A 52430-nucleotide genomic window follows, 5' to 3' on the forward strand; every position below is an offset into this window, starting at 1 on the left:
TTTTTATATACATATGGGAGAGAGACGGAGAGAGATCATGGCTTCCACATCGCTCATTTTTTACCTAGTTTAAGAACATCGGTTTTTGTTTTAAAGTGTAATATTCACAACATTTTCACAACAAATCCTAAGTGTTAAGTTGTTAATGGTTATAATTTGAACTCATAACCGAAATTACTTTTTTACCCATCAATAACAACAAGTAAAACCTACTACTTATGATTTGTTATAAAATAATTGTGAAAAATATCGTTGACATAACATTTTTTTTCCTATCAACATCAGGGTAGTTTTACATTTAGTTGTGAGAGTATATATATATACATATAAAAGCCTTATATATATATATATATATACATATAAAAGGCTTTCTCTCTAGAGTTTTTAGTGAATGGCTAAAGATAGTGCATAGACATTACGATTACAAAACCAAATCTCTACCAAACACTTACACAGGAAGCCATACTTAGCTCAACTAATTAGTGCATATAGATGCAAGTCTAAAACACATATAGCACACTAACACAAACTTAGTGTACTTTGGCGACATAAGGCTACATAATACACAAGGCACTTTCATTTTTGTAATTATTCATTACCCAATACTCACACAACAAAGTCTTGAGGGGTTATTATTGGGTATTCTAGAAAAATACTCCCTCTCTCTCACATAGGGGTGAGTCTCACTTATCATGGGGTTTACCCCATGTAAGAGGGAGGGAAAATACTCTCAAAGTATCTAATAAATTTTCAGTCTTGAGTTGTGTGGACGGAGAGGCTTTGGTCCTTGGACATTTATGAATGGACTGGGCAGAACATGCATTCCCCTGAAATTGAGTCAAATCATTCAAAAAAACTCAAAAATTTTAATACCTTGCCAAGTGGAGGGGCAAGATCTTGTGCCTTATTCTAAGAAACTCTCTTTCTTTCTTGCAACTTAAAACAATCTTGGACAAGTGTGTCTAGAAGAACTACAATGATAAGAAAATAATAATAATAAAGGGCACAAGTAGCATTACTCTTCTTTTTGGTAGAGTTCTAAAATTGGTCTATGGAATCATTTTAAAGACATGAGTAGTATATATATAATAACAATATTCATAATTCTAAAATTCATCAATCAATCTCAAGATTTTCAACTATTCGATCATTTTAAAACCATGAATAGTTTAAGATTTTTTTCTTTCTTTCTTTTATTCTATTATAATTTATAATTGTCAATGAAAATTATAAAACTCTTTTCCTCATTTGTGAACACTGAATATATAATAACACTTAGTGGCTAGATTTTGATAAAGTGTGGATTTATTTTTTGGGTATCTTTAATATGTACATGAAAGAGAGTAGAAACATTGTTAAGTGAATTGAGACAACAAAAATCACAAACTGGATTACTAATACATCTTTAGATTTATATATGGGAAAAGTTAATGGATGTTCTAAAGATATTGGTTTAAGAAATTTTTTTAGAAATTTTTTATGGAAAAAAAAATGGCAACTGATTTTTTTTTTTTTTAATATTTTTCATGAAAGTAGTATTAAAACTTTCCAAAAATAGTTTATTAACAAATTTCTTAAGGACATTCATTAATAAGACCCTTATAATATTTAATTAATCTGAACCATTAAATGAATTCATTTCAAACATAGAAGTTCATTTTTTTGGCAGTAGATGAGTTCCCTATGCATTGATATAAAAGAGGATTGTTAAAATAAAGGCATGGTAAAAAAGAGACGATGTTGAGAGCTTCCTCTCCTCAATTTTAAGAAGACAATCTATTGCTCAATTTTTGTCTATTTTGAGGTATCATCAATCAATCTTTACATATTCAATAATTTTAAAAGCATGAATGGTATAACTGTATAAGATAAAATCCTTTCGTTTCTTCTTCTTGAGGAGGGGCTATAGTTTTTGATAAAATGTGGAAACTTTTTATATCTTTTCATATTTATTTGTTGTTAGTCCAAAGGTACTTTCCTCAACCTATGAAAGGAATAGTATACAACAAAAATCATGATCAAATGATTAATGCATTTCTAAATTTGTAATATTTTAGTGTCCGTTTAGGATTCGCTTATTTTGCTAAAATTAAAAACTTTTTGTTGAAAATACTGTAGATAAAGGTAAAAATTAGTTGAAATAGTAAAACGGGACCCATGAATAGTATCAAAAAATACAGTAAGACTTATGAATAGTAGCAAAAATAAGTTGAATAGTAAAATAAGTTGGCAAAAATAATTTTTGCCAAACGCACACAAACCATAACCAATAGATTATTTGTTGTTACTCTAAACTTTAAAATAAATTCATTTCAAAGGTATAAGATGATTCTTCCATGAAAAATGAGTTGATGAATAATCTTCCACAAACCAAAACCAATAGATAACGTAATGAATCTATGAAGCAAGTTATGAAGCAAGTTTGTTATTTTAAGGTGCATGCCAAATGAAGGCCTTGTAGCCACCATACAATGCCGGGTCGCAAAAGTTAGTACAAAAATTTAGCTTACAGATTTTCTGTAAACTTACTTAATCCCCATACCCCTTCAATTGTATATTTAATTATTTGTCTTGATTTCTTCTAAAACTTAAATCAACTTAATTTTTAATTAGGAAATATTTCTTTTAGTTTTTATTATTTTGATAACTAGTTTCTTCTGAATCTCCTTAAATCAGTGTGTATTTATTAGGAACTATCTCTTGGAAAAAGTTAGCAAATGTTCTAAAAACAATGATTGATTTGGTTTAGGAAAAAAAATTTAAAGAAAAAAAAAATTTTTATTTTTTTGACAGCTTTTTATACATATATACCCAGAAAGTGGTATCAAAACTTTCTTAAATTATTTATTAACAAATACCCTAAAGCACCAACCTTTTCTTCGTTACTTTCTTTAGAGTCCGATTTAAAGCTTTAAAGTAAAATGCGCTTCCAATATTTACAAACATTTCAGACTCATATGTGATTAGCAATATAATAAAAAAACTTATAGAAGCTAGTTCTATGGCCAACTTGTTTGGACCGAGTGGCAACACAAGCCCATAGTAACTTGTCAAACATTCTAGTTATGGCAGCCATATTTAAAATAGCGAAATTGACCTGCACGCTGCATGTGCTGGAACAAGTTTTACATTTTAAAGGTATAAGAATCTTGTAAATATGTCCAAGTCTTGTAGTTCAAGCGGTACTTCTTGACATTTTTAATTGAGATATTCGTGATTTAAATCGCTCATCGCTCATTATAATTATCAAATTATAAAAAGATAAAAATAAAAGTATGTAAATGTAGCCACCATTTGACGGCACCAGAATGTTAGTATTTGATGCAAAAATTTAGTTTCATGCCTGCTCCTTCAATCTGTATTTCAAAGTTCTTCAACATTGCATAAGACTTTGACATTGATGAAGAAAATTCAAAGATCCCCCCCGCCCTTAAAAAGGGACACAACTTGGACTGGGTTGGCATAGACTAGAAACAATCATAGCCTAATACATCCAACTGGAACCAAACATGAAATTTTAATTTGGGAAAGTCATAATACAGACCAATTATCAACTCGGACAATTTGTCATATCTTGTTTGCCGAAGACAATAGTGAAGTCTTAACCCAAGCCCAAATCAATATTTAGAACATTCAAGCTTTTGGTTCCTCTCCTATTAAATCAAAGTCATGACAGAAAGCACAAGTCAAGTTATACCTTATAATGCCATTCACATTGGCTGATAAAAATTCTAATAATTTAAACTTCAAGATTACTCGTCAATAGACAGTGAATCTCTCAATTAGATACAATATTCAACTTTCTTACATCTGCAAAACTCAAGAGGAGCCACAGGCCACGCCCAGTGGGCTGCCACCTTAAAACATCTATGGCCGGCCCTCTAGAAGTTCTTCTAAGTTCCCCACATTTGGCCCATTTGGCCATTTGGTCTGATTTTTTTTTTAAATGCTTAAAAAACGGGTCTACATGTTTGACCAGCAAATTGACCTAACTTGACCCGGATTTAAACATTTGTGTTGGGTCAATCTGTTTTTACTTTGAGGTAAAAAAATCTTAAACCTGGGTGGGAATTTCTTTGAGGTTTTGGTTGGGTTAATGGGTCTAGGTCCAATTTGGCAAGGTCTAACCATGGGTTTGAGGGTTGGTCAGGGGTGGGTTGAATTGAAGGCATTTTTCCATTTTTAATGAGAGAATTCAACATTAAATAAGGTAGTTATGGGACTCTCATAAGAGTGCTATTAGAAATAGAAACCAAGTGTTTTGAGTAATGGTAATAGAAAATATACAAACAATAAATTGTAAATAAATTATTTATTAAAAAAATATTGAATTATATTTATAACTTGTTGGAATATTCACATGAGTAGTGCAAATAGTAAAGTCCCTTAGTCCTATATTGGATACTAATTAAAAGAATAAATGGTTAATATAACATAATTGAACCCAAACTCATTAACTTAAACTTTTGAGTAAAGTAATGGTTAATATAATATATGAACCAATTGAAGTGTTTCCAACATATTATCTCCCCAACAAGTGGGATAAAAGCTCATGGATCAACTGGCCAAGTGTTTGTTAGAATAAGACTATAGGAGAGATACCCCAAATCTTTGTATTTATGAGAGAAAACTATTTGAGTGTATTTGAGATTTGAGTTTTATGAGTGTCTTTGCACTATCTTTTAATTCTCCAAATTTATTAGTAGAATTTTCTTGTTGTTGGGCCCCATATATTGACGTAGGCCAAAGGCATCCTTAATGTTCTCATTGTACATATTCGTGTATATTTTTTTAAGGGATGAAGTTTACTTGCCATTTTGAGAAATTCGAAGATTGTGATGTAGCAAACTGCGAGTGGTGAAAAAAAAAGAAGTGGTGAGTCATGTGGAAAGGACATAGGCAGCTTCAATTGGAGTCCAGGGATGGGAACCCCCTGAATTGGCCCAAAAAATAAAATTATATATAATTTTTTTTTTTAATTTTTTCTTGTTTTGACCTCCTAAAATAAAAATTTGAGCACCCTAACCATAGACTTTTTTTAAGCCGAATTGAAATAAACTTGAATATAATCCTCTTAACAATATCTTGACATTAAAAAATAAAATAAAAAAGCTCAATAACACACCAATTTGATCTAAAATCTGGGTGTTAATGCCCATTTTTTTGAATCTGTACCCAAAAGCTTATACGGAGGGAAGCCTAATGAAAAGCAAGGCCCACCAAGAAGACCAAAGAGCAAGAGAGGTCCAAAGTAAGAAATGCAAGGGAAAGCGATCTGCAACAGAATACAAATCTGCCGCAGAATACAGATTTGCTGCAGAATACAGTTCTCTGGTAGAATGACTTCGGCAGATGAAGATAAATTGGGCCCAAGACCCTTTTGATCCAGTCAACATTATTTGACCCACAAAAGCCCAAATCCTTTTGTATAAAAAAGATAGCTGTGAAAACTGATATAAAGAAGCATGATGAAAAGAAATAAGGAACAACAAGAAGTGTCAACAGCAGGAATCACGTGATGGAAAGAAAAGCCAAACCAAAAAAAATGACAAGCGTAGCAGGAAATGCATTAGGAAATAAGACAAAAAACACGCAGCAGAACAAAACAGAATTAATCTGTTACGACAGAAACGACATGGGAACGAAAGAAGACAAAATCAAAAGATAGTGGAGTAAGCACAGAAGGGCCAGAGCACCATCAACCTATACCCATCCAATACAAGGGAGGTGAGCTCACGGTTAAAGAGATTCAGAGGGTATGGTTTTGTGGTGGGGGGGGGAAAAGGGGTCTATATTTGGTTTCCTACCATGACTTCTTTTGGGAATATACCTTGTTGGGATGGTATCTTACCCAAAAGAAGTAATAAATGGTCGAGAATATCTGATGCTTGCCATAGAGCTAGATAGTGAGGTAGCTCAATCCTTATCCATTTGAATTTAGAGGTAAAGGTATACAACAAGAACAAACAAAAGGGAATTTTGTTGTGAAATGAGTAGTGGTGCAGCAAACATGTACTAGAGCAATGGCAGTGGTTGAGACAACCAATGGGTTGGTGGGTAATCTTGAAAGGATGCCCATAACAAACCAAAAACAGTTGGTGAAGCCCTAGGGGTAAAAGGGAGAAATCTCATTGAATTAGCTCATTATAAAAGGAAGAGGTAGTCATGAATAAGAGGGAGACCCGATTGGGAGGGGGGGGGGAGCACCTAAAGGGGGAAACTCATGGTAAGAGGGTAGTAAGCACCCAAAGAGAGAGACCTAGGAAAAGGAAAGACTAAAAGGGAGAACAACCCACGACAAGAGAGTAGTAAGAAACGAAGAGTAAAAAGAATGGAGAGAAAGACAGAAAGTGGTAAAAAGAAGAGAGAAAACACGGCAGGAATAGGAGCATGCATCAATAGACCATTTTTTCCCTCCCTCTTAGCAAACCCACTCTTTGAAATCTCCAAAAATAATAGTTAGTAACCATTTAGGCATATTCTCCAAAATGTACAACTTTGATGGCAGAAGCCTATGATAAGGTTGTTCAAGTTGGGGTTTGGGTTTTTTCTTGGTTTACTTATTCTATGGGAAGATTCAATACTTGATTTTGATTGTAAATATATTTGATTTCTCTCATTATAACTTATATCTGCTGTATTTAGTCATTCTACTGTAACACATTTTTATCACGTTTGCTGCATCAGTTGTCCTGTTGTGGTATCTATACTTGCTATACTAGTTATTCTGCTGTAGTACCCTTTTTATTGTATTTACCGTGTTAACTATTATACTAGCTAAACATTTTCTACCAAAGCTTTCTTCTTTATTTGTTATTACGTGTTTTACTTTTGACACAAACTAATCCTACCGTAAGTATATATATACATATATCTTGTTTCTCATGTCCTGCAGAATATATTTTATAAATGTATATGTGACTACGTATAAGTATATTTACAAATATGTGTATTTATATATTTAAGAATATGCTAACCCATTTAAACTAACATTTGTTTAATGGGTATTTTCTTTGGATTTTAGATTTGTTTATGTGCAGGAAGTAGAAAAGTATTTCTGCAGTAAAAATGAAGAGTATTCATTCACATTGCAGAAGGCTTTACTGCACGGCAGAAGGTTTTAAAGCACAGTAGACAGCTTTAAAGCATAGCAGAAGGCTTTACGGCAGAAAACTTTATTGCACGGCAGAAAGTTTTACTGAATAGCAGACGGTTTTACTACATGACAGAAAGTTTTGCTGCATAGCAGAAAAGTCAAACATGTGGCAGAAACTGGAGAAAAGTTCCTTTTGCGGCAGAAACAGAGGATAAACCCACTTTGCAGCATCTTTCCTTGGACTTGGACTCAACGTTTGCGCACAAACTGTCAACGGCAGAATGGTACTTTAGAGCCCATTTCGCAGAGCGCCAGACCCAACTTCCTTCTTAAAAAAAGCCTAGACTAAGCGTTGTCTAATAACATCAAGACGCGTGTCAAGGTACAAGAAACGTAAAAAAAACCCCACGACACTGGGAAAAAAAAATTAATTAGCCTAGCAACAAAATTAAAAATTTGTTAATCTTAAACCTTAGAAAAGGCCATTTAAATCTTAATAAATTTATATAAAAAAAATCAATCAAATAGGGGATTAGTGGATGAATGCTTGCTTGGTTATGTACATAGAAAGAGATGTAACTCTTATGATTGATAATAAAGATATCATGCAACAACTTCAAAATATGAAATATCGAATAAGGCAATTATAAAAATTTATGTATTTAGGATTTTTTTATATTTATTTTTGTGATGTTGATATATTTAAGCAAGGTTCTCAGATCCGAACCGGACCGTATGGTTTGACCCAATTAATCGCGAACCCCTCATCATTACGGTTCTTTTAACTCTAAGAACCTCTCTATGTGAAAAATGCATGAAACCGCTCGAATCGCGGTCAAACCGTATGATTCTGAGAACCGTGGTTGGTTTTAGAGGTTCGCACGATTCCAATTTTTTATTATATTTGGCTAGAAAACTGATCTCAGTCCATAAAAGATTTGAATATAAAAAATACAAAAACAAATTGCGAGAGAGAAAAAGAAAACAGAGAGCGGGTCTTACGACTCAGGCCAAGCTCTTTAAAAAAAAAAAACACCTAACCCATTGCAGGCGACGCAGCTTCTTCTTCTTCTTCTTCTTCTTTACTTCTTCATGGTTTCCTGCCTTCAGTTTAAGTAGATGACTTCTTTCAACATTATTTTTGCCTTTTAGTTTGGTGAGCCTAGTTCGTGTGACATGACAAAACCTTGAAAATGACAAAAATCTTTTAACATTATTTTTGCCTTTTAGTTTGGTGAGCCTAGTTAGTGTGACATGACAAAACCTTGAAAATGACAAAAATGACTTTGAAATTTTCAGGCTCATTGCCCCTCCCAACGTGAATATTAGTATTGTTGAAAGCTGAGATAAGTTTGGGCTGAATTTTACTGGAGTGATAAGATTGCTAGCTGGTTTGATAAGTAGTCATCCAATATATGTTTGCTGGAGTACAGGTGTTTCTTCACTTTTGATACAATGCACCCATCTATTCTTTACAACTACATACCATAAATATAGTCAGGCAAAGTATGTAGGCTTGAATAGGCTTTGAAGATGATTGACAGCTTGCTTTCTGTCAACCACTCTTTTTAAAATTTCTTTGGGTTCCTTATTTAATCAATTTTGTAAAGCTTTAAGTCCTTATCCGGCCACTCCTCTAGCTTTGGTTTTGTTTTGTTTGTTTGTTTTTTTTTTTTTCATAAAGAGTTGAATATTCAAATGGGCTTTGGCATAAAACAATTGATTGAATGGTCTAATGATATTGGGCATAATTTGAAATAATTTAGACATAAACTCTTATAAAAAGATTAAAAAATAAATAAAATATTGAGTTTTATCAAACAATATTTATGTTTGCTTAAGATTTCATATTTTTTATTTGCTTTATGAAAGTTGTGATATAAAAAAGACATTTAAAAATTAGATCTTTATATTTATTTAAACTATTTTAGTTCATTTTTCTACTTATATTAATTTAATATATTAATTCATATTTAAATATTTAAATATTCATTTATTTTAAATTTTGTATAATTTATGTTCCTTATTCACTATCTTAAAAAAACAATCTTTGAGCGGCCACTGAAAAGGGATAGACGACACACAATCTACTAAATCTGAACTGTGGGAAAATTATGACCAAAAAAAAAAAAAAGTCTTGGTCTTAAAATTACTCTGCCATTTTACGTAGCTCATGTACAAGCCCAGGATTATTTCATATTTTCACCTGAGAACTGAGTTAGATACTACGGAGTCCGCACTCCCTATCCGCAAACCCCACAAGTCTGACTCTTATTTCCACTATGAATTCTGCATGATGCAGACAGGTCGCAATGTACCAAAACCAAACAGAAACAAGCTTTGCACATAAATATGTAATCATGCATCCACTCACAGACTCACAGTGTTATTTTATGGGTTTATCTTTAAGGGGACAACAATATTTATTAAATTTTAAAAAATTGCTATTTATCTGTTGGGCCATTGGCTACGGTTGTCTTCACTCCATTAAAGTCAGAAAATGCTATCTACAACCTGTCATGCCACCATTGGTTGGTCCTATGTTCACCAAAAAAAAACTTTATTTATTTTTTTTTCCCCAAAAAAAAACTTTATTTTCATTAGTATATTTCATACAAAAATAAGCTACGCAAACATATTGTTGTATCTAAAATTATTAAAACTTTAAACATGAAAAAATAAATTGACCTTTTAAGCTAAAACAATTATATATGAAACTAATGCCTCTTTCATATTTATAGAAAATTGTTTTCAGGTACTGTTACATGAAGAGATTAATTTATCTAGATTCTCTTATATAGCATGAAAGCAAAATGATTTTTAATTTTTTAAGCATGTGATGTTTGATTGTTTTAATCTATAATTTTTTTTCTCTTTTCTAAAAAAAAAATAATAATAATAATAATATTTTTTTCTCTTTTCTAAATAATAATAATATATTTTTTTTCACTCTCTTAATCTCTTTTCTAAAAAAAAAATAATAATAATAATAATATTTTTTTCTCTTTTCTAAATAATAATAATATATTTTTTTTCACTCTCTTAGGGTCTGTTTGGAGTTTGCTTATTTTGCTGAAACTGAAAACTTTTTGCTAAAAGTACTGTAAACAAAGATAAAAGTTAGCTGAAATAGTATAATATGACCTATGAATAATATTAAAAAGTGCAGTGAAACCCATGAATAATAGCAAAAATAAACTGTATAGTAAAATAAGTTGGCAAAAATATTTTTTTCCAAATACACACTTAGTAAGTAAAAGCTCTCATGCAAATGCAAGCTTTACTGCACATTTTAATTTGTTTAACAATTTTTGCAGGGTGTTTTATTATACTTTACTGAAAATAATAAATGAAAGTTATTAAATCCACACCAACACCCCCCCCCCCCAAAAATAAAAACAAAACAAAAACAAGACTACTTATATTATCATATAAAAAAAACTTTTTATGGCACAATGATCTACAAAGGAAACTATCTTCTTATTTAGAAGTCATATGAAAAAATATAAATAAGTCTTTAAATATTTTCATATAGTTTTTATTGATTTAGAGAAAGCATATGATACAAGACATACCTAAACATAAAATTAATCAACATTAAGTGATTTGTTTATACTAGTGATGGATGAGCTCATTATAGTGATTCAAAAAGGTCATTGTTGTACGCTTTTTGCAAATGTTATAGTTTTAGTTAAACTAGGCGTTAAATTAACGTCATGTTAAAAATTTAGAGAAATACTTTATAATCTAAAAGTTTTTGGTTATATATAACAAAATTAAAACAAGATAGATGGAATCTAAAGTATAAACAAAGATTGTAAGACTTGATGATGAAGAGAGTCCAAATATCAAGATTATTTGATATTTTTTTTATTAATAATTCATAAAAATAGATAGATTGAAAATTATGTAAATCATACGATGAGTAACACGGTAGATTAGGTAGAAAAGCACAACAAGAATATCATATGATTGTAGAATACTTATTAAGTTTATGGATAAATTTTGTTTAGATTACTTAAAGACCAACTATAGTCTATAATACTAGATATTAGATTGTTAAAATGCAACATGTTCATTAAGTGTAGCTGATACGATAATGCTAACATAGATAAGTGGAAATAAGTGAAAATATAAGGAAATATAAAATTTGAAATGAGAGTTTTTGTTCAAAGATAGAGGTTGCCCATATTGAATACAAAAATGAGAGAGAGCCACCCCCGCTCTATTAATCTCACCTCTGAGCCCAACTTTTGCACCAAGCTTTTTGTGATTGTTTATATAACAAAAATAACAATAATATTAAAAAAGAGGTAACAAAGAAAACTACTTTAGATATAGTAAAATGAAATAAATATATGTTCTCAATTTTTTTTTTTTGAATTTTAATTTATGGGGTTCGCTCCTAATGATAACTTGTTAATATTATATTAAGACACCTATCGATTTATGGTGTAAACGAGGATTAAATCTCAGATCTCTTATTCAATTATAAAAAATTTTACCCGTTAAACTAACTAGAACCTACATATATTCTCAATCTTGATTAGCAGTTAAGGATCAATATTTAATCTATACATTTTGGGAAAAAAAAAAAAACCTTGTTATTGTAACAAATTATCTTTTACATCATTGATATTTTAACAAATATCTAAATAAATTATTTTTATTATTTGAAAGACGACAAATATACACACAACCATCTAATTTAAAGTAGCTCTCAAATCATGATTTTAATTAAAAAAGTCACGATTTTAATGCAAAAAGTGGGCCAAAATTTTGGCCCAATACCATTATTTATTGGAATATATTTCAATTTACTATTGTTTTTTCAAAAATATATAAAGATTTATCAACTCAAGTATTAAAAAATGATAAATTCTTATATATTTATATATATATATAGGTAATCATTGCTATTGTACTATTTTGGCTGCCAAAAAAAGTATGTGTTTGTATATGGTAAGCATTGCGCACCATATTTACCCTAAAAAAAGGGACAATTGAGCTTAAAAAAAAAAAAGTTTTGAAAGTGATAAAGAACGTGGCAGGTTATAATTGTTGGGTTGAAAACTCCACCCTGAACCACGCCGCACAAGATGAGTCCCTGTCGGGCATAGGTGGACGCGTGACTCATGAGCAATGCCACGTTGCCATTTCTCTTCGGTGCCAAGCTTAAAAAATAAAATAAAATAAAAAGCCAAAAACCCGTTTATTCCTTTTCCTTCTCTCTCTCTCTCTCTCTCTCTCTCCCCTTTTTTCTATCTTTTGCTGTCTGTGTCACTCACTCTCTCTCTCTCTCCTCCACTTCGAAATCTCTCACTGACTCACTCATTTATAATATCCTTCTTTCTATCAATCAATCTTCACCTCCTCGACTCTCTCTCTCTCTTAGAGAGAGAAAGTGCTCTTCATCCTGATTCTCATCACTTCCTCTTATCTTCTCTCAGATTCGGATCTCCTCCACTTGCTCCGAACCCGAACCGCTTAACACCGATCCGGTTTCTTCGATCCGATCCGATCCGATCCATCCTTATCGGAGCCGTACCACGAGTCTTGTCCGTCCATAAACCCGTAATAATTCGGGTATCTTTATTGAAATTCAATCCTGTTCTAACTTATTTTTTAAATTTGTTATTGTTTTGCTTTTGAATTGTTTTCTTCGTTTCATGTTTGGTTGCTGAGAAACTGTTGGAAATTGTAGATAAATAGAGTGAAAATGCGGAGTGTTAATGTTTTATGCTGTTTTGCTTTTGTGTAATCTCAGCTCAATAATGCTAGGTCGGTTTTATGAAGCTCAATTTAGTGAATGTTCAAAATGAACAAGTTTGAATGAAATATATATATATATATATATTGCTGTTATTGTGCTCTAATGGAAAATTTGAAATGCCTGGATCGTGTTTGAATTGAATTTTGTGGTTACATTTGTGGAGGTTTCGCCTTTTTGATCTCATTTCGTAGTTCGTTCGATGTTTATATTGGTGTTATTCTGCTCAAAGGAGATATTTTGATTGTAGTATTCTATGTTCAAGTGCATTAGAAGTGAAAGATTCAACTTTTTTGATAATATATTTTCGCGTGTACTTTAGTTTTTCAATTTCACGATGAATTTTATGTGAACCAAAGCATGTACTTACATTGTATTCGATTACTGTTCTGGGAGATAATATTAATAACATTTCGTAGTTGATTGAATGAAAGATCATTTTTTTCGGAGGATTGTCTGAATTGAATTTTGCATGCGTGGATCATGTCTGAATTGAATTTTGTGTTACATTTGTGGAGATTTTTCATTTTTGATCTCATTTCTTAGTTCATTCAATGTTTATATTTCTGTTATTGGGCTTGAAGGCAATATTTTGATTGTAGAATTTTATGTTCAAGTGTGTAAGAAGTGAAAGATTCATTTTTTTTTTAAATATATTTGCGTGTACATTACTTTTTCAATTACCCAACGAATTGTATGTGAACCAAAGCATGTACTTACATTGTAGTCAATTATTGTTTCGGGTGATTTGGTATATGATTTAGTAATGTTCATAATTTTATTGGCAGTGTACAAGAGAAATCTGGTGCTGGAGGCCAGATAGGTTGATTATGCAACTGTTGCATAGAAATGTGATTGCTCAAGCTGGGTGTATAGGAGTATTTTCCAAAAGCATAGTGCAATTGTGTTGTAGGAGGAGGAGTTTGCATGTGGGTCTTGGATTAAATTATTTGTGGAATCGCCAATTTAGTACTAGTTTAAGAATGATGGTTGATGCGAGTGCAACGGAAGAACGGCGACCCATTATTGACGTGTTGCATGAGAAGGATGAAGATGGTGGATTTGCTACTGGAGGATGGAAAAGGTTAATACTGGTCCTTCTTTATCATATGTGGTTTGTATGTACTTGTTTTGAATTATAGCAACAAACATTCTTTGTACTCGTTGAGGTTATGTAGAACCATTCGAGCATTGTTGTGGCATCATAGATTGCATATATTTTGCTAGTTAAGACCAAATATGTGCAGTGTTCTAATTGTATGCACTAGTGCATGTACCTTTCTTGTTGACCTGTTTATTTTATTTTATGGCATGTTTGAATGGCCAAATTTTTACAGAGCCAGGCAAGCCAGGCATTGAGTTGGTTGCAATTTATTGCACTTTTAACTTGTACATATAAGAAAAGTGGAGATTTTAGCCCAATACCAACCTTTAATATTAGAAGTTGTAAGATTGGTGCCAATCAAAGAAAAAAAAAAAAAAAAAAACTGAAAATAGCATTGCTTATATTAGCAAACAATGAGGTATTATTAGAATTTTGTGGAGCAAAATTAATCTCAATCATAAGAATTTAAATGATTCTATTCCTTCTCTCTATCCTAAAAAGGAATGAGAATTATTTTGTTATCTTTCCAGATCTCTATGTTTCGTTTTGATGAAATCACCTTCGCTTTTCTCTCAGACTGACTGACCCTGAAGTGAATGGACACAAATATCTCATGTTCAGGGACAATTATTCTATTACTGATCAATCTAACTTATCAAAAAAATTATTCTATTACTGATCAATCTAAATATGCTTGAGTGGTTGCATTCTGTGCTATCAGTGTACCTATTATCTTGTGAGATCAGAATGCACTAATCTTGAGTATGTTGTCTAATTGACAGTGAAGATGCAAAACTGAGCTGTGGATATTCAAGTTTTAGAGGAAAGAGGGCAACCATGGAGGATTTCTATGACATTAAGACATCCAAGATTGATGGACAAACAGTCTGCCTATTTGGAATATTTGATGGTTAGATTTTCTCTTATCATTCTTGCCTTAGAGAAGTACAACAATTTGTAGGAAATCATTGTCTAGCACATACGGAAGGGTCCTGTGTGGTTCCATGTTAAAGGATGAATACAAACCGCTACATTGGAGTTATTGTCTGAATGTTTTCCAATATGCACGTTACCTACGAGGCAAATTATTGACATTATGTGTCTTGCCGTTCTTGTCTTGACAGATGCATATTGAATCATAATCTGAGCTCAGGATGTCTGGACATGTGGAGTGAACCTAGAGTTTTGGATCATGATTTGGTTATTCATTGGTTTTCGCCTAGAAACTGCCTTTTATAAAACTTTGGCCAAGTCTGTCAGTTATTGTTTCTGTCTGAGTAGCCATGTATTTAATAAACTAGAATCATCCAAGAACCATAAAACCTAGATATTTTATCATTAGAATTGTCAAGCCCCACTGATGTTTGGTCATGGACCTCAGAGTTTCTGCTTTATAAGATATTGACTTTGGGTCTGTTTGCACAATCCACTATCTCAACATTTCAGTTTATGGATAATAACTACCAGCTGGAGACTGAAGCCACTTTGTATATGAGTAGGATATAATTTCTCTAACAAATATGACATGACTTACAGGTCATGGGGGTTCTCGTGCAGCTGAGTATTTAAAGGAGCATCTTTTTGAGAATCTCATGAAGCATCCAAAATTTATAATCGACACCAAATTGGCTATTAGTGAGTTCAAGTTCTCTTATTAGTGATCCCTCATTTTTATGTACCATTCCATGTGAAAGAACGGGGTTATGCAATTGTTGCATATCCCTTGTTGTTGGTGTTCTGTTGCAGGATCCCATGTGGCTGGAGATGTTAAGTTCAATTTCTGTTTCAGACCGGCTGAAGCAAATGGCTTCTTCTCTTTGTCAATGCCACTGGTTCACAGGATTTGGGGTCCTGCATGGAATGCTTTTTCACCTTTTGGTTGTGGGTTTGTTTTATTCTAACTGGTAACTTGGTTAAGCTTGCAGGTGAAACATATCAACAGACTGATGCTGCTTTTTTGGATTCTGAAAGAGATACATACAGGGATGATGGTTCTACCGCATCAACAGCGGTGTTGGTTGGTAACCATCTATATGTTGCCAATGTTGGAGATTCAAGGACAGTAGTGTCTAAGGCTGGCAAAGGTAATACTTACAACTCTATCTGCATCACTTCATACATGTAAAATATTGATTGAAATTTTAATGGCAGCCAGTTTCTAGTTTGATGGTTGAGCCGTAACACTGATGATTTCTAGCAATTACTCCATGAACTGTACATCTAAATGAATATTAATAACTGTGGAGCCGTGAGGGGGACTTCTAAAGGAAGCTGCTTTTTTCCTTTTCAACAGCAATCCCTTTCTCTGAAGACCATAAACCAAATAGAATTGATGAGCGGAAGAGAATTGAAAGTGCTGGGGGCATGATAATGTGGGCAGGTAAGGTTATTTGCATATAATCTATCTTATTGAAACAAAGAAACTGATATTCTATGTGTATTAGCTGTGATGATAATTTTCACAGCACAGTATGTGCTGGGTTTATATTTTAATGGATCTTACCTTTGAGTTCCTTGGGTTTACCCCCAAAATTTAAGGACTATGGCTTTTTTATTGTTTTTGTTGCTTCCATTGTTACCTCTAAGTTAGTTACTGCTGCAAAGAGTCAGATTTGTCAAACAAATTGGAGATGTTGGTACTTTTACTGAATGGTCAGTGAAAAGTTTGGTAATCTGTAAATAGAAGTTTTTGCAGATTTCTAGGATAACTGGATTGACTAATGAATTGGCGCATTAATGTTTGGAGTGCAAATGACTAGCCTTTCTCCCCTATTAATTCTGTCTTGCTATTACTTAATTAGTCAATTGTTGTATCCTTTGGCTGATGGGTGCCTTTAGCTGATGTAAGCTAATGCAGCTAGAGATGGAAGGTTTGATATGGTGATACTCAACCATGGCTTTATCTGATTTTATATTCCTCTTCCCATACAAGTCTCAAATCAGAACCAGGCTGATAATCCCATCCATATCAAACCTGATCCGTCATATATGCTACAAACTCTTAATAGGGATGAAATGGATTGAAGCTAACCTGTTTATATAGGTTAACTTGCATATAACTTATATCATAACCAAGAGCCTTATAGTTCAATTGGAACCTCCTAGTGTTTCCAATAGAGGCAGCTAGGGTTCAAATCCCCCCTCCCCTATTTATCAAATTAAAAAAAAAAAAAAAAACATAAATCATTAATATTAATATTAAAAAAAAAATTTGTTTCGTATTTGCATCTAATAATAGAGGCAGCTAGGGTTCAAATCCCCCCTCCCCTATTTATCAAATTAAAAAAAAAAAAAAAAACATAAATCATTAATATTAATATTAAAAAAAAAATTTGTTTCGTATTTGCATCTAATGTGCATTAATAAATGAACTAGCATATATGCAAACCTCACTTATTAAGCTATGCATATTTGTATTAATAAATGAAGTAGCATTTGCTAATGACTTTTGGACCAAATGGCATCTCCTCCTCCCTGGACTTAGGATTAAGTCTGCGGTCATTGTTTCCAAGTTCAAGTGAGACCATTGTGGTTAGAACAGCAAAGCATTAGCCCCAAAATTAGGGGTAGGCAAGTGTGACCATTTTGTATACCTAACAATAAACAAACAAAAAAAATATATATATAAATAAATAAATGACGTAGCATTAACTTCTTTTTCCTTTTTTTTAGTACAATTTTGGCTTTTATGTAGGGTTTAGGGTTGAAACCTCACATAACCTTTTTTTTTTTTTAAAGTAAATATTTCATTGATTAAATGCAAAGGGGCACAACCCCTGTATACAAGATGTGTACAAAAGCTACACCAACATTAAGCACAGAAGGTACTGCTTCTCAAACGTATTGGTAAAAGAGAATAGACCGGAAGCAGTCATCCTCTCAAATTGAAATTTGAGGAATAAAAGTTTGAGATCTAGAACGGATTTTTCACATCCTTCAAAAATTTTATCATTTCTCTTACACCAAATGCACCACATGAGATAGTGAGGGATCACTTTCCAAATCACACTATTGTTGCATCTACCAAACCTGCCTTGCCAACTTGCTAAAAGCTTCACCACACCTCTCGACATAGCCCAATGGATCCCAAACAAATTAAACACCATACTCCATAGTTCTTGAGCAACAAGGCCATGAAGAAGTAGGCAGTCTGTAGTTTCCCTAGCCAACTTACACATGCAACACCAATCTCTAACAACTACCCGTCACTTCTTGAGATTATCAATAGTTTGGATTTTCTCCAAAGTTGCTATCCAAAGAATAAAAGCTACCTTAGTTGGGACTTTAGGCTTCCATAAACTTTTCCTATATGATTTCTTTGTATTTTGTAAGATACTATGTGTTCATCATCTTGAATAAATAATATTACTTATCAAAAGAAGTTTATAATAGGATTAGACTTTGAAAGCATTCCTTAGAGATTGATTCCAGCAAAGTGTATGCACTCTTCTGTTTTACATGATTGGAATAAATGAGATCCATAAATGATACAAAGGACACTAGCTCCCAATCCTGTACCATTCTAACAAAATTGATATACCAATGATGGGTCTCCCCTGAAAAAAAAAAAAAAAAAACTAAATGATCTATAGTATCAGGTGCTATTTGAAATATTTAGGGAACCTCTCCCTCCATCAATGGTTTCATCACCCACCCTAAAACTAGTGAACCGGTCAAAACTATACCAATTATGCCCTAATGTTCTTCTACAGGCTCACCCGGTGTGGCCCTCGAACCCTGGACATACTGCCATAATTGTGATTTACCACCCTCCTCCATAAAGCCTCCCTCTTAGTTGCATGCCTCCAAAGCCATTTCCCTCGTAAAGCCTTATTGAACAAGACTAAATTTTTGATACCTAAACCAGGAGTGGTTCAAAACTTGCTCCAATTTACCAGGTGAAACCTAAACTCATCTCCAATGCCACCTACAAGAAATCCCTTTGTAGCTTCTATGTGTGACGAGCTACTTCCATAAGAATGGGAAATAAAGTCAAGTATTAGGTAGGTAGGCTGGATAATGTGCGCCCCCCAACCCCCCCCCCCAAAAAAAAATATATATATATATATATATATATAAATAAAAGACAAATTGCACTGTCAACCTTCTGATTGTCTTCTTATCATTTTCTGTTGCATGCTCGGGATACTTTTGGTGTTCAATATATATCAAAACTTCACACCAGAAGGAAAGGACATTCTTCAAATACTCAATTGCATGTCGTGTTATTCTTTTCTAACTCTAGGCCAATAGAATGTATCCCAAGAATAGTCCAATATAAAGATGCCATTTATGCGTATAAATTTGTCTACTTTTTGTATATGGTGGCATGATAATTCTTCTGAATAGCTGAACTTAATCTGCTGGATTGTGTTGTTAGGAACTTGGAGGGTAGGAGGCATATTAGCTATGTCTCGCGCTTTTGGTAACCGTATGTTGAAGCAATTTGTTGTTGCAGAGCCTGAAATTCAGGTGATCCTTGAAATTATCTGATTGATTTTTTACAGTTATCATTTGGATAAATGATCTCATTAAATTCTTGCAGTTCTCTAGGGAACAGCCAATGACTCAACTGTTAGCAGTGGTGTCTTTCTAGTTTTTCCAGGAATATCTCCTGGATAGGAAAATTTTTTTTCATGCTCAAAATCACTGGCATCCACCTAAATCATAGAGTTTGTTATATTAATTTTGGATTTTGGGTTGATATCCTGATATAAAATATTTTAGCAATTCCTAATGTATACATGTTCTTTCCCCCAGGATCAAGAGATAGATGAAGAATTTGAATTGCTTGTGCTGGCAAGTGACGGACTATGGGATGTCGTACCCAATGATGTAAGCCCAGCTCTCTCTCTCTCTCTCTCTCTCTCTCTCTGTGGCACACCCACACACACAGGGCACATGAGTTTGCATGTGCATGTTGCACATGCTTCTGTGACTGATGATTGACCTGATGGATATTAGATACCCAGTCAGTGGTCCTGCATTTAATTTTCTACCTAAAATAAACAAAGAATAGGTCTTCTGGGTCTTCCAATAATGTGTAGTAGACACTGGCAAAAGGGAAAAATAAAAAGATAAGGGCTCTTGAAGTTTCTCAATTTCATTTCATAAGAGGGTGATAACTCGAAACTAGTTGACTTGTCATGCTGTGTTCAGGATGCTGTATCTCTTGCCCTAACTGAAGAAGAACCTGAGGCAGCGGCACGGAAGTTAGCAGAGACTGCTTTTACCCGTGGCAGTGCAGACAATATAACATGCATTGTGGTTAAATTTCACCGTGACACAGCAGATCCAGCCAGCCCCCAGCATGATTAGAAATTTTCTATTGCATGTGTAGATTAATTAGCATTCTAGATGATTAATTATTTGAAATCTGCACATGCATATTGGCTGAATGTGCACAACAACAGAGGCAATTTGTTTATTCATTAGGTACATTTTCAAATCTGCTTGTATTGAGAACATGGTCTTTATGACTTTCCACATATTTTTATGTTGAACTGGTTTGGTTTTTGTCTGTAGAGGTGTCATTTGGGTATTTTAATTTTAATAACAAAGGCCTGATGCTTTCTCTTTTGTTAGAATTTAATAAAAAATAAGGAGATTTACGTTGTATGGTATTTTCTTGGGTACTAGGTGTAACAAACTGTCATGTCTTTACATTTTACTTGGCTTCCCAAGATGTCTGGTCAACTTACATTCCCATTAATTTGGAAATATATACTGGTGACAAGGTGACAAAAAGACCTGGAGCCTGGGCACGCAGGTCGCTGTTTATACTGTGACACAATGTATAGAAATTTCACGGCCTATAGATGCGGTATGGGTATGTAACACTGGCCATTTAATGAGGCATTTAATGAGAAAATGAATTTTACCCAAGTTAAACAGAAGAAAGGATATCGAGAATTTGGCAAATGTTATGATTCTCTTTCTCACATGGGAGTAGACCCCATAAGCGTGAGATCTATATTTATGTAAGAGATCTATATTTATGTTAGAGGAATGTTAAATATGTTTGTTACACCATATGCCCTCTCGTTGAATAGGGGTGGAAGAAAGGGAGGACACTCGTGTGTGAAAGAAAGGAGCGTTATATATATATATATATATATATGCCCATTACGCTATATGCCCTCTTGTCATGGGAAAGGGAGTGCTATTTGTTGTAGGGTATTGGACTATAATGTGGAAGTAAAATTTTGCATTTTTACTAACAATTCATCTTTTATTTTTTGGGTAAAAAACATGTGTTACGGGCCTATTGCAGAAGAAATCTGGGTGAAGTTGTTTTAAGAAAAGAATAAAATTGTATTAAGGCCGTCATGATGTCAAGTTCGTTCAAGGTGGACTACTACATATTTGTTTAGCTGAATACATGCAAGTCGTCAACTTTTTTACTTTTAACTAAAAATGTACTTGTCGTTTAGTAAAATGGTGCTAATAGTAGTCTCGTAGAATGTGTCAGCAGACTTAAAATCACCCTGTGGTGGCACAAGTGAGTTGAGCGGGGAGATTTTTTTTTTTTGGTTGAATTTTTCTCTCCATGCCTTTGTTCAATGTGCTAAATGTCAGCGTAGTGAAAATATAAGTGAATACTATCACTAATACAACTTCTATTATTGTCAGATTTACGATCTATATGTTAACACATGTTTATATTCTACTTTGATACCAGTTACAGACAAAGAGGAAACTATGGAATATCTTTTTTTTTTTTTTGGTTCATCAAAAAAAAGAAAAAAAGAAAAAGAAAAAAAAAGAGGAAACTATGGAAATATGAAAGAGCTTTTATTATTCGTTGTTCTGCTTTACAAAGTATAGCATCTCTTATATATCCAAAGAGAGATGCAAAGGGACAAAATACAAAAAAGAATGAGAAGACTAATAAAATTATACGTGTTCTTAAAGTACAATGAATTATATGAAAGAATTTCTAACACCCCCCTTCTGACTAGGCCATCAAGCTGCAAAAGTCATTACTTTGTGTGTTTTGAACACCTGGTTTTTCTAATTTTTTTTTTCACTGACACTGTGTAGAGAAACAATTCGACTCTCATTCAGGCATGTAATTTATGCATATGACAATGACATACACTTTATGGCTTATGCACTGAACAACTCAAGCCTCAAAATTTACATTGATTCATCAGTCAGACGCAAGCCAAGCACCTTATCTAAATGATGAGAGGAAATGTAGTACTTTGACATTAGTCCCACCTAATCCTCACTGAAAGGCTCAAATGTAGAAGAGTTTGCTTCAGCTAAGGTTTTTTTTCCTCAGCTGAGAGCCAGGGTCAGCATACATTATGAAATCCTCAGCTGAAACAAGGAAAAGACCATCAGCATCAATGGAAGAGATGATATAAAAATAAAGGTTTATACATTCATTGAATCTTGGAAGTTGATCAAAAGCTCCGTATCATATATCTTGTTAGTTACGGCAAATAAAGTTATATAATACAATTTGGAGGTTGGAATTGACCTTGCAAATGATGGGATTTGCAATCTAACATTCCCCTTAATATTAACAAAAGAAATCCTACACTGGTAGTGTTTAAATTTTAAAACAAGCTAAAACAAGTTAGACTAAGTTGTCCTCCGGGTTAACCAAAAGTAAGTGAAACCAAAGTTAATGTAATAATAAGCAACAATAATTAGGACTATAATCCTTGACAAAACCAAACATCATGCATAAATGATTATGATGACATTTTGCCGCCAAGAATGAAGATGAAAACAAGTTTCCTAGAATCCTAAAAATTAAATCTAACAATCTTATTTAGACACTGCAGTACTGCACCAATTTTGCATCTCTTTCTTGCAATGACATAATCTGCCGCTTTCTCCAACATAAGATTCATGAAATTTTATTTTCTAAAAATAATAAAAGTTTCTTATCACTGTGGACAGATGAAAAACCAATTAATGACATGTATTAAGTACCCAACGACCATCTTGTGCTATACTGAGAGTCATCTGAAGGATTTGAGGTTGGAAATACAAAAAAGTAATCTATATTTTAATATCATGACAACTTGCACAAACAAAACACTTTATGCAAAGCTTTAGACAAAGATAACCACATCTCACCTTGCATGTTTGAACAGTCTGTATTTAGATGTGGCAAGTTTAAATTCCAAGGGATCTGATCCAATGAATGATAAAATCCCATAGCCTGTTGCAACTGTAACTCTTCTGAAATATCCTTATAAGATTTATAAATAGTGTCAGGCTCTGATTTTAACATGCCGAGTTCTGAATCTTCTGATTGAGTGAAAGGAATTGGCCATTTGATGCCGCTGATGGGAACTTGGAAGGATTCTCTAACTCGATAGCGCGAGTAGGAATGGCAGGTACTGTGTAAACTGCACTTCTGTCCATCCCCATACTTCAAAAAGTAGCAAATCAGTAAAGCTTCTAGGAAGCAAACATCATATATGGCAGGTGACATCTGATATCAGACCCTCAATTAATATCCATCCAAGCTTGATAACTAATAAAATGAAGATTAATCAGTAGCCACTAGCCACACAGTTTAGATTACAGAAATCAGTCATAAATATACTAGACAATATGTCATGCAACATTATATGCAATAAGCAAATTCACATATTCATGCATGCACCAAAAGTAAAGGTAAAATATGAACATTAAAAATAGACTACAGACACTGTGTACATCTTCTCTTTTAGACTACCTCAAGCACATATGACATATCAAAATATCTATAAATAAGCAACAGAAATCAATGATAAGGGGGAAAATCTGATAAGATTTGAAATTCTCACTTTTCCGAGAATGTGATGCAGGAGACGCAAGAAGATTATTATTTAGTATTATTTATGTTTGCAAGTTAATTGTATTTTTATGTTTTAAGTATTTTTTTATGTTTTAGGTCCTATTAGTTTATTGGGCTATTAGTATTTTAATTTAAAAGTAAGGTTATTTTTGTAATAAGGCAATCAGGGTTTCCTAGTCAATTAGAACTAGAGTTTTGCAATCCTTTATAAGCAACTTATTGTACCCCTTGAGGAGTTAGTTGATATTTTGATGAATGAAAATAATGGCCGGTTGGTCTTTCTTTGGTTTGGTGCTGACTCTAGGTTTACCCTAAGTGCTGACTCCTAGGTCATATTTTTTATTTTTCCGTTATTTTATTTTTGTTTTGGTTGTCCTGTGTCATATTTAGTATTAAAGCAAACACCGATCTGTTTGAAGCATCATCGCAAGTCAATCCATAAAAAAAAAAAAAAAAAAAAAATCCCCCACACAGGACCCTTTAACCACCAGCTGCTGAAACCCATTATCACCCTTAACCACCGCCACTGAGGACATCGACCACTGTTGATGCAAGACCTGCAACTAGCAGCTGCTGTTCCTCCATGTTTTGTTCCGCCGCAGTCTCCTCTGTCTTCACGCTGCAGAAATCATCACCAACTTCCTTTTTTTTTTTTTCTCTCTCTTTTAGTTGTTTCCTCTGTTTCTAGTGTCGTCAGTTTTGTGGTGTTTAATGTTTGAAGTGCTACTGTGTACTGGTAGATTTTAGTTTATAATTTTTGTATTTCACATTTTAAAAAAAAAAAAAAAAGTGAAAAGGAAGGGAAAGAAAGAAAGCACTGTAGCTGTGACAGCTTATTGCATGTACTGGGCCTTTAAATTGTTCATCCACAAGTCCACTTGTCCAAGTAAGATCCATTCACTTGAAGCCAACAACTATTTGGGAGAACAATCTTAGAAGCCCATTCCAATGATTTGTCTAGAGAAAATCACAGCAACTATTTGTTGAAGCACTATTTTAGAGAATCATGGTAATATTAGAAGCACCTTATTTTGATGGTTATGAAACTTATTCATGAGATTTTGTCAACTAGATGAATGGGATGAAGCAATTATTTGAGCAAGCAAATTTTGCAGATAAAAAAAGGTTAGGTATGCCAAGTTGAAGTTAAGAGGTAAAGCGCAAAGGTTTTGGGAGAATCTTGAAGATTTCTGCTATATGAGGTACGAACCTGCCATTAGTATGTGGGAAGATATGAAAGAAAAGCTTTGTGATGAGTATTTGTCACTATACTATTGAGCTAAGTATCTACTCCAATCTCAGTGTGGTACTTTTCAAGTTGAAGCAAATACGATGAATCCTCATCCTCATCCAATTTCATGTCCTTAGTGCATTTTTGAACAATCTACCAAGGAATTAAAGGAATTATCTGTAAAGCTCATGAAAAATGTTCAAGACAGGATTGCTCAGATAAAGCAAAAGAAGACTCAAACCGATTCAATTGGAAAACCAAGAATACTAGATCACAATGAGCTTATTGCTGCCCCAATAAAAGACAACATTGATGATGATATCTTGGTCGTGGAGAATCCTCCAGCAACTCCAGAGCCTAATGTTGACACAGACGTACATGCCTTAACAAGTGTTATTTTAATATGCGTGCAAGGAAAAGAATCTATTGAAGAGCAGCAACGTGAAGAGATGGTGCCTAAAGAGAGTATTATGTTAGAGGGTGCACATGATGTGAAAGTTGAAGTTGTTGAATGTGCTTCTGATCAAACGTCCCCAATCCTTGAAGATATACATCTTGGTAAAGTTGAAGAGGTTAAAACTACAGTTCTTTCTATGGTTCATAAGGTTCAAGAAGAGATTATACTGATTCCACACATTGATTTTGTTATTCCAAATGAGTTTGACGTGGTAGAATTCAAGATTTTTGTTTTCCCTATGCTCCCTAAGGTGATTCCAGACTTGAAGCAAGTGTTACTTGTCAAAATCCTAATCCTTCAACACTTTAGAACTCGAGGTCGAGTTTTCTCCAACCAGAGGAGAATGATGCGGGAGATGCAAGAAGATTATTATTTAGTATTATTTATGCTTGCAAGTCAATTGTATTTTTATGTTTTAGGTATTTTTTATGTTTTGAGTCCTATTAGTTTATTGAGCTATTAGTATTTTAATTTAGAACTAAGGTTATTTTTGTAATAAGGCAATTAAGGTTTTCTAGCCAATTAGAATTAGGGTTTAGCAATCCTTTATAAGCAACCTATTGTACCCCTTGAGGAGTTAGTTGCTATTTTGATGAATGAAAACAATGGCCGTTTGATCTTTTTTGGTCTAGTGCTGACTTCTAGTGGTTTCTCCGCTTGGTACTAACTTCAAGCAAGGCTTAGGCACTGACTCATAGGTCATATCTTTTATTTTTCTGTTATGTCATTTTCGTTTTGGTTGTCCAGTGTCAGAATGTATTTGCATGGGAAGGAAATTGCCTGGTGAAGGAATTCCATCTACCCCATGACGGCTAGGCATACTGTCCATAGAATTACTTTGGGGTTGATGAATAAATGGATTTGGATGCTGCTGAGGAATGGGGTCCCACATGGGTAGATTGTTAACTGCACTATGAGTGGGAAAAATGATTATAATGATGATCATGATACAGAAATGGCAAAGGACAAACTCTTAGGGCCTATCTGCTTTGCATGGTGTAAAGTGGAGAATGAAATACTATTCTGACTCCTACCTTGTGAAAACCCCATTTATTTAGTGATGAAAAAAAGAAGGTAGTAAGATAATTTCAAATTTTCAATTGGTTTAGATACCAAAGCTTTAGAAAAATGACTCCTGGAGAGAGGTTTGAACAATGCCAAAAACCACAGGTTATAAAACAAGAAACCAAGTCAACTTCATCCAACCTTCTGCTTTACAAGTCACTAAAAATCTGTATAACAATTACAGCACTCCTGCCACTGTGTGATTTCACCACAAGCCAATTGCACAATTGCCTTAAAAACAATAGTAGTAGCAGCTAGCTTACTAAGTAACATAGCTTGTCTTATGGCTAAAAAACAGGTTTTCATATCATTTATTATTTTCCAAATAACAGATAAACATCAGTTTGAAAGTAATAGTCCTAGTTCCAAAAACCCAATATAGAGATCGGTACCCACTTGATTAATCTAGAACTGTATATCTTCTACTAATTCTAAGATAAGGGTAATAAAACCTTTAACGTGCTCATTTCACTTCAAAGCATCAGGATTGCTTCTTTATGTCTTGTTTCTTGATCCTCCTTGAAGCTGCCCAGGATGTATAACCAGGACTAAATAATTCGATGACAAAAACTTACAATCTCACAGCAAGTCAGTTGTTACCTGAAATATTAGAAAAAAGATGATGAATTATGCGATTCAACCAAATTGTCCAAGAATAGACACCATGAACATAAGGATTGTCAGAACACACACATATTACCTTACACAGAAAGCTACTCAACTCAACTAAGCATGAGGGCCAAATGTTGTTGGCTATACATAATATATTTTTCTTTTTAATCCACACATATTACTATGTGTGGATTAAAAAGAAAGATATATTAGTGAAATTGACGATCCCAAAAATACTAGTTATGAAACATTAAGAATGGAAAGTTGAACAATCTAAAGAACAAGACGTTTTCTTTCCCTTCTTTCAAGGGCGGTTTGATGTATTTGGGGGCCTAAGGCAAAAACTGAAATTGAGGAATTTTATATATTTAAATATGACTTAAAAAATAAATTACTTAAAATTCTATTATCTTGTTTTAAATGCAAAATTATTACTAATTAACATGAATAATGTAGATTTTTTTTAGAAAGTATGTAGACACAAAAAGTTGACAAAAATTTCACACTTGTTAATATGGTAGATTGATAGTGTTAAGTAAAAGAGTAATATTAGTGGTGAACCTAGGTAAAAACTAATAAAATTTTGTCAACTCAATTATTGTGGAAAACGTTGTGAATTTTTTTTGTGTATTGCTTTTATTTTTTTATTTTTATAGATTTGCTACATTTATAATATTTTTCACTACAAATCCTAATTATTAACTTGTTACTGGTTCTAATTTGAATTCATTACTGAAATTATTTATTTTGTTATCAATAAGTAACAACCTCTAATAATCTACTACTTAGAATTTGTTGTAAAAATATTGTTAAAAAAGTTGTGAACGCAACATTTTTACTTGATAAAAAAAATTATTTTACATTATGCTAATATTTGAGCTTAATTAAATTAAAATTTGGGGCCTTTTTTCTACTTGGGACCTTAGGCTACCGCATTAATTACTTACCCTGTAGAGCCAGCATTGCCTTCTTTTGTGAGAGAAATTAAAGAGCACAAAGTCTCTAACAGGCTTTACCACATAATAGCAACTTATACCAAAAGAGTAACATATTTTCCTATCTGAGATTTCAAATATGGATTATTAATTAGAAAACACCATCCACTGGATCTTGATGATTCATTAGGGAATTTTTAATGAAGAGAAGAATTGGTAAATATAAGCAAAATGGGTGACATGGAATCAAAATTATCATTGTGAAAGTTGGACAGGAACCGCTATTACTTCGTTGGGCCTATCATGCATCAAATCACTCAAAACTATACCCCAAGAAAATATCCCTTCTATTTTCAGTGGAACTAATTTAAAATCTGATATGTTTGCAGTTGATATCTTCTTGGCTGCCAATTACATCAACTGATAGAAATATTCACATGGGCAAGTAATGAAATATGAAGGGACTCCCTTTTTTTTTTTTTGGGGGGGGGGGGGGGGGTGGGTGGGAGATAGGTGAAATATAAAGGGATGCCTTAAAAGTGTATTGAATGTCACAACAAAAATGAGTGGTTGCACTGTGCTTTACACAGCATTAGAAGTCAACTGCCCATTGCTATGAATGAAACAATTATTAAAATGGCAGCATTTACATAAGACAATCTACAATTAATCCTAAACCATCACCTGTATTAATGGATTGCACTCTCATCTATGCACCATTCTTGATTATGACTTACAAGATTACACCTTCCGATGCAATGCAAACACAAATTGGACCCATTCATTTTCCATGAGATACCCAAGCCACCCCAAAAGCTTTGAACTCAATTGCGTAGCTCAAAGAACAAACTGTGAAGCTTCTATGCGAAGTCACACTGGCTACCAAGAAAAATATTTTAAAACTTTTTTGCATCACACAAAGTCACAAACTGCAACTTTATCAACCTAGCAGTCATGACAATAGCATAAAATAAAAAATTAAAAAAAAAAAACCACTAAATTTACGAATCTTGTTCCTCAAAATTTAAAGTTGTAAGGATAATCTCATTGTGAATAACATAACTTTATACCTCATGCTCCCATCTAAAGTTAAAAAAGAAATAATAAAATAAAATAACAAAAATTAAAACCAAGATTTGTCTTGTCAGGAAATGTGATCTTTCTTTTCCTTTTCTTATTCTAAATAAGAAAATTCTACAATAACTAAAAAAAATCAAATTAATTCATACAGGCAGCAAGCAACGAAACTCAACCCATTAACAAAGACTCTAGAAAGTAGAAAGAACTTCATAACCAATTGTTTGGTTCCCAAGAAACAAAAAAAAAAAATCTTTTACTTTCTTTTCCCAAGCTTTTATAATTATATAAGCAACCAAACACGTGCACAGATTGAACAGAACACAGCCAAGAAAGAAAGAATGTACCAGCTCAGTGAAAAATGGGTTTTGGGTTGGAAATATTATGGAAAGTTCTGTTCTGGACTGTACTTGTTTCTTTGTTTTTCAGAGCAAAAGCATAGCAATGAAGGAGAAGAACTCAATGGCTGCTTTTACTTTCTTTCTCTCTTTGTTTCTTGGGTTTAAATTGTTTTTGTTAATGATTATGAATATAGAAGAACAGGTTTTGGTTTTTTGTTTACGAGTGGTGAAAGTGTGCAAGTGCAACACTGTCACTTGTGAAAAGTTTAAGCGGTTAGCGGTGTGAACTGTGAAGTCTGGTAAAGAAGTAGAAAGTAATTAGAAAGTGAACGAAAGTGACATGTCCTTCACAGTATTTTTCCAATTTTATGGTATAAAAAAACTTAAGGTTTATAACATAAATTAAAACTTAAATTTTTTCATAAATATAAAAAGGAAATTGCCAAAATTTAATTATTACAAATTTTACAACAAAATGTTATAATGTTACCATGAATATGATAAATATACTTTAATAACATAATAAATTAATATTTGAATTTATTTTTTGATAGGTTACCATTGTTACATATCAATTTGTAAAATTTATATAATAAAATTTGTGATATCTTTGAACAAAGACCAGCAAAACTTTCTATCGAAATTTCAATTTTGCACAAGCGAGCCTTGATCTTTAATCGAGTGAGCTATTTAGCCTTGCACAATTTTATTTTATTATATATATATATATATTTTAATTACTTTTGGTAAAATATTCTATATATTTTAAGAATCATTCAGTCTTGCACAATGAAGAATAGTTTCACTCTTAATTAAACCCATTTTGCACCTATTTATAAATTCAAATTGAGTAACCCAAATCATTGGCAGAGTTAGGATTTGACTCTACTGGTAAAAGAAATTTACAAATATGTGCATGTGCATGTGAATGTGAATATAATATGGTATTTGAGGTATTTGAGACAAATATGAAATATTTAAAATTATTTATGTGTATATTAAGTGATATTTTAATGTGAGAAAACCCACAAAAAAGATAACATATTCATTATTTTTTATTTGTTATTAAATTAATGCATCTTAATTAAACTCATTTTGCACCTATTTATAAATTCAAATCAAGTAACCCTAATCATTGGCAGAGTTAGAATTTGACTCTACTAGTAAAAGTAATTTACAAATATGTGCATGTGCATGTGAATATAATATGGTATTTGAGACAAATATGAAATATCTAAAATTATTTATGTGTATATTAAGTGATATTTTAATGTGAGAAAGCCCACAAAAAAGATAACATATTCATTATTTTTTATTTGTTATTAAATTAATGTATCTTAATTAAACCCATTTTGCATCTATTTATAAATTCAAATCGATAACCCAAATCATTGGCAGAGTTAGGACTTGACTCTACTGGTAAAAGTAATTTACAAATATGTGCATGTGCATGTGAATATAATATGGTATTTGAGACAAATATGAAATATTTAAAATTATTTATGTGTATATTAAGTGATATTTTAATGTGAGAAAGCCCACAAAAAAGATAACATATTCATTATTTTTTTATTTGTTATTAAATTAATGTATCTTAATTAAACCCATTTTGCATCTATTTATAAATTCAAATCGGTAACCCAAATCATTGGCAAAGTTAGGATTTGACTCTACTGGTAAAAGTAATTTACAAATATGTGCATGTGCATGTGAATATAATATGATATTTGAGACAAATATGAAATATTTAAAATTAATTATGTGTATATTAAGTGATATTTTTATGTAAGAAAACCCACAAAAAAAGATAACATATTCATTATTTTTTATTTGTTATTAAATTAATCTATCTTATTAATTGTTATGAATTGTGCATTTCACAATAAATTTAATTAATGATGTTCACTATTATGTGCACGGAGGAACATTATTCTCAAAATATTAAATAATTACTCTTTGAGAAATTCTTTCTTTTTGGCACATTCATTAAAATATTGAATTAATTACGTAAGTTCCTATACAATTGAGAGATTTTTTTTTTTTTTTTGGAAATAATTTTAACCAATAACATTTAATCTTGATGATAAAGAGCTATCATTAAAGACTTTATCACTAGACCAAGATGATAATGATGGCTTATTAGAGATTTTATCTTGATGATAATGATAGCTTTTTATCATCAAATTAAGACATTAATTGATTTTTTTATGTAAGTGGAGATTAAACTCAAGATCTCTTATTCAACTATTAGAGACTTTACCTCTCTCTCCTTTTTTTTTTTTTTTTTTGATAATGGAAACTTTACTTGTTGAGATAACTGAAAATTTTTGATATATCATATATTATAACTAGCCTCTGAGCACGCATCTTCTATTTTTTTGGGTAAAAGTTTAAGCTGTAGAAGTTATTAAGGCTTAGAATCCGTATCATGATTGCCCTAAATAATTATCTTATCTTTATAATAAGCAGCTACACTCTCATTAATCATTAAATTAAATTACTTTATTCTATTCATGATTATAATAGTTTAATTTAGATAAAATTCTATTACTTAAGTTTCAAGAAATTAAAAATTCCACTCCAACTAAATTTTAATTGTCTTATTAATTATTGAGATGGTTTAATTTAGTTAAAACTATATTATATGAGATAATTATCTAGTTTCAAAAAAATTATAATCCTACCCAGACTAAAATTTTATTTTTACAAATTTCAAGACCTCTAAAATACAATTTAATATTTATTTTGATTACATTAATCATCAATCATAATATTTGCAAATATAGAATTAATTAATTCATACTATTATTTCACATCTATACAAAACAAACAATCTTATTATCAAATTAAAAAAAAAATTAGTATCAGAACAGTATACACGTACTAAAAATGAAAATTTAATTATATATATATATATATATAACCATGACAAATATATTTAAAACAGTTCTCCTACGGCAACACAATTTTCTATAACTTAATCAAGTGTTTTTTTTTTTTTTTTTTTTTTTAGGGTGAATGGTGAACTAACACTTTCACATGAGTTAATAATTTTTTTTACTATTTATAGTGGATCACTTTGAAGTTGTAACAAAAATTATGGCACTAGATGTGTCCCTAAACATTCTTTGATTGGAATATATTTTTAAAGGCCCTACATGAGTATTGTATTATTATTTTAATAAAAAAATCTTAAAAATTCAAAAAAATATAAATCTTCAAAAAGGAAAAAAAAATTATTAATTCAATTTCGTAAAAAAATTAACCATGAATGCTTCACAATTTTTAGCAACCTGCAAACTCAATCCCAGAGTTAGAATTTAACCCTAGTTGAGCATTTAGATTCAACACTACATAAAATAATCTTCATTAGGGTTAACCAAAAAAAAAATATTAAACCAAACCCATACTTACTTTATTTTTCTATTTATTGTTATTATTATTAATAATATTATTTATTAAAAAACAAAAAAAAAAAAAAGTTATTTGGGCATTTGAGAATTCCTTTCACTCTCCCATGTTCTCAACCGGTTTTGACAAATGGGTGACTCTGCATGGTTGATGGTCTTCTCAGATTCCAAATTTCTTCAAGACAGGTACTTTCTCCAAATGGGTATTTACTAAACTCTCTGTTTTTCCATTTTTGCCTCAAAGAACACATCTTTTTTGGCTTTTAAATTTGTGTGTACTGTCTGAGAATATCACAGAATCTAGGGTTTTCTGTTTTTTTGAAAAGCATTCAATGATTGGAATTCAAATTGTGTAACTGAAATTTGACCGTTAAGAGTATTCTGAATCCTCTGCTCCTGTAGATCCATGACCAACATTTTTTTGTTCAATTTTGGAAAAAAAAAGTTTGAGTCTTTGAAGTTGGTGAATTGAGTATTTTGAATGCTTTTTAGCTTTGTTTCTTTACTCTTCGGTTTTGTGTGGTTTTGGGGAGTATGTTGAAAAGGGTGTGTGGGAAAGTAAAATGGTGAAGAGAAAAAAGTGAGATTTGATTTGGTACATTTTGTGGGCATTTTGCATGGTTGCTATAATTCTGTATAAATGAATCATTTAGTTGTTTTTTGATATGATTCTCAGTCTTATCTGGGTTTTTTTTTTTGTTGTTGTAATTTCAAAAACTTTTTGGAGTTGAGGATTGAGTATTGAGTTTATAGGACTAGGGTAGTGAGCAGATTTATTAATCTTTATTTTCTGACTGGATTTGTGATCCAATTCTAAATATAACAAAGATTGAGAAAAATCCTGTAATGATGATAGATTTGTGTATGTGCCTATAAAACTAAAAGGGTCGTTTTGTGTATTTGTATGAATGAATTAATTTTTTCATCTTTTCTCATAATTTAGATTGAATTTTGGGTTACTGTTGCCATTTTAAGTTTTGATGCGTTGGAGACTGGATATTTTGGTTTTTTTTTTTTTTTTTTTTTTTTTTTTTTGACAAGTAAAAATAATGAGTAAAGTGAAAGAGGTCTCACTTGGAGTCGAATCCAGGTCGCTGGATTCAAAGTCCAGATTGCTAACCACTACACCATGGAACCTTTCTTCAATTGGATATTTTAGTCTATTGGACTGTTGTGATCTTTAATGTATTTTGTGCAATGACACTCCCAAGATTTAAACTAATCACAGTGAATACAAAAACAAATCAACAAGCACATACATAGAGAGCACAATAATTTATGTGGTTTGGCAAATTGCCTTCATCCATAGATGGCAATGAGGAGAAAGTTTCACTAAGAAAATAGGAGATTACAAAGGCTCTTCAAAACTAAAGTTTGGCCTGTTATAAATAGATGATTAGAGTTGGCATTAGGGACTTCTATAAGTGAAAATAAATCAGCATTGTTGGGGAATCCTTATACAAATAGAATTGTAAAGCCTAACTGAATTCGAGGGCACACTCACATCAACAATGAATTATCAGATTATCTTCTATAAAAGACATTGTGGAGGTGGATGATATAAGGTACTATTAGCAGAAAGTGAGTGTTTAAAAATTGATGCAGATTATTAACACTTGGTCATATGGTTCATGGCTATTGGTAAGCGCATGAAACTTGGATTTCCAAAGACATAGTTTATTTTCATTTATTCTTTTCCCCCTTGTTAGCACTTGTCCAGGGGAGATTTTTAGTGTTTATTTTGTTTTTCCTTTTTAGTTGAGATTTCAGACTTGGCAAAGAAGAATCCTGCCAAGTAGAAACACCTAAAAGTCGAGGGTGTAAATACTTTTTGAAAAGGCTAGTAGAAAACATTTCCTGTGGAATAGTATTTGAGGTGGCAAAGTGCCTAAGAATGTGGCCTTTTTTGTGAGGATGGTTGCTCTGGATAGACATGGACCATAGACAAACTTATTAAGTGGAATATAGTTCTGATCAATTGCTGTTTTATGTACAAGGTTAGTGGTGAATTTGCAGACCATCTCTTGCTTTTGCTCAGTTGCTCGTGATTTGTGGTCCTTTTTTGTGTGACTTTTGGGGTGCATTGGGTATGCGAAAAGGATGATAGATGTCTAGTCTTGCTGGAAAGGGTTATATGAGTGGCATTATGTGGAATGTGGCTCATCATTTTCTTCTGTGGGTGATTTTGAGGGAGTAGAACAACCAAACTTTCAAAGGAGTTGAGAGGTCTATCATTGAGATCAATTCTATCTTCTAGTGTCTTTTATATGAATGTTGTTCTATGCCTGGGGGTATCTTGTAACTCATTTAGCTCAAAGCTCACCATTTGAGCTTTCCTTTCTTTGATAAATTTCTTTGTTACTTATAAAAATGGAATGGAGATGGGCTGTTAAGAAGAAACATACTCATAAAATGAGTATAGTTGAGATGAGAATGTTAAGATGGATGAGTGGAAGTACATGGAAAGATAGGATTTGAAATGAGGAAATCCCCTTAAAGATAGGGGTAGCCCCTATTGATGAAAAGATGAGGGAGATTTGCTTCAGATGATTTAGTCATGTTAGAGTGACTAATGCATGGGTAAGAAAGAGTAAGTTGATCCAAGTTAAGAAAACAAAAAGAAAGACCAAAAATAACATTAGTAGAATTAATAAAAAAATGACATGTCAATTAAAGAAGTAACGGAGTGTATGACTTCAAATAGAATAGAATGAAGGAAAAGAATACATACCTTTGCTAATCTAGCTAATCTATTGAGGATCTATAGCTGACCTCAAAATTTTGGGCCTAAGGCTTTTTGTTGTTGTTGTTGTTGTTGTTGTCGTCGTCGTTGTTATTGTACTTATAAAAACAGGGTACAAATGTCATGAAATGCTACTTTATTTTTTCATTTTCACAAAAAAGGGGGTTCTCTTTGCCCCTTATATTATTTATTTGTAGCAATGATTACTGAATTTTTTAGATTTGTGATATTTTTCATTTCTATTTTTGTGGGGATTGATAGGTGTGGTATTTGCATGATTTTTTTTTTCTTGAAGTTCCCTTTGGCAAGTTGTCATACATAAGACACTTACCTTCAATTTACTATAAGTAATTTGAAAATACAAGCAGTATGGTCGAGATATGAAACATGGTAATTTTTTTATAACTTGGTTCAATTATACATATAGATGGGAAGACTGAGGAGGATGTTTCTTATAGAACTAAGGGAAGGTGGATGAAATTGGGAGGTGCATTTGGGTTCTAGTTATCACAGGATCCATGTGAAACTAAAGGGAAAAATTTTATGGAATTCTCATAAGGCCATCTATGTTTTATGGGTCAGACTGTTTGACAATCAAGAAGCAACATGCCCTTAAAATGACTGTAGTGAGATGATTTGTGGGGTTGGCATCATTGAGGATAAAATGAAGGGAGACTATTTGAGGTGGTTTGGACGGACATGTACAGTGGAGGCCTACAAATAGTCCCATAAGAAAGAATGATCATATTAAAGTTCAATGAGAAAAAAGAGTAAAAGGGAGGCAAAATATGATGTGGATTGGGGGTAATTGGGGACATGACCATAGATATAGCTGAGTGGTTAAGGGATCCAAGATTCCAAATAGCTGACCTGAATTAGTTGTGGCTACTGTTTAGTTGAGTTGAGTTGAAAATGCTTAGTATACAAGAGAGATTTGATGCATGCACTAGGCAGCATCCCTTCAATGTCTTATATAGATTTTATTGGATTTCCTTGTGATTTGCATTCTTTGAATTGGGCCTGTTCACATCTATATATGTGCCATTCCCTTTCTCCTTTTCTAATTATATATTTTTTACTTATTAAAAAAAACAAGGGGAGAGATTGACCTTGCTGTATCCTGGTCCAACTTTCCAGGATGGGCTGTATTAGATTAATTGCATTAAGGATTTATATGTGGGTGAGTTTACAATTGAAAACACATTGTTCTTTTCTTATCAATAAAATTCTTATTAACTATCAAAAAAAAAAAAAAAGAAGGATTTATGTGTGGGTGAGTGAAACAAAATTTAGGAGTATCATATTATGATTTATTTGCAACATTAGAGTACGTCCTGTAAAAGAAAATATCATGACATTTACAACTAATTTATTGTTCCTAGACTATGAAATATTTTTTTTGATAAGGACTATGAAACAATTTTAGGAGTTCTGTATTCTAATCATTTGCTAATATTAGCATTTAGCATATTGAACAAACAAGGATATTTGCTGTCTCAATTGGCAGTGCTTGTTGAACTGTCAGGTCCTGATGGATTGTTATTCTAGTGGCATTCTTTTCTTTATATTTTGTTGTAAAAAAAGATGACTGCTTCTGTACTTTCACACCAAGACATGAATGAATTTATGTTTTCCATATCTTTTTTTTACTTGAAAACACCTATGACAATGTCCACATGTCCAGAGCCTGGGGAGCTGGCTGTGTTAGTCAAATTACAACTTTCATGAATGATTGACATTCACTACTAAGTATTGTAAATAATATCATTGGCCTCCCTTGGTTGGTACCTGGTTCTCACTTTTGTAAAATTCAAATGATGGCAGAGAGTATCTAGGTTCATAAGATGGATATTACATGACAAAGTTACTCTTTGACTACTGAAGAGAGAAATAAGTACATAAAGAAAAATAGAAGAGAGAATTGGGGTGGAGGGGGGGGGGGGGGGGGGGACAAAGCTACTCAAATCTATCAAATGAAACTTATCTGCATCTCTCTCTTTGATATGTTTCCCTGTCACAAACTGTAATGTGTAAGGCATATAAAATTTGAATTCAGTTACTTTATGATTTTGGGAACTAATTATTATTTTTTATATGCCCTCTCTCTCCCTCCCTCCCTTCCTCCATGTATGTTATCAACTGCTGCCTTTTTTTTTTTTTTTCATCATTAGATGTCATTAAACCCCAAGGTATTTTGTTAAAAAGGGTTGATACTGCAGAAGAGTTCAATTAGGTCAATGGCATGTCATGGGCTTCAACAACAACACACACACCCCCCCCCCCCCCCCACCTCTTCTTTTTGGACAATAATAGAAATTGCTGATAAGAAGTTTAACCAATAAACATTATCCCCCCAATAGGAAAAACCTAACCAATAAACTGCTATGGTCATGAACCCAAGTTCACCTTGAGGAAGGATATAGAGGTCTAATAAGAAGTGCTTAATACTGTCAAGAAGTCAAAGGGAAAATTGTCATTGAGGAAGGATGGTGTGGTTTGTGGCTTACTCAAAATTTTGATTTAAATATTTGAATTTTACTAATTTGTATCACTACATCATCTACTTGAATGAGAAGAATATTTGTACTTATCTCCCTGCTCAAAATAGTAAAGCTTTCCTTGGGATTCAAAACATTAAATTTCATGGACCTCAAAGTCTAATTAAAAATAATGAGATCTGTATCCGATTGTTCTTTTTGAAAGGATTTCAAATGCTGCATTCAAATACTGTTGGTCAAGAGTTAATATGAATATCTTGTTTTCTTACCTATCCAAAAAAAAAAAAAAAAGAATATCTTGGTTTCTTTATTAAATATGACAATGCTATACTTTTTATTTCTTTTTTTTGGTCAGGTTTATATCTATGAAGGTACTATCTTAAGCAAAAGAGAGCCAGGTTTTAGAATTTGATACTTGTGGTTGTTGGTTATATAGTTGCTAGCTGAAGAAGAAGGTGTTATGGAGTGCAATAAAGATGAGGCAGTCAGGTCTAAAGAAATTGCTGAGAGGAAGTTGACAGAAAAAAATTATTCGGGTGCAAAGAAATTTGCTTTGAAGGCCCAAAATTTGTATCCTGGGCTTGATGGGCTCCCCCAAATGTTGACCACACTTGATGTTTATATCGCTGCCGAAAATAAAATAAGTGGGGAAGTGGATTGGTATGGTGTACTTGGTGTAAATCCCATGGCTGACGAAGAGACTGTGAGGAAACAATATAGGAAGCTAGCTCTTGTTCTTCATCCTGATAAAAACAAGTGCTTAGGTGCAGAAGGCGCATTTAAGTTGGTTTCTGAGGCCTGGAGTTTGTTATCTGATAGGGTTCAGAGACTAGCATATAACCAGAAGAGGAATTTGAAAGGATCCCAGCCGCAGAAAGTTTCACACCGGAGTGGTCCATCGGTGCCACCCAGAGCGAATGGCTTTCATAATGTTGCTTCAACTACAGGGAATCCCCATAGCAATACTCGGGTTGGTCCCACCTCCATTCCGCCTCCTTCACAGGTCAAAGCAGATACTTTCTGGACTGTTTGCAATCGATGCAAGACGCATTATGAGTATCTCAGGATGTATTTAAATCACACTCTGCTTTGTCCCAATTGCCATCAGGCCTTTATGGCTTTAGAGAAGCCTCCACCTCCAAATGTTTTCAAGTCTTCCAATTGCTCTTCTCGTCAACAGCATCAGAATTCAAGACATCGTGCTGCAAGTAATGACCCTTATAGCACTGCAAGAAATTCCTCAGTTGCTCAAAATTCAGGACCTGGGGGTTCTGCAGGTATCAATTCATTCAATAACACAAATTACACCTGGAGACCTTTCCCCACAGCACCTAATTTTGGTTGCACTGTTACATCAGCTTCTGCAGCTTCTCAAGCTGCATCTGTGGTTCAGCAGGCTAGTGAGAAAGTGAAGAGAGAACGTGAAGAAGCACAGTCAGCCACTACCGAATGGGGGAGGAGTCATATGTATCAGGGAATGGGTAATTCCTTGAAGAAGAGGAAACCAGATGATAATTGTATTGATGGTTATGGAGGTCACATGGGAAATGGACGAGCTGTCTTGGGAGGTGTATCTGAACCAGCAAAGGGCAATTTTGGAACAGAAAGGACTATTTCTGGTATGTTTAATAAGGCTAACAGTGTGAGAGAATTATCAATAGTTGAAATAAAACACATGCTGATGGGGAAGGCTCAGATTGAAATCCGCAAGAAACTTAAAGAATGGAGCTCGCTAACTGAAGCAAAGGCTGCAAACAAAGAGAAACAGAAGGTGAAAGACAAAGAGACTAAGAAACAACCGGGTGTGGTGAATGGTGACACACATGATTTGCACAAGGATCGTGAGTCAGATGTTACCAATAATAGATGGCAAAAAAAGAAGTCTCTGTCTAACAATACGAACAATAATACAGTTCAAGGGGCTGTTGCACCAATGACAATCAATGTTCCAGATCCTGATTTTCACAATTTTGACCTGGACAGAACTGAAAGATCCTTTGGGGATGACCAGGTCTGGGCTGCGTATGATAATGATGATGGTATGCCTCGTTACTATGCTCGAGTTCACAAGGTGATCTCTTTAAAGCCATTTAAGATGCGGATTAGTTGGCTTAACTCAAGAAGCAACCGTGAATTGGGCCCACTAGACTGGATAGGTTCTGGTTTTTCTAAAACTTGTGGGGATTTCAGGATTGGCAAACAGGAAACTACTGAAACATTAAATTCTTTCTCTCACAAGGTTGCATGGACAAAAGGCACTCGTGGGGTCATATGCATATATCCTAGAAAGGGGGAAGTCTGGGCTCTGTATAGAAACTGGTCCCTGGATTGGAATGAGCATACGTCAGATGATGTGATACACAAATATGACATGGTGGAAGTGCTTGATGACTTTAATTTGGAACAAGGTGTGTCTGTTGTCCCCCTTATCAAGGTTGCTGGTTTCAGGACAGTGTTTAATAAGCACATGGACCCCAAGGAAGTTAGGAGGATTTCCAAAGAAGAAATGTTTCGCTTTTCTCATCAGGTCCCTAATTACTTGCTTACGGGCCAAGAAGCTCATAACGCTCCGAAGGGTTGTAGGGAGTTGGATCCTGCAGCTACCCCTTTGGAACTCCTCCAGGTTATGACAGAAGCTAATGAGGAGCCTGCAAAGGAGAATTGTGGAAAACTCGAGGAAGAAATATTAAAGAGTACACCGATAATAGATTTAGATGAGATGGTGGAGATTGCTTCAACAGATAAACAAGAAGAGATGGTAGTAAAAGATGGTGAGCAAACCAAACATGATGATAGATAGTGGTGCTGGCAGGGTAGTCAAGGAAGCTGATGCGTAACTGGTGCTTGAGAAAGCTAAGATTTAGGATGTGGATAGTGCTGGATACACCCCTTTTAGGTGAGTTTTTTTTTTTTTTTTAAAAATATTTTGTAAACCTGTTGGAAATTGCAGAAATTGCTTCTTTGGCTATTGATGGATCTGAAATGGTCCAGATTTTTTTTTTTTGGTTTTTGTTAGCTGCATAATACTGTGGCAGTTAAATTTCATATAAAGCTCATGCATGACCATACTGAATACCAACATCAGATCTTTTCTACGAGCCAAAGATAGTTTAGTAGACAATGGTACAGAGTTCTTGGGCATTTCATGAGCCAAAGGTGGGTGCTTCCCTCCAGTTTAGTATACTTTTTTTTTTGTAATGTTACTTCATTTAATCACTTTTTATTATATTAATATTTTGAAAATACCATTGTTGGATTACATATGTTCTTACATATGTACCAAATTTCATGTCAATTAGATGCCATTTACCATTTGATCTATAAAGTCATGTTTTGTACATAATTTTAAAGTCAAAGCTTAAAAATATAAAAATTTATAGATGACATAATTATTGATCTTTTATCATCTTGATATTTTGCATGCATATGTAGTATAAGAAGATAATGTATTTTAATAGTGAATTTGTTAAAAAATGCATTTAATAACTTAAATTCAAACTTGTATGCAGAGTGTGTGATATATCATAGAGAGCTGATTTTCTGTTGCAACTTGGCAAGTTCCTGTACCATGAAACCAGATTTGATCGATATCTTGTTTTTCGAAAGCCTATTGAATGGGTTGAATAATATATGAGAAATGTTATGTTCACAATATTTTTACAACATTTTCATAACAAATTACAGGCAGTAAATTGTTATTGATTCTAATTTGAACTCACAACTTAAATTACTTTTTTACTCACTAATAATAACCAATAACAATCTACCATTTAGGATTTGTCATGGAAGTGTTGTGAAATATTGTGGATGTTGCATTTTTCATAATATATAGACTTAACAACATGGAGATCATAATATCTAGATTTAAAAATGGAGAGAAAACCACCGCATATTCTTTGTGTGATGGTAACTCCATAAATATAAATGTTTGTGGGATGTGAGAGGTAAGGGCCAGTGTTCAAGTTTCTAAGAGAAAGTTTTACACATATACATTTAAATTATGCTAGAGGAAAATATCTATTTTATATATATTTTTTTTTAAGAAAAAGGATGAATTATAAAAAGGAAAAAAAAAAAAAGGATTACTAGTTTAGGAACAGCCTTTATTTATTTATTGGGCCAGGCCCTTCCCCAATATATGTGAGGACTTACACTTGTCACGTTGGTGTACCTGGCAACAACTGTTTGGATCAATATCTTAATTTTATGTTCAACTGTTGAAGGTGTTAGAAAAATGGCCGTGATTGAAGGGGTTTATTTATTTTTATTTTTTATATATTTAAAGTATATATATTTTTTGGTGTGTGCCGACCAGTTTAGCCAGAGTTCATTGGTGGCTGTAATCGAAAACTTTATGGTCGGTTTGTACTTTGTACAATTAAAAAGTGGGAGAAATAAAAAGGAAAAAGAAAAATGATTGTGAGGTCGTATTTCAATACTTTTCTTTTCCCTCTTTCCTCCCCATTAATAAGGTATTTTGTGTTTTTTCTATGCAGATTCTCTTACAATATATATGGTCTATATAGTTGTGGACTCATATGTTTGAGAGAACTTATATATATATATATATATGTATTAGATGTATGAGATAATTATTGCCCTCTAAAAAATAATCTTGAAAGGATTCATTGAAAGGATTGTTGAATAGGAGAATGAACTGCCTTTTGCCTAATATATATATATTTTTTATAGGTGATCTTTTCTTTGGTTTTGGGGACTGTTGGATTTGGTCAAGGCACTCTCGTTCATCACGCGCTTATAGTGTTGTTGTTGTTGTTTTTGTTTTGTTTTGTATTTTTTTTTTTTCCTCTCACCCTTCAATATACAATATTTTTAAGACCACCACAAAAAGGGAGAGAGGCAAGGAAGGAATCAAAATTTCATCTTTGGGGTTTAAAATTTAAAGTACGAAAAAAAATTCCTTAAAAACAAGAAATATACTAAGATTCAAGATTGAATTAATAAATAAAAAATAAAAGTAACGTAGACTTTGTATTAAAAATTAAATAAACAAAAGGCTACTAATTATATTTTTAAAAAATATGAACAAAAGAAAAAGACTCAAAAATAATTACTTATAAATGCATTTCAACTCAATAATCTATCAAACTAAAATTAAGATTTAAGACTAAATTAATAAATAGAAATTAAGATTTAGGGCCTCATGATATATATGAGGTTTTGGGTTCAAAACATTTACCCAATATTTTGGGATCACCCATAAGGGTATGTGTTGGCTGTGGTGAAAACAAGAAGGATAGAAAATAGGAAGAGAAAAATATGGTGAAAAATGACATTTTTCACTGTTTGGTTGAGAGAGGGAGGGGGAGAAAAAAGTGGTGGGGCTCACAAGTTTTCTCTCCTTCCCCTTCAAAATGCAATCTCTCTAAATTGGAGAGAAAATTAGAGTGAAAAATGGAAAAAATATTTGGACAAAACTGCCCCCACCTGAAAAAAAAAAAAAAAAATTTTTTTTTTTAACATTGGCTTTTTGTTTTTGTTTTTGTTTTTCTTTCTTTTTCCTTTCTTTGGTTTTGCCAGGTGGTGGGTTCTTCTTCTTTTCCTTTTTTTTTTCTTAATTTTTATTTTTTTAAGAAAACACTTTTGGATGATTTCTTATGCTATTTTTTGAAATGTCAACTTTCATCTATACACAATTTTTAAAAAAAGTATAATGTATTACTTTTTGTTTTATTTAAGAGAGACATGATGGTAAATTTATACAAATTTTATTTTCAACCAAACCAAAAAGTTTTCCATCCCTCTACTTTTCTACTCTCTCAACATTGTGTTCAAACCCGGACCAGACCAAGAGGTCCGACTGAAAAAACTAGAAATTGGGATGTAAACCATTTTTTAAGCATAAAGAACCGGAATTATTGTTAATTCTGTGAACCCCTTAAACTGGGGTTGGACCGAATGGTTCATGCAGAACTGGTGGCATGAACCGTGTCCAACCTCGGCTCATTTTTTTAAAAAATAAAAACAACTTAACACAATTTTATTCTACTTAATTAAATTATCCAGTCTTACAAGGAATATAAAAACAATTATAGTTAAAATCCTTTAAAAACATTCAACTTTACTTCAAAAATTAATCATAAATTTTAATGTTTTCATGGTTATTATTTTATTTTATTAACTTTCTTATTTAATTATTAAATATATGCTTGAAAATCATTAAATTTCCTTAACATATATAGATATATTAGTCAATTTTGCTAGTTTTATAAATTTAATATCTATATTTAGGCTTTAATTAATTATTAAATTAATTATGACATTATCATGGTTCGACCAAGGTTCAACCTCAGTTCGACCTCAAAAACCTTTAATCCCTTCTTTTTACGGTTTAATGAATGGTCCGAGTTTCAAAACCATGCCTCTCAACCAAACACAAATGAGGAAAACTAAAAACTTTTCTATACTTCTACTTTCCATCATCCCTTTATTTTCTATCATCTCACTTTTCCATATCCTCCCAACCAAACAAACCCTAAGGGATTTCTCATTGTAATAATCTGGTGTATATGGAACTAGGGGAATGTATACAGTTGTACACTCAAAAGAATAGTCAATCATTTGAAGAAGTCTGAATACCTTGTTTGTTTGTTTGTTTTATTTTTTTTTAAATTAACATAAAATCATTACTTACAAAATATGAATAAAAGAAAAAGACATAAAGTAATTATTTTTAATACATTTCAACACAATCACCTACCAAAATGGAATTCTAAATTTTTTTTTTTTAAATCTTGAAAATCATATATGATTGATTTTGTATTAAATTTTGTAATACAAATTCAAAGAGTTTGTCGGAAAATGATCTTCGATTTATTATAAAGCATAGTTTTGAAATTATTTATAGCTAAAAATGTTCATTTGAATCTAAAGTAGAATCCGGAAGAGTAAGCACACATATAATTTCTCAATGTACAAGTTGGAAGGCATTTGATTTTTTAGTCCTTAATCCTTATTAATAGATTTTTGTCTCTTTTTATAGCAACATCAAAATCGATTTCTAGTCATCCATGGGGGAGTACCAGTTTCCATCCAAGCTGCATCGACTTATTAACGGTATTTAACGTGTGACAAGTGCATGCATTTGAATGACACAAGTTGTATTGGAGGTTTTCGATGGTCCCTATGATGTGAAAAGTAAGTTTGAATGACATGAGTTGCGTCCAGAGGTTTTCGATAGTGTTTAACACTTGGTTTCACGTAAGAGTTTTATGCAAACCTTAATGGGTGAAAAAAAGGGCTTTGAAAGACAAAAGTTTAGTCGGAGGTTTTTGGTTATTGTCTCTAACATTTGGTTTGACTTAATTAGGGTTTTTTTTTTTTTTTTTTTTTTTTTTTTTTTGCAGTTCATAAGATGTGAAAGTGTGATTGAATGACACAAGTAACATTAGAAGTTCTTCACAATCTTTGACATTTGTGGCTTGGTGAAGAACTTGCATTCCCCAAAATACATTAGAAAATCATGGTCTCCCAATATTTTGGCTTATTGTTTTCTTATATAGGAAGTGGTTTTAGAGTTTTTTGCCCACAAATGCATACACAGTGTTTGGCCTAATAGGCAAGTAATTAACCATGAGAGTAGCCCAGTGTAAAAAAGAAGAAGAAGAAGAAGACCTTAGCTTTTAGAGCATTCTAATTAAGAATTGTAAAAATTGTAAAAATTTTAGCATTTAACATCTCAAAAAATTACTTTATTCATTTTAACATCTCACTTTACAATACACCCAAAATCAAAAGTTCTATTATTTTACCACTTCATTTAAATATTCTTTTTTATTCTTTCTTTATGCTTTCTCTATTCTTTCTTTATGTTTTCAAATAACTACCATTCATACCATGTTTTTTGTACCCAGCAACTACCATTAAACAAATCATTTATTTATTTATTTATAATCTTGTTACAGTGGGATGCTATCTCTATTACAATCATTTACAATTCTTGATGGAATATGCTTTTTACAAACTTGATGTTAAAATTTAGCATTTATAGCATTTACAATTCTAAATGAGAATGCTCTAAGAGCCTATTGTAAGCATACTATTCTAGACAAAAAGTAGTGTGCTAAGATAAGAGGGGGGCCTCCATTCCGGACATGACATTGCTCAATATTATAAGGAAATCAAGGTGAGTTGTATCTAAACGTGGAATGATATGTGCTTGACTGTGTATATCTTGAATTTTCCAAATTGCTTTTCTGATTGAGTTCTCTTGATGAGTCATTTTTGTTTTGGGCTTACTAAGAGTGATAATCCCTTTCCATTTTGAAAATAGATATAATTTAATCATTGTGGTTGTGGTTCTATGTCATTAGTCGTTACAAAATGAGATGTCTATGTAGAAAAATTAAAGATAAATAATAATATTATGGCACAGAAAATTATGTTTGCTCATGCAATTGAGAAAGATGCTCATTCCATTTAAGAAAGTTTAAACTTATAAATTTTTATTAACCTTCAGGTTTTTCTTTTAGCAGCAATGTTCCTTCCTAAACTAGAAATTTGCTCATTGCAAATATGGGACTTAATCAAGGCCACCTCACTTCAAAGGTCACATATCCTGGCTCTTACCTATCATATCCGGGAGGGTTAGTAAACAAGCATATTCACAAAGGTGATGTAGAGGGTTCAAAATCCATCACAAACTACTTGGGTTCTTTGACTAGAAAATTGAAAATTCCGGTGGGGTTTTAAAGAATCTAATAAAAACCATTAATTAGTGGAGTTTGAGAGCTTGAATATATCTCAATTTTTCAAACCTAAATCATGTGGTGGATATTGGGTCTAAGGAAAGCAAGGGTGATGATGTAAATAAGAAAAATTCTAGATTACAAATTTTTTTACAACTTTTTGTTACAACTGTGACATGATAAAATGTAATTGGTAAAAAAAAAATAGTAAGATCATGTATAAATAATGGTTAACTATTTATAATCTGCCATGTCAAAATTATAAAAAAAAAATTGTAAAATAATTTATAATACTAGACTACTATGTAAAAAAATAAAGCCATGCACGGTTGCTAAATTGTCTAGCTAGGCACTTGGGAGGTAGCAATGTTAAGATTATTTTCTGCGTGCTCTCTTCTTTTCCAGTCACTTTTTTTTATTACGGTTTCCTTGCACTTGCTTACACTTGTGATTCAGCCAATCAACGTGGTGCTGGTGCATGGCCAAAGTCAAACAGTCACAGTCTCAAATCCCAACGGGCTCGTTAGCATTTTTCATATATATATATATATTTTTTAATAAAGTATCCTAAGAAATCTAGAAAAGAAATTTAAAGAATCTAAACTCATATATATAAGAAATACTAAAGACACCAATTTTGACACAATATGCAATACTAAAATCGACCTCAACAAAGCTCTCTATCTTGACTGACTCTATGGTTGCACATAAGTTGTGCCACTCCACTCTGTTGGCTGGATTGGAACTTGAAAATTAAATACTACATTTCTCGAGCCCCTCATGTTACCTCTATCAATTTTCTGACGACTGCCAAAAGAAAAATTGTCATAAAATATTTTTATTGCTACATTTGTCACTCTTCCATGTATAACCTTTTAATTAATTAAGAGAGATGTTAGGTTAAATGATTAAATTCATAATTTTTTGGGACTATAATAATTAATTTATTGTAGTATTAAAAATAGGAGATCTTGAATTCAAATCATTTCTCTATTTTATTTTCTATTTTAAAAAATTTTCTACATGTTGGATTCCACTTAACAAAGGTGGTTTAGACCGGCCCACAAGTTAAGGAGGAGTGTTATATTAAATAATTAAAGTTATTATTTTTTAATAATTGACCTTGTGCTAGGTCATGTGGAGCATAATTTTATGTTTGATTCCGTTTATGATTCGATTCGACTTGGAAGCATATTATGATTTTTCTAAGGCTTAATGTATGGTCAGGAGAGTTGGGTCAACAAGCCCAAGTCAGAGCTATTAGCCCATCTGAATTTGTTGTTTGAGAGATAAATTACAGAAAATGCTAAAATTATAAATTATTTTATAAATTATTAATGTGGTGAGTAATTATTAAAAATGTTAATGAAAAGTTCATACAAAAACCAATAACTAATAAAAAATTTTTAACGGACTTCCTGGCCGAGGTCATTGTCTCTCTGCCTGAGGATAATATGACCATAAAAACTCAAATTTTTTCCTACTCAAAAAAAAAAAAAAAAAAAATTTCTACATCAACGACATATAAAAATATTATTGCAAAAAAGTATATTAAACCGACACTATAAGTCTACAAATAACCAGTACCTTTTACCTTGACAAATTGAAACTTGTGCAAACTGACACTCTCGAAACTACGATGCAAATTAAAGAAGAAAAAAAAAATCTAAGGAAAGCGAGGGAAGATCTTTTGTTTTGTTTCTCCACCATTGACCATCTATTCTTTCTACGTGGTTCAATTAATGTGTATGGGGCATATTTGTTAAAGCAAATATAATATTCTGATTCTGAGAGATACAAGTAAAATTTTTCTCACATTGTGTGAAGACTGAAGAATAATAAGAGTCACTTTTTCCAGCAGCATGAACCCTCCAATTGTTGCTCACACTTTCTTGCAAGTTTCTTCGAAACTGTTCAATTTCCTTCCACCATAAGACATAAAGGCAATTTTCAGTCCACTTAATAATGTTGGACCTAACCTAGCTAGTGGTGGCTTTGAAAATGATAAGAACTTATCAAATTTCTTTTTCTTGGTCAGAGAAGAAAATCACTCTGACATGTTAGGAAAATGGTGCATTCAATGGAGATGACTTGCCAGTGTTTTCCTCTTTTTCGAAAAGGCACAGTTCCATTGCATTATTATTTATCTTTGTTGTTTTTTAATGACCAATAATTTTGTGATCTAATAATACTCCTGTCATTCAGTGAATAGGTTTAGAGTTGATCAAATAAGCAGGATGCGTTCTTTACTGTCCTACCGGTTCAGATTCAGCAGATATAGAATAGTTTATTTTTTTGTTCTTGCTCTCTTGCTCTTTTTATTTAAATTTTATTTTTGGGTTGTGACATTTTTTCCTAATGGAACCATTAACTCCTTTCTATAGGTCAAGGGCTCTGTCACGACCCAAGTAATTATTGAGTAATCTGTTGATAATGTTTCTTTCTCTTACATAAATATATATTTCACTAATAAAGTATATGATGGGGCTTGCTATTTATCTAATATGAGTGGAAGTGTTACACTGAAAAATTCAATAATTCTTCATACCCACTAAAAAGTCCAATTAATTATTGAGTACTCCATTGATTATGTTTCTTCCTCTCAAATAAATATATATTTCACTAATAAAGTATATGATGGGACTTGCCATTTATCTGATATGAGAGAAAGTGTTACACTCAAAAATTCAATAATTCTTCATACCCACAAAAGAACAAGACTTTTTTTTTTGGAAAAAACAAGAGTTCAAGATTTTGCTATAAATAGGATCACAAACATTTTTGTGTTGAACCATATTAAGGTTTGATTTTTTTTTTAGTTCAATTAATGGGGGCCTTTAAAGTATTTGTTAATTAATCATTTTAGAAAAATTTGATATCATTTTTATGAAAAATATAAAAAAATTGTAAAAAAAAAGTAGTTAAAATTTTTTTTCCCATAAAAAAATTTTAAAAATATTTATTAAACCAATGTCATTAAAGTATCGGTTAATGTAACTATTTTTCTATTTTATAACTGATTAAGTTGATAAATTATAGTTTCTAAAAAAAAAATGATAAATTATAGTTGGTACACTATCACTTTTAAATGATTTTTATTATGCACTATAATAATCATAACGTGTTACTTCAAAAATTGTAAAAAATTCCTCACAACTAGTAGATACTATAATGAAAAAAATAAAATAAATTAATAACTTTCTTGTTTTGATTCCTTTCTAAGACAAATTTTAGTTCGGATCTGTTTGGATACCGTTTATTTTGTTGAAATTAAAAATTTATTATTAAAAGTACTGTAAATAAAGGTAAAAATTAGCTGAAATAGTATCGTTGAGCTCATAAATAATATTAAAAAGTGCAATAAGGCCTATAAATAATAGTAAAAATAAACTGAATAGTAAAATAATTTTTATTTTTCATTGTTATCCAAACAGGAGCTTCATACCATATTTACCGACAATCTTGGCTTTTGTTTTTTTGGATTGATACATATTTTTCTAATTTTTTTTTTATCGGAATTCGTTTCTGTAGTTAGTTAATTACCTCGTAACTTCGCCGAAGACATTCATGCAAAGAGCCGTCAACAAGGGACAAAGAATCCTAAAGTATTTGCTACACTATTAATTAATTTATTAAATGCATATGATGCCAAAGACTATGCAAGCTAATATAAAAGTCCTAAACGAAGTTTCATTGGCATTTCCCTATGGGTCAAATTCAAAGAATTGAAGAGAATTAAGAGACAGCTTTTTAATTATTTTTTTTCACTTCTAGAACAAAGACCAGTGCACGGTGGATTCTCTGTCATGGTGTTATGACATAAACACATTTGCTTTCCTACACATTTGCTTCCTCAGTGAGACCCTACAGTTATAGGGCTGTTTGGGTCATTGACCCCTAAGGCATAGCTAATTGCGTGTCTGTTGGTTTCATTTACCGACCTTCCACTTTACCTTGTATATTTTAATTGGGTTTTCAAGAATAATGACCAAGAATCTAGCAACCCTAGCTACCTATATTCAATATGCCAAATCTTGCAAATTATTATACATCATGTCAGCGTGCATTGATTTTTTTATAGAACCAGAAAAGATTGTTTTGCAAAAAGGTTATGTTTTGATTCATTGAATCTTTTGCTTGAATCGGGGTGTGACAACTTTCCTTTAAATTTCTTGGAGATGGAATATTTGGTGTTGTTAATTACCTCTTACCTTACTTTTATTATTATTATTATTATTATTTTAAAAAAAATTATTTCTTAACCCTCTTTAAAATATGTACTTCATTTGACATTATTGGTAGTCAAGGTTTTAATGGTCGATGAAAGACAGGTGGTGGTGGTGGTTGAGTTTTCTGAGGGAGGGTAAAGTGCTTGAAAGAGAAAAATTATTCATAAAAAAATAAAGAGAGAAAGAAAAATTGTGCTTGATTTAGGCTCTTAGACTATATATTTGTTAGTGTCATGTCATCCATCAGGATACAAAGGAAAGAAAATGAGCGGAAAGCTAAACCCTAATGCTTGTGTTCTGTTTGTTACAATAGATTTGTCTTTTGATGTCATACAAATTTTTGTGCTTGCTTTTTTGATTGAATTTTTCAATTGGATTAATCTTAAAAATGAACTAAATATATATATATATATATGCACATTTTTATCTCAGAAACCTAGACAATATGAAAATTTTTAAGTTGAAAAATTTTGTAAAAATATTTTTCGACCACAATAAAAGACATAATTTAACAAATTATTTTTGGATATATTTTAAGTGGGACAAAAGATATTTAGGGTCCGTTTTTGGATACAACTTATTTTTGCTGAAAACTGAAAATACTGTAGCAAAATAATTTTTAAATGTGTGAATAATGCCGTGGGACCAATTTTTAATGAAAAAGTTGCTAAAAAGTGAAGTTTGTGAGACCCGTGAATGGTGTATGAGTGCACTGTTCATGAGAAAAAAGTTAAAAGTTGTGGCTTGAAAAAAAAAAAAGGAACGAAATGCGATGCAAAATGCAGACACGCAAATAAGTCGGATCCAAACACTCACTTAAAGTCACTTTGAGCTTTTGATGTTTCTGTTAGAAATACAAATAAATGACATTGAACAAAAATGATATATATCATTGGCTATAAATAGAGACAAATTTAAATTATATTCGATGGAACTCTTTTCACTTACATTATTGAGCAACTTATATGTTTTATTTATTTATTTATTTGAAAAACTGAGTAACTTATATAAAATTGAGTGGGTTTTAGTTAGTTCAATTGGTAAAATCTCTAAGGTTGAATAAGAGACTGGGGTTCAATCCTCATCTATTTAAAAAATTATTTGGTATCTTAGTCTGATGATAAAGAGTTATTATCAAAAGCGGACAATATAGGTTGAGATTCTCTCTTAAAAAAAAATATATAAAATCAACATGTTTCCCGGTTTAGTGACATTTATATATATGCTCATTATGCTTGTCAAAATCTAAATTAAATAATTGAAGATTAAGATCTACCTCATCTAATAAAGAATTCACTTTTTTTTTTTAATTGCAACATCTGCAAAACAAATAGCCATTTATATTGGA

At 32.2% G+C, this 52430-nt stretch overlaps 2 protein-coding genes across 6 annotated transcripts; both read left to right on the forward strand.

The window, feature by feature from the left end:
- The first annotated feature begins 12560 nt into the window (after nucleotides 1-12560).
- On the forward strand, nucleotides 12561-20491 carry LOC111988660 (probable protein phosphatase 2C 76). 2 transcript variants are annotated; one of them, XM_024020445.2, is made up of 9 exons: nucleotides 12561-12670; nucleotides 13655-13950; nucleotides 14754-14881; nucleotides 15508-15606; nucleotides 15897-16055; nucleotides 16265-16351; nucleotides 19352-19443; nucleotides 19732-19806; nucleotides 20131-20491. In XM_024020445.2, the coding sequence occupies exons 2-9, from the start codon at nucleotides 13697-13699 to the stop codon at nucleotides 20287-20289; spliced, it is 1053 nt and encodes a 350-aa protein (XP_023876213.1). In that variant the 5' UTR covers nucleotides 12561-12670; nucleotides 13655-13696; the 3' UTR covers nucleotides 20290-20491. The 2 variants fall into 2 exon arrangements, with proteins under 2 accessions (XP_023876213.1, XP_023876214.1); XM_024020446.2 differs by having other exon boundaries at nucleotides 12573-12682.
- A 12459-nt stretch (nucleotides 20492-32950) lies between these two features.
- Nucleotides 32951-41853, forward strand: LOC111988708 (uncharacterized). Of its 4 annotated transcripts, none has more exons than XR_010630881.1 (3): nucleotides 32951-33090; nucleotides 38582-41041; nucleotides 41655-41853. XR_010630881.1 is itself a non-coding variant. In XM_065778378.1 (3 exons), exons 1-3 carry the CDS (start codon nucleotides 33049-33051, stop codon nucleotides 40943-40945), a joined length of 2325 nt encoding a protein of 774 aa, XP_065634450.1. In that variant the 5' UTR covers nucleotides 32951-33048; the 3' UTR covers nucleotides 40946-41388. The 4 variants fall into 4 exon arrangements, 3 of the variants coding, with proteins under 3 accessions (XP_065634450.1, XP_023876266.1, XP_065634449.1); XM_065778378.1 differs by lacking the exon at nucleotides 41655-41853 and having other exon boundaries at nucleotides 38582-39422; nucleotides 39504-41388; XM_024020498.2 differs by lacking the exon at nucleotides 41655-41853 and having other exon boundaries at nucleotides 32959-33090; nucleotides 38501-41388.
- Nucleotides 41854-52430: the final 10577 nt, after the last annotated feature.

Source organism: Quercus suber, unplaced genomic scaffold (genome assembly GCF_002906115.3).
Source record: "Quercus suber isolate HL8 unplaced genomic scaffold, Cork oak 2.0 scaffold_182, whole genome shotgun sequence".
NCBI classification, from domain to species: Eukaryota; Viridiplantae; Streptophyta; class Magnoliopsida; order Fagales; family Fagaceae; genus Quercus; species Quercus suber.

Bases quoted from the DNA above. Each gene is read 5' to 3' on its own strand.
- LOC111988660 (XM_024020445.2), top strand. From the start codon at position 13,697: ATGCAACTGTTGCATAGAAATGTGATTGCTCAAGCTGGGTGTATAGGA. The intron at 13,951-14,753 runs GTTAATACTGGT...TCTAATTGACAG, and splicing joins GCTACTGGAGGATGGAAAAG to TGAAGATGCAAAACTGAGCT. The intron at 16,352-19,351 runs GTAAGGTTATTT...TTGTGTTGTTAG, and splicing joins GGGCATGATAATGTGGGCAG to GAACTTGGAGGGTAGGAGGC.
- LOC111988708 (XM_024020498.2), top strand. From the start codon at position 38,606: ATGGAGTGCAATAAAGATGAGGCAGTCAGGTCTAAAGAAATTGCTGAG.